The sequence below is a fragment of the Astatotilapia calliptera genome, chromosome 2 (genome assembly GCF_900246225.1).
Source record: "Astatotilapia calliptera chromosome 2, fAstCal1.2, whole genome shotgun sequence".
In the NCBI taxonomy this organism is placed as follows: domain Eukaryota; kingdom Metazoa; phylum Chordata; class Actinopteri; order Cichliformes; family Cichlidae; genus Astatotilapia; species Astatotilapia calliptera.
Genome location: NC_039303.1, coordinates 16,522,045 through 16,594,133, shown reverse-complemented (window position 1 = coordinate 16,594,133; position 72,089 = coordinate 16,522,045). Strand labels below are relative to the sequence as shown.

General features: G+C 41.2%; 2 protein-coding genes and 2 long non-coding RNA genes across 5 annotated transcripts; 3 read left to right on the top strand and 1 right to left on the bottom strand.

The window, feature by feature from the left end:
* The first annotated feature begins 35,309 nt into the window (after positions 1 to 35,309).
* LOC113028208 (uncharacterized) lies at positions 35,310 to 44,522 on the top strand. Its single transcript, XM_026178288.1, has 4 exons — positions 35,310 to 35,713; positions 36,186 to 38,002; positions 38,674 to 43,556; positions 44,029 to 44,522. Exons 2-3 carry the CDS (start codon positions 36,793 to 36,795, stop codon positions 43,170 to 43,172), a joined length of 5,709 nt encoding a protein of 1,902 aa, XP_026034073.1. The 5' UTR covers positions 35,310 to 35,713; positions 36,186 to 36,792; the 3' UTR covers positions 43,173 to 43,556; positions 44,029 to 44,522.
* A 4,899-nt stretch (positions 44,523 to 49,421) lies between these two features.
* On the top strand, positions 49,422 to 51,161 carry LOC113032613 (uncharacterized). Its single transcript, XR_003273910.1, has 3 exons — positions 49,422 to 49,533; positions 49,739 to 49,844; positions 51,093 to 51,161. It is a non-coding gene; the product is annotated as an uncharacterized LOC113032613 (long non-coding RNA).
* LOC113032592 (uncharacterized) lies at positions 50,135 to 50,664 on the bottom strand. Of its 2 annotated transcripts, XR_003273907.1 has the most exons (3): positions 50,557 to 50,664; positions 50,338 to 50,482; positions 50,135 to 50,255 (listed from the first exon to the last, which is right to left on the bottom strand). It is a non-coding gene; the product is annotated as an uncharacterized LOC113032592 (long non-coding RNA). The 2 variants fall into 2 exon arrangements; XR_003273906.1 differs by having other exon boundaries at positions 50,338 to 50,664.
* Positions 51,162 to 51,506: 345 nt separating the features above from the next.
* LOC113032547 (uncharacterized) lies at positions 51,507 to 53,892 on the top strand. Its single transcript, XM_026185530.1, has 3 exons — positions 51,507 to 51,822; positions 52,796 to 53,014; positions 53,626 to 53,892. The coding sequence occupies exons 1-3, from the start codon at positions 51,563 to 51,565 to the stop codon at positions 53,834 to 53,836; spliced, it is 690 nt and encodes a 229-aa protein (XP_026041315.1). The 5' UTR covers positions 51,507 to 51,562; the 3' UTR covers positions 53,837 to 53,892.
* The last annotated feature ends 18,197 nt before the right edge of the window (positions 53,893 to 72,089 follow it).

Genomic DNA, 72,089 nt, shown 5'->3' with positions numbered 1-72,089 from the left:
TTTTATTTGTCACACACACACAACCATACACAGTATGACATGGGGGTGAAATGCTTGTAGCTGTACAATGCCTGACCATTAAATGACAGAAAAAAGTTTTACAGTATTTACAATTTACAGGTTACTACAAAATTTACAAATTAACTTAGGAATTTACAGTAAAAAATGTGCAAATAGCAGAAAGAGATTTTAAAGATTATAAATTATAGGAAATGTGTGGTGGTGCGTGTGGTGATGTGATGTGTGTGAGAGTCCAGTCTTATAGTGATGTGTGTGGGAGAGTCCAGTCCTACACCTGGTTCAGGGCCCGAATAGCCTGGGGGAAGAAGCTCCTCCTCATTCTCTCTGTTTTGGCCTTAAGGGAGCGGAAGCGCTTCCCAGACCTCAACAGTGAGAAGAGTCCATTGTTGGGATGGGAGAGGTCCATCATAACCTTCCTAGCTTTGGACTTGCACTGCTTGGTGTAGATGGACAGCAGGTCAGGGAGCTCTGATTGAATGATGCGTTCGGCTGAGCGCACCACTCTTTGCAGATCTTGTCTGTCCTGTTTGGTGCTGTTCCCAAACCAGGTGCAAATGTTTGCCGTCAGGACACTCTCGATGGTGCAGGAGTAGAAGTTCTTGAGAACCTTCAGTGGCAGATGGAAGTCTCTAAGTCTTCTGAGGAAGAAGAGACGCTGACGAGCTTTCTTAAGGGTGTTGATGTGACAGGACCATGACAGATCCTGAGTGATGTGGACACCCAGGTATCAGAAACTGTCCACGCTCTCCACTGGCGTGCCACTGATGATGAGGGGTTTGTAATTCCTCGCCTGCTTTGTAGTGAAGTTCACGATCAGCTCCTTAGTCTTGCTGATGTTTAGGAGGAGGTTATTCTCCTGGCACCAGGTCTCCAGGTTCCTAATCTCCTCCAGGTAGGCCGTCTCGATGTTGTCGGAGATCAGGCCTACAACAACAGTGTCGTCAGAAAACTTGACAATGGAGGTGGTGTCTGATGTGGCTACACATAAAGTGTACAGTGAGTACAGTGAGTACAGCAGGGGGCTTAAAACCCTCCATCTCACTCAGAGATGGAGGAGGAGACTTGTTTTCCCACCCTCACTGATTGGGGTCTGTCTGTGAGGAAGTTGAGGATCCACTGACACAGTGATGAGCTGAGTCCTAGATCCGTCAACTTGGTGAAAAGCTTAGAGGGAATTATTGTGTTGAATGCTGAACTGTAGTCCACGAACAACATCCTAACATAATTCCCTCTGCCAGTGTCCAGGTGACTCAGGGATGTGTGGAGCAGGTGAGATATGGCATCGTCTGTGGAACGATTAGTCCGGTAAACAAACTGAAGTGAGTTGATGGTGGCAGGAAGTGAAGAAGTGATGTGATCTCTCATCAGTCTTTCAAAACACCTCATTACAATTGAAGTCAGTGCTACTGGACAGTAGTCATTGTGGCAAGCGGGCTGTTGTTTCTTTGGAACAGGGACAATGATGGACTGTTTGAAGCATGTGGGAACCACTGCTTGGGCCTGGGAGAGGTTGAAGATCCCCGTGAACACCGGTGCTAGCTGGTCAGCGTAGGCTCTCAGGACCCGGCCAGGGATTGCATCTGGTCCTGCTGCCTTCCTGGTGTTCACCCTCCTGAAGGTGTTCCTCATGCCATGCTCTGTGATGATGAATGCATTTTCTTCACTGGTGCACTCCGAGCGCGCGCAGCCGTTTGTTGTTTTAATTGCTGCTGAGTCGAAGCGAGCATAAAACGTGTTCAGCTCATCACCCAGTGAAGCATCGGCATTCATCATTGAAGAAGCTGGTCGTTTATAGTCCATTATAGTCCGCAGTCCTTTCCACAGGCTCCTAGAGTCACACTGTCATAGCTGTGACTCTAGTTTTTCCCCGTAGCTCCGCTTTGCCTTTCTGACTGCGCTGCGCACGTTGTAGGACGCAGCCTTGTATAGGTCCATATTACCGGAGACGAGCCCTTCATTGTAGACAGCGGTGCGTGATCTCAGAGCGTCGTGGATGTTTTTATCCACCCACGGCTTCTGGTTGGGAAATGTTCGGATGATTGTTCTTTCTGCTGTGTCGTCCGCTAGTTTCCAGATAAATCCCACAACCGCTTCCGTAAACATGTTGATGTCATCAGAGCTGCGCCAAAACATGTCCCAGTGCCAAAACATGCCAAAACATCCAGTGCGTCCTGCAGCACGGCCACTGATTGGTCCGTCCAGCGAGCGACCTCCCTCCTGATTGGTGGTTGCTGCTTTAGCCTTTGTTTGTAAGCAGGCATGAGGAAGCTGGCGGCATGGTCCGATTTTCCAAATACCAGCAGGGGCTGAGCCTTGTAACAGTTCTTGAACGGGGTGTAGCAGTGGTCTAATGTCCTAGTGCCCCGGGTGGGGCAGTTGATGTGCTGGTGAAGGTTTTGAAATGTCCGTTTGAGATTCACTCTGTTAAAATCTCCCATAACAATGAGTGCGACATCTTGGTGAAGTGTTTGTTGATGTGTGAGAGCCTCATGTAACTCACATAAGGCTGTGTCCGAGTCCGCGTGAGGTGGAATGTAAACAGTGCAGGCAATGACCGCAGTGAATTCCCGAGGGAGATAGAAAGGGCGACATTTAACGATCAAAAGTTCCAGATTGGGCGAGCAAGAGCGTGTCAGTGGGGAGATGTTTGTGCTGTCGCACCATCTGTTGTTCACCATCAAACACACTCCACCACCTCTTTTCTTCCCCGACTCCATTGTCCTGTCCATGCGGTAAACCACGGCGTGGTCTGGTATTGCTGGGTTCAGCCAAGTCTCGGTGAAGCAGAGATGTTGCAGTCCTGAAAGTCTCTCTGGAACTTGATTCTGGCTCTGAGGTCATCAAGCTTGTTCTCGATGGATTGAACGTTGGCTAGCAGGATACTGGGCATGGGTGCACGGTGTGCGCGGTGTGCGCCAGCCCGTAGCCTGTTCCTGATGCCGGCTCATTTCCCTCGAGGCCGCATCCTTTGTTCTCTCTCAGGATCTCCTTTGGCCAGGTTGGGTCCGGAGTTAAACATGGTGAAATGTTCGTGTATTGTAGACCAATAGAAACCAGAGTGTCTCTACTGTAGAGAATTTGTGTGTTTTGCATGATGCCCATGCAAGATTATGGCAGATATAGCAAAAAGTGATGAAAAACTGCAAAAAGTGGAGAAGTTGGGGCAGAGCATCCAGCACGGCAGTCGACCTCACCGGTGCCATTTCGTTATGTTGCTACTAAGATACTAAGAGGCTAGGGCATGGAGGGATTTGCAAGTGAGAAGAAGGATCTTGTAAGTAATGCATGACTTGACTGGGCACCAGTGGAGATTTATGAGGGGGGTGATATGTTCCCAGAGCTTAGTGCCTGTTAGAAGGCTGGCGACTGAGTTCTGGACATACTGGGCCTATCCAGGGCCTTAGTGGAAATCCCACAAAGGACCCCATTGGAGCGATCCAGTGGTGATAAATGTATGGATGAGAGTCTCTGCTGCAGAGTCAGTTAGTGATGGCCAAAGTTGAGAGATGTTCTTTAGATGAAAAAAGTGTGTTTTGGTGACAAAATTTGACATGAGCAGAGAATGAAAGAATGGAGACAAAATGTCTGTGAAGGTTCTCAGTCATCCAGGTCATCGTAGTCAAAGGAGCTTGCTGCACTGTACAGCAATGTGGTGTATGCTGTACAGTGCAGCGAGGAATGCTCAGACCTCTACATTGGAGAGACCAAACAGCCACTTCACAAGTGCATGGCACAACACAGAAGAGCCACCTCCACAGGACAAGACTCAGCAGTCCATCTGCATCTTAAGGATAAAGGACACTCTTTCGAGGATGCCAATGTTCACATTTTGGACAGAGAGGACAGATGGTTTGAAAGAGGAGTGAAAGAAGCCATCTATGTCCACTGTGAGCGACCATCTTTGAACAGAGGCGGGGGTTTACGACACCAACTCTCTGCCATCTATAATCCAGTTTTGAGATCCCTTCCCAGACGCCTTAACGCCCACTCACATCCTGGGCCAGCTGACCTCAGGAATTCGCATGATAAGGTGGGGCCAGGTTTCACAATGAACACACCCGAAACTCTGGCTGATTGGGACCCACGCCCAGTTTCACACCTTGGCTCAGGCGATTAGAGGATCATCAGGGGGTCCTTTTGTCCCTCTGTGGGGGGTTACTCCCACTAGGTTTATATCTGGGACTCTCCACCATTTGACCTTAGAACTGAAGAAGCTTCTCGGAAGAGAGGTGAAACGTCTTCAAGCAACTTAAAGACGTCCAGACGCTTTTCTTTGCAAGCTCCTTTGACAATGGAGACAAAAATGACACCCAGACCACAAAAGTCTGCAAAGATGAGTTGAGGAAGCTGTCTATGTGAAGTAGGAGTAGGGCTTTCGGGGCCACAACCAAGAGCTTTGTTTTGTTACCTTTGAGCTTGAGTAGGTTATTTGACATCCATATTTTAATTTCATGCAATCAGTTGACAAGTGATTGTGGGGGGAGCAGGGTGGGAGGTTTGCACTGAGATAAAGTTGTGTATATTAAACATAGGAAAGGAAGCAGAGACTATGGCGATGGCTGATCTGACCAAGGGGGAGCCTAAAAATGGTGAAGAGAAAGGGTCCAAGCAAAGAACATTGGGGCACACTGTAGTTAACTGGAGCAGAGGTGGAGAAGGAGTGTCCCATGGTGACAAATCTCTGTTGGAGAGGTACGACTGAAACCAGGAGAGTACAGTACAAGTGAGGCCAAGATAGTTGGTTAGGCAGGAGAGAATGATGGTGTGAAAAACAGTGTCGAAGGTTGCAGAAAGGTCGAGGAGGATGAGGATACTGATGTGGCCAGAGTTAGCTGCAACTGCAGCTGCTGTTGGTGAACGAGGGAAGAGTAATAAGAAGCTTTGGCTTGAGAGAGAGCTTCTTTATGGGGTCTCACGTGATATTTATAAACCTTGTGGTTCTTATGTAGAGCCTCTAATGTCGGTGGCCACTCAACTTTAGGTCATGGAGATACATAGTAAACCATGGGGCAGGGCAGGTAAAAGAGGCAGTCCAAGTTTTGAGGGTGGGAGAGAGAGTAGAGGATGCTAGATATGGCTGCATTATAATAGTCAACAAGCATGTTAATCATGGTGTTGGGTGGGTCTGAGGCAAAGTGGATTTCTATCACATTGTTCAGAGCCAATGTACTGAAAACAGAGCCTTGTTTCTGGTTCCTGTATGCAATGATATGTTTAGTGTGCAGCCTAGAAACAGGAACAGGAAAGCAGACAGTGAAATGGTCAGAAACAGGAAGGTCCAGGCACTTCATGGAGGGGTAGTGCCAGTGGAGAAAACCAGATCCAGCATGTGACCTCAGACATCGACAGACATTTAACATGGTGTGTGAAATTGAGACAGTCCGCTAGTGACAAGAATTCCGTGGCAAATGAAGACCTACTGGAGTTAGCATGAATATTAAAGTCACCAAGTTGGACTGTGGCTGGAAACAAGGAGCAAATGGAGGTGAGAAGCTCAGACAACTCTGACATGATGACACTATAGATTTTAGGGGTGTGGTAGATGAGGAAGACCTGGAGCTGTGTTGACCCAGCCAACGTTGCAGTAAGGCACTCAAAAGAGGGGAAACTGGGCACTGGCAGTACTTTGACCAGGATATCGGCTTGGTATAATTTAGCTAACCAAAACAAACAAATCCTGGGGGAGTGGCTTGATTAAGTGGCATAAAGTCCTGCGGATTTTGCCATACCTCTGTTCGGTAAAGAAAATTTATTTTCCTGTCAGTAATGATATTTTGGATTAGTATTGCTTTATTGCAAGCGAGCATTCAGTAGCATAAAAGATGCACTCTTGGTAGGTGAAGTTGAGGCATCTCGGCTGTACCTTATAGAACCGCAAACATGAGAAGAGTCGTATCAGTGCCGCTGTAAGTAGCAAGGCCAGGATGGGGAGACAGAACCAGAAGAATACAGCATGGACAAATCCTGGCATTGATATGTCCCACTGAAGGCCAGGAAGGATTGAGTGAAGTCAGATGGGAGAGCCAGAAAATTGTTTGCTAGCTGCACTAGGCTATCAACTGTTTGACAGACAGTCAACTGCTCAGTGGCATCCAGGTAACAGCTGATCGGCCAGGAAGGTGAGTGCACGAAGATACATGGAGGCAGGACAAACAGTCAAGAGATGGAGAGACAAGATAACCAGGTCCAATGTGCAGTGAAAATCAGGCTGATTCACACAGAAAGCAAAGTTTTATCACAAAATGAGAGGAGGCAACTTGCCAGCATGCTCTCAATCCAGAAGAGTAGATGTAACACTTTAGGCATGTAGTGCTCTGTAAAACTTTTCACACATTATTATGTGTGAAAATAAGAAGGAAAAAGTAATGTTCCACAGTATTATATATAATAGGGATGGGAATCGAGAACCATGTCTTGTAGAGAACCAGTTCCCAGTAGTCCAGTTTCTTGGAATTGTTATTCTGCCTGCCTATAAATCCCGCTTATCTGTTTTTGCACTCACTTTATAATTAACTGACTTCAGTTTGTGTAGTGGACGAGGAAAATAGTGGGACAATGTACAGTGTGGATCTCGACATGCTCTCATTATACAGGGAGTGCAGAATTCCGAATCAGAATCAGAATACTTTATTCATCCCGAGGGAAATTAGGGTTACAGCAGGCATCACACTAATGGCGCATGCGCACTTACAAAGGAACCTTCTGACCAACTTTACACAAACATCACATTGGGCAGACATGTCAGAAGGTAGGCTGATAGGAAAAACAACGAAAATACACTACATGAGGTAAGAGGAGGAGAAAAAAAAACTCCACTCAGACTGAGCTCCTAGTGGGAGAACAGTTTGATAACAGAAAAAACACCTCAGCACAAAAGCACATGACTATCAATACACCATACAAAGACAAGACAAGCAACAGGGGCGGGTAAAGGGTAAGAGAGAGCCGGTGTAGACAGCGCATCCGGTCCTGCAGTATATCTGCGCTGGTCCAGTTGACTGCTATCTTCCCCGGTAGGGCACAAGCATCGAAGGCGTTGGAAAGGGAGGGGGGATGAGTGAATTATTAGGCAAATGAGTATTTTGTCCACATCATCCTCTTCATGCATGTTGTCTTACTCCAAGCTGTACAGGCTCGAAAGCCTACTACCAATTAAGCATATTAGGTGATATGCATCTCTGTAATGAGAAGGGGTGTGGTCTAATGACATCAACACCCTATATCAGGTGTGCATAATTATTAGGCAAGTCCTTTCCTTTGGCAAAATGGGTCAAAAGGAGGACTTGACAGGCGCAGAAAAGTCAAAAATAGTGAGATATCTTGCAGAGGGATGCAGCAGTCTCAAAAATGCAAAGCTTCTGAAGCGTGATCATCGAACAATCAAGCGTTTCATTCAAAATAGTCAACAGGGTCGCAAGAAGCTTGTGGAAAAACCAAGGCGCAAAATAACTGCCCATGAACTGAGAAAAGCCAAGCGTGCAGCTGCCAAGATGCCACTTGCCACCAGTTTGGCCATATTTCAGAGCTGCAACATCACTGGAGTGCCCAAAAGCACAAGGTGTGCAATACTCAGAGACATGGCCAAGGTAAGAAAGGCTGAAAGACGACCACCACTGAACAAGACACACAAGCTGAAATGTCAAGACTGGGCCAAGAAATATCTCAAGACTGGTTTTTCTAAGGTTTTATGGACTGATGAAATGAGAGTGCGTCTTGATGGGCCAGATGGATGGGCCCGTGGCTGGATTGGTAAAGGGCAGAGAGCTCCAGTCCGACTCAGACGCCAGCAAGGTGGAGGTGGAGTACTGGTATGGGCTGGTATCATCAAAGATGAGCTTGTGGGGCCTTTTCGGGTTGAGGATGGAGTCAAGCTCAACTCCCAGTCCTACTGCCAGTTTCTGGAAGACACCTTCTTCAAGCAGTGGTACAGGAAGAAGTCTGCATCCTTCAAGAAAAACATGATTTTCATGCAGGACAATGCTCCATCACACTCCCCCTTTTGATCTCTGAAAGAGATCACTTATAACATGCACTCCAGCATTTGCAAGGTCCAGGTCTTCTTGATCCTGAGGCCCTCTGTCCCCTTTAACGGGTGGACCATCTGTGGGATGACCTCTGTGTTCACGCAGTTCAGATGCAAGCAAAGTTAGATTTACAACCATAACAGCAGTTACAGATGACACTCCCATCACTCCCCAATTCTCCCACAGCTTTATTTTGGTGCTCCAGTTTTCCACTCCCATTTTAATGCCCCCTTATACCTTTCAAATGTACTTAGACTAGAACCTCTGTCTAAGGAGCTTTTAACCTTCATTTTTATTGCTGCAGCTACCAGTGTCTTCCAGTTGGGTGATTCTCAGCTTCTTTCTTCGACCTCCGGGGTTAGACCACCCTTTAGTCATTGCACAGTTCTGGGGATTATTCTGCCCCGATTTCAAACAAAGATCTATGTGTTTTGGGGTCACCGGCGTGTCCCCCTTTTTGCCAAGAGCCTCTCGAACCTCGTTGGTATGGTGTTCCTGGTTCTCGCCAACCCCTTCATGGTTATTGCTGTGTTTGTGGGATCCATCTTCTCCAGGAGCCCAAACGTCATGACACCTGACCCCAGTTGCTGTCTCGGCAGTCCCTACATCTGTCTCTGCCGTGAAGGGTCCTCATATCTCCGGGTCCCCGTCTGGTGTCTGTTCCTTTCTCTGCAAGAGACAGAAAACCAAAACACCTCTCTCCCTAGCCTTGATAATCTAATATTGTTATCCATTGTTGTTCTAATGATTCAAATTTGGTTCAAAATATTGTGTTCAGGACTTATTCTAATCATAATCTATGTGTGTGTAAAAGTAATCAAAAATTAATGAACCATCTCTAAGTCTAACACATTATATGCTTAAGTTTTACCATAGCTACATTATTAAACACAAAAAATATACTCATAGAAATTTTCATATCACCATTGTTTGATGTTCAAACTCAACTTCCACTTCCCCCTTTTTTGACACACTCCCATGTGTCAATTCACCGGAGCTAGACACTTAAAAGAGAAGGTTAGTGACATCATATCTCAGAAAGTATCTTCAATCCTGGACATTTCCCTTCTCCTTATGTAATAAAGTCTGTCATCCTTCCATGCCCTGGTAACTGGTCCATCCAGAGCTGTAACATTTTGAAATGTACATACAACAAGCCAAACCACACCTTGGTCACACCAACCCTTTTTCTGCCCTGAAGATGTCCAACGCCATCTTAGTCTGGACCAGGGTTGTAATAGTTTTGCAGTTTTCATTAGTTTTTATTTTTATTTAGCTTCTACTTCAGATTTTCAATTTTATATCAGTTTTAATCAGTTTTTACCAATTGTTTGCTAGTTTAGTTTAGTTTTGATTAGTTTCAGTTATAGTTTTAGTTGTGTCTGCAATAACTAAGTGTAGCAAAATCCCAGTCCCTTCATATCAGTCATGCTCTTGTGCTTATCCTTGGGTATTGTGACTATTAACTCTTGCAGCACCGGGTGCTCCTAATTTTGGTTCAAGTGAATTTATAAACTTTGTGCACCCTGGAATAAACATAATCAACCTGATCCACATTTTACTGCGTGTTATTTCACCATCTTATTGATTCAAATGCTCCATCCTTATGTGGTTTGCGACATTATGTTTATCCACTTTGTCTCTAAATGTTTGAAGAATTTTCAAGTTTGGGGTCAAATTTTAAGAATTTGACCATAAGTGAAAGTTATGGTGTCATCACCCCCTTCGGGGCTTACCTTTCCCAGTTTTGATGATATTCCTCCCACAAATATTCGCAATTACCCTCCTTTGGTGTGAAAACTGTTGGTGTGGTCAAGTGGGTGCTATAGAAACAAAAGCTCAGGACAGAACAGTTATCAGTCATGTACTTCCTACAAATTTTGCATATGTTTTATTCCATATCGATCCTCTGAGTGTAATGGTACATTTTAATTTGAATTTATCCAAACTAAACACAATATTTTCTTTATTTACTTTGCTCTTGTTCTTTTGCAGTACCACATCCTATCAAATGTCCCTGTCAATTATATTCTACATCTAATAACTTACTATTTCAAGTGAGAACCTAAATCACGTGGACCAATGTTTATTATTGCATATCTCTATTCTGAATGTGGCCAGTCATTCATAGGTATTGTTAAAGTTTTGGCGATTTTCCTCTATAAAATTTAATTGACTTTTTTACAGTGGCCTGCTACGGTTAATAGTAACATATTCCAGTCATGAGTGATATCAAACGTTTTTCTCCACTGTAGCATTTGGCATTCCCAATCATATAACATGATACCTTAATCAAAACACAGCTAATATAGCACAGTTTTCTTAATGCAAACATCAGTAACTCAGACTCAGCAACCAAAGTGTTAAGTCTGCAGTTCATACTTATGTGAAGCTAGAGTCTCCTCCTCCAGTCTCTCTTATCCTCCTGCTCCTGCAAAAACAAAACAAAACAAAGCGAAGCATCCACCCTTCTCTTGTCGGCTGGGTGAATTGTTTATTGGCATTTACTAATCCTAAAGTGGGTGCAGTCATTGTCTCAGTATCAAGTCAGTCAAAGCTTTTAGTCGTCAGTCCATCACAGTCCATTCACATGCATACCTCCACACACATTCATACCAGATGTTGCTGATAACGGAGTCTCACGCGCAACCTATTCGAGCATCCATCACCAGCAAGATGACGTCATCATTTTAAAGGAAAACAATTCCTTGTTGTTTTTTGGGCCGGATTGACTCGGTGCAATCCTTTTAGACTCAGAACTTCTCAGTGTTCCCTATAAGTGAATTTCTCCCAAGCCAATTACAATCATGGAGAAGCACACTTTGCAACTGTTTACAGTAATAATATTTCATAGCGCTTTAAATCTCAATCTTTCAGGCCTGGTTTAAAGAGCTGATTGTTAAATCATGAACTCACAAAATATCACCATATCACCACCGGTGGATCACACCTCTCAGATGTTTTTTCTTCAGTGCACTGTAACAAAAACGAAAACAGACGTAACCAACAAAACACTACTAACAATAACACAAACTAGGGCCCGTTGCAGACATGTCCAAGCATAAACTATCCCTCTCTCGCTTACGAGAAAGAACACAAGCTAAAGCTCACTGATAAAATCAAGCTAGCGCTAAGCAAAACCAAACAATCAACCAGAAATTCACAGGAACATTTTGCTTCCTGCCGGGACAATATTGTGTGGGAATGAGAACCTCAGGTGCCGTAACACCTTTCGTTCCTCCTTGAATCAAATCTCAATCACAAAAAATGCCGTACTCCGACCTAAAACTTACACTATTAATTCATCATTTTCACTCTGTGCCACTGTTCCTCATCAGGGCTGTGTGGAGCACAGCAAATAATTCAGTCAAGGCCTTGAGCCATAAACAGACATCACGCACAGACATTGTTTTCATAACCAAACCGTTTTAGAGCTTATTCCTAAAATCTACATAAATGCCTTCTAGGTGACATACAACACATTCTAAGTAATCAATGGCTCCTCATACAAATTATGCATTGGGATGTTTGTGTGCAGCATTTTGCATATCAGCATAAGCAAAGCATTCTTCATTGCATCAGCGTGTATGTGTGTGTGCGTGTGGATCACTCTTCATTGCACAAGCGTGTGCATGTGTATGTGTGCATCACTTCTCAGTGAATCAGCATTCCAGTGTGTGTGTGTGTGTGTATGTGTGTGTGTGTGTCATTTCTCACTCACTCAACGAGTGCACGTGTTCATGTGTGTATTTCACTTCATTCTGAATCTGTGTGTTTGGAGACGTGTGTGTGTGTGTGTGTGTGTGTGTGTGTGTGTGTGTGTTTTGTTTCTCTTCATTCTGAGTCAGTGCATGTAGATGTGTATGTAGATGTGCAGCATTTGGTCAGGGTCACGTATGGGGGAGAGCAGGAGTCCAGTCAGCCTCGGCTTTCAGGGCCGGCAAAGCAGCCTGTAATTAAATATGTATAGAAAAAACAAAAACAAAACAAAAACAAAAACAAACAAAAAACAAAAACAAACGAACAGGAAAATGATGTTGTGTTGGCTGTGTTATTCAGAGGGGAGAAACACCGGGACCAAGCCCTGTGTCAGCCTTCTCTCCCCCTTTTTTTGTTTTTTCTCACCATATAATCCACTCATAACCCACCAAGCTGACAGGACAACACAGGTACATATTAAAATTCTTAAGATCATGTTTAAAAGCCCAAAAAAGGAACTTTCTTTCATTCAGTAATCACTTTTATTAATCAATCAACAGAAAACATGTCACAATTTGAATCTTTTAACCACTAAATTTGTTGTGTCTTGCCTGGTTGGTTAGACCAGTGTCCCCTTTTTTTTAAGTTAAATTGTTGTCCTGCAACCCAGAGGGTTTCTTTGTCAGTAATGTATAGACTTCATCATTTAAGTATGTTAAATTTTTCTTTAACTTTGCTGGAAAATCTTCACATGTTCATGAGTGTAAGCTGTTTCTTCATTGCGTGTATGTGCATTTGTAGGCAGGCAGGTTAATTTTATCTTTTCTCAAACTAGGCGTTACCTTAAAAGGAGCCTTTCTCTCAGATTTCTCTGCTTGTGTGTGTTTTTGTTTCACCTTTTTGTTGTGATGCTCCGGACGCCTTCCCAACCTCCACAAGTCCGTTGGCCCCAATTTTATGTTTTAAAACTTCTCTTAATTTCTCCTCTAATTCTCTCCTTGCTGCTGTCTGTTTCACAGCTGCTGATTCTTACTGGGTGTGGTTCCCATTACCTATAATTTTGCTTCGGCCGCTGTGCTTGTGGGGGCAGTTGGTCCAGGTCCGCAGCTTCCTGTATTAACACACTAAGAGATTTATTTTAATTTCATTTTCATCACTTTTAAACCGATAAGCAGGCAACACGCCTACCTTGACAGCGTAAACTGCACGCCAGTCTCCCAACACATTCCTCTCTCTACTCCTCCATAATTCTCCACTACACACCTCTTACTATCTGTCTTTTTTATTTTATTTTATTTTTTTTTATTACACCACAGAGTAATACACCCAATTATGCCCGTCTATCTCTATGTGGCTCCAAATTCCCTCTTTATTTAATTTCACACTCGTCAGGGGACAGGCACACAACAATTTTAACCACTGAAACGAGGAATTTAACCTTTTTATTTCTTTACTAATCTAGACTCAACCTTTGTTCGCAAAATGTGTCTTGTTCTAGTCCGGAATAAATGTGAACCCGTGATTACACGGCCGTTCCAGTGTTATTTCCGTAGCTAATGCGGGAGTCCTCAGTTCCCAAGTTGCCACCTTGGCATCCAGACGCCACTGGGCCTGGCCGCGCGTCCACGACCAGGAGGGTCGCCACACCTTGAACAAAATTATTTCCACAGGTACATTAGGCATCAACCTTTGATCCTAAAATGTGTCTTTGCTCTAGCGTCCTCCTAATCAAACACATCAACCGTCACTGTCACTGTGTTCAGACTTCACACACACAAAAAGCACACTCAGAGCGCGCCCCACCCACAGCCAGAGCGCGCCTTACACACACAGCGCGTTTCACCATCAGTGAGACACACAGAGAGCGCTCTTCATCAGCAGAAATTTGCACAGAAACCTCTGAGCTCAACTATTAGATCTTCTGAAGCACACTGCACCATAGACCAAAATACCCCTTTCTCTGCGCTTATGACCGCCACAACGGGGCAAAGTCGCATCATAAAAGTGATGCTTGCATCCCCGAAGTTATACCTGACATCATAAACCAGGTTTTGCTCTATGTACTTAAAATTTTACTTTGTATTATGACCGCAGCCCTTAAAACTCGACTGACGCCACAAACCCCCGTCAAACCTCTATCCAATGTACTAAAACTAGCACCAACCACTACTGCACTTCACGGCCGCACCACCGGAACACGGCCGTATCATAAACCAAACCTACGGACGTGTTTCGCTCTCGCGTTGCCAGCGTTCAACTGCACCGTGAAGCCAGCATCTGCTTTTCCTTAAATCAACTTCTATTTCATAGCCGGCAAAAGCCAGGACGTCACTGACACCATAAACAAAATAAACAAACCTCGACTTCAATGTACTGGACTAATGGCCGCGTCTTCAGAAGAAATTCTAACGTATTATTGCTACAGAAGCCAGTCTTAGACAAAATTAAATGTGGAAGGTAAAGTGGCTGCAACTAGCTCAACGTAGTATCTTATTAGTTTCTCGGTAGAAGCAGTTTACTGCAACTAGCTCAACGTAGTGTCTTATTAGTTTCTCGGTAGAAGCAGTTTATTTAACACACTGGAATTCAGCCTCAACTTATGTTGTTAGTATCTTGCGCCAAAAACCAGACACCGACAAATTTACTGTGAAAATACGTGTAACTCAGTGAACAGATTAATTTGGAAAGCCCAATATGCACATTTGGTATTTATAATACAACAGGCTGTGCTTACCTTTTTATATTTGGACCGGTCCTCTGTTCACCTCGCCTCACGATCTCACCAAAAGCCAAATCTGCACTTCCTCAGCACACCAAAGATCCAGGTCACGGCACCAAGTTGTTGAAATCTCCCAATTCTTTGAATCTTTGGGCTGAAGGAAGGACAATACTCGGTGTATTTATGCTCAATCAACAATCATTTATTTTCATACAATTCAACACTTAAGAGCATAAGGACCATCATGATGGGGAGACATGCCTGAAGAGGGTCACAGCAAGTCTCAAAATGGTGACGGGTTGCTCAGCTTTTTATACTCTCTAGTGGCCCCCAGCTAGTCGTAAAAGCCAAAACATCACATTCTTTCTCTGTTACAGCGCCTAAGTTATGACCTCGGCTCCCTGTCTTTCTCTGCTTTCTGTAAGGTGGGGGTGTGGAATGTGGTCTATCTATCTCCCCTGTCTTTAGACACAGAGTCTCCTGCTTACAACCTTCTCTTCATGATTCAACAATTAAGCATGTCAAGAAAACAGTGTAACACATTCCCAGCAGATCAAGGATACAGAGTGATGCACATTTATCTAATGAACTAATATGTGAATATGTTCTGTTAACTCAAAAGTATAACGAGAACTAAACTACATACAGCTCACACACTCTATATTAAAGGGTATAATATGATCTACAGCAGTTAACATAATTCAACTATTTTGATTACATATATAAGGTAACATATAATAACAGAATAATCTAACAACACGCGTCCAAGTACTCCACAGCGTGGCTGGCAGGAAAGGGTATAAAAGAAGAAAAACTAATGACATGGCCACCTTGTTCACCTGATCTGAACCCCATTGAGAACCTGTGGTCCATCATCAAATGTGAGATTTACAAGGAGGGAAAACAGTACACCTCTCTGAACAGTGTCTGGGAGGCTGTGGTTGCTGCTGCACGCAATGTTGATGGTGAACAGATCAAAACACTGACAGAATCCATGGATGGCAGGCTTTTGAGTGTCCTTGCAAAGAAAGCTGGCTAATATTGGTAGCTGATTTGTTTTTGTTTTGTTTTTGAATGTCAGAAATGTATATTTGTGAATGTGGAGATGTTATATTGGTTTCACTGGTAAAAATAATTAATTGAAATGGGTATATATTTGTTTTTTGTTGAGTTGCCGAATAATTATGCACAGTAATAGTCACCTGCACACACAGATATCCCGCTAAAATAGCTAAAACTAAAAACAAACTAAAAACTACTTCCAAAAACATTCAGCTTTGATATTAATGAGTTTTTTGGGTTCATTGAGAACATGGTTGTTGTTCAATAATAAAATTATTCCTCAAAAATACAACTTGCCTAATAATTCTGCACTCCCTGTAATTGCACAAAAGGGTGAGAGCAAGATGGTAAAGTGGAGACTTCATCCAGGACAGAAACAGCTACATTATGCTGCTAAAACAACTTCAGCTCTTAACAAGCACCTGCACAGACAGCAGACTTTAAAACCACAGTTCAGAATAATAGTTGGAAGGTTGTAAAGCTGCAATAGCTATCATGTTTTATCCACTTAAAATCATAAAATACTTAAGCTTAAGTTGTCTGCTCCTGATTGCAGGCTAAAATGAATGTACTTAAATAAAACCCTAATTATAACCCGCAATAGCTTGATTACCACAAGGCCAAAATGAAAAGTCAAGACACAAACAAATAAAAAGAAACTTTTTGAAGTAGGAAGCCAATGCTGGTGGGGATGCAGGGCCGTGCAGAGAGGTTTAAAGGGGCGGGTGCTCAAAGTTAAAAAGGGGCACATTGAACCAGGCTGAATAACAACAACACACATTCATCAAGAATCTAATATGGGCAACAAGGCAAAGCAAACGTAGCCAATGTTTTAGCTGTTGAGGGGTTGCTGCTGATAGTGCTGGAGGGCAGGGCTGTGTTGATCTGAGACTGTAGACACTAAAAAGTCCATAGGAGAGATGGTAGCTGATTAAACAAGTGTCATGAGATAATAACAAAATGCAAAGATTGGTGACAGCGCTTGGAACCATAAGGACACAAAAAACTGTGAGAAATAATTTAGGCTCTGCCTGTGAATCACTCTTTGCTTCTCTTCTTCCTTCCATCCCATCATTTCATATATCATTCTCCACTTGCTATGTGAGAACAAGGCACAACTTGCTATTGCAATAAACTATAATCTAATTATCCACACCTAACAACTCTTGCACTTAATCTATAATAAAATGATGACAGAAAAATGTTATAGCATTGCCTTTAGTAGCCTCACACAGCTCCTGCTGTTTCCTCCTCATGTCCTTACCAGCCATGTCTGGACAATGTTATATCAGGAGTAATATTTTTTTTAAAAATCCATCTAAATAAAACACACACATGCATGCACACACAGTGACATTTTAGACCTTCTTCAGTATACTGTATATACTATGGGCATCATGGTGCTGATCCAGAATCCTTACATTATTATTTATTACTAGAGCTACAATAATAAAGCAATGAGGAGGGGGAAGTAATAAATATGAAATAATGTCATTATGATGATTCCATTTGTTTCACTATCCACTCTGTGCAGGGGCAAAGCTTATTACATTTTTAAACTGTAATTTTACTGCTGTAAAATCCAAATTTTGTCTTATTTAAAATATAAATCTAATATAATCTGCTTCTTAATGTATGTTCTTTAAAATACAGCGTGTGTTTTTAAATATATTATAATTATAATAATTATTATGTGGACATGCATATTAGATCGTTTTTTAGTGAAATATAATCCCTCCAGAAAGGCAGGAAATGCTCTGTAACTTGCTTTAAAGCTAAATATGTTCCCTATTCCCTGTACAGAGCTACAGACCCATGACAGCCTTACACAGGTAGCCAACAGCTATGACCAGCACTACATGTGCAGTTAATAAAAGGACAGATAATGTTTGTCGCGCTGTTGCACACACAGCACGCTCGTTTGTTTCAGTTCGTCAGCTGCCACAAGACAGCTTACCAACGTGTACGTAATAAGCCAATACTCCTGGGTGCTACACACTACAGTGTACGCTGTACACCTACTTACTGGTTTTTGTCGCATCAGTCTGTGTCTCTGAGTTAACTTGTGTTTCTCCTACAGCTCCGGACCGCTAAAAATGCGCGTGCTCTTTGTGAGCTCGTTCCCGGCTCGTAACCAGCGCGTTCTGCCGTCAAGGGCGATCATTGGTTAAATGTGATCATGTGACTGATGCAAGCCAGATCCTTTTATTTAGCAAAACTGTGATTAATAGTTAAATATTATTGTTGAGGGGCACAGACAGGACTCCGCACGCACACACACACACATAAAAAAAATAATAATAAATTTTTTTTTAAAAAGTTGCCTCAACAAAAGGGCACTTTGGGCACCCATCAGGAAAGGGGCGGGTGCTCAAGCCCCTCTAGCCCCCCCCCCTCTGCACGTGCCTGTGGGGATGGATGTTTTAGGAGCATGAGGCATGAGTTGTATGGCAGCTTTTCATCCGCACACGACTTCCAGTGTTTTTTCCTTCATCACAACAGCTTTCAACAACTTGCGAAGAAGGACCTTCAGAAATGTTCTTTTGTCCCCAAGAGTATCTTGTGATGCTGCATTGTTTGAAGTGGGTACAAACAAACCAAAGTGGGACTCGTGACTGTCAACTTGTTTATTCTGTCAGTGCTTCTGTGGAACATTTTTGCCATTCTAGTTGGTGTAACAACACAAATTGTTGCATCTTTACTTGTGTTGCATAATATGCTTTCTCCTCTGACAGCACACTGTTTCAAGGTCCAAATCAATCTTGAAATTTCAAGATATCCTTGGAAATTTCCATATTTTATGTTACTGCTAAAAGCTCACAATACTGTACAAATTTGGATGTAAATGAGTTACGACTTTATTTACCCATTTTAACTCCAATGTGTGTGAAATCAGGAAAACTGGGGCTTAATCAATCAATCAATCAATCAATCAATCAATCAATCAATCAATCAATCAATCAATCAATCAATCAATCAAGGCTTTATTCGCCACGTGCAGGTTGCTCTGCAGTGAAATAGGGTTACAGAAAAATCACTGAAATATACACTACAATGGGAAAGTACAAGAGGAAAAAAAGAGACCTCTACTCATGCTGGGCTCCTGGGAGGACAGCATGAGAACAGGAAACAAAAAAACTCCTCTTCACAAAAAAGCACATAAATGTCCACAGCACAACATTATGGAACATGTGACAAGCCACAGGGTCGGGTGGGGGGTGAGGAGTAATCTGAAGCAAACACAGCAGCCATCCTGCCCAGCGCTACCATTCCAGCGCGGGCTCAGACCCGCCGTGTTCCCAGGAGGGAACAAGCATCGAAGGCATTTAGAAAGGGAGGGGGGATAAGTGTGTGCATATCAGTGTATATGTATGTGTGTGCGTGTCCAGAGTTCAGCTGAGACAGTGTCCTTCGCCCTGCTAGGCTAAGTAAACAGTCTTCCTGCCAATATAGGTGGCCTTGCATGGAATGGGAAGGAACAGTCTAGACACAGTCGTTATCAGGGTGTTTTTGTTGGACTCCAGCCTTGCGACCACAGCTGGCGCCGAAAGGGTATCCGCATGAAGTGATGGTGCTTTTTACTTTAGTGCGAACAGCTCATATGAATTTCAAAGCTGTTCTAACAGTCCAACATTGGTCTCTCAATCTAACCCTTATATAAAGTCTAAGCTTGTGTCTTGTATTGTTGCAATTGCATAAGAGGGAATGAAAGAGTCGCTATTTTCATTCTCATGTCCCCATTGTAAGCCTGCAAATGTCCCTTGCATTTTAAGTTGGATGTTAAATGTATACGGATAGTTTGAGGAGAAAAAGGCTGACAAAAGAAAAAAGAATGCACTGCCTCACATGTTGAATAATAATGCACAGAGGTCATTACTTATCTTTACTTGTTATGTGATGTTTGCATATGGGATGTGTGCAATGATTGAACTTTGGAATTTGGTTTGCATGTTGCATGCAACCCGTTATTACTCAGCAGGAGAAAGACATTTATATGGAAATGAATTGTATGGGGTAATCAGCTTGGCATTTGTGTAATTGTGGCTCGGCTGCTAAAACATTTTTTACCATCACTTGATGCCACAGCTTTCATCTAGAATGCATTCACCTTTTATAAGTAGATCTCATCCAATTTGAAATATATAGGAAGCCTTATCCGTTTGGATTGATTTCTGCCATGGGAAACCTAACTGCTGACATTTCTAATTAAATCACAGCCTGTAATAAATCTAGTTTGTCTTAATCCAAATGACAGTGAAAGAAGATAAACTTCAAACCTCAGGACAATAAAAATGAGAACATTTAAATTAGGGTGGCAACATGTCCTGGTTTACAGGCCTGCTTTTAAATGGAGCCTCCTTGTGTCCGGAGAAATCAGTGAAATATATCAAAATGTCCTGGTTTCAGCTGTCGGGTTGTCATATTTGTCAATTTCCTCACACAGCACTGACCACACAGGCAAAAGAAATCAATGCAATATTATGTTATTGAAGACCTGTCTCCATTTCTTTTGCAATTTACTGGATAGAAAAAAATATTCAGTAAACTCAACAGTTTCCTGTTGGTTTTCTCTCACTTCTTCCAACTTATCATTTCATGAATGTCTCTATAGTTTCTTGTTTTCACATCTGTTCTTACGAAAATTGTAAAAAAAAAAATAAATAAATAAATATCTGAATGTTGGGGCTCCAGAAAAGTACCACAAAATAACAGAAATTTACCAAAATGTAAAAATATGGAAATATTCTATATTTAAAGTATGAAAAATTCAGTGTTTTTACAAGCTTAAGATTAAAATAAATTTCTGTAGCTTGAAGAAACCACAAGAAACAAAATCCTACCTACTCTTTGATCTGAATGCCAAAGACATGCCAATGTCTGGAGAAAAACAGGACTCATCATCTGGCCTCTACCATCCCTATGGTGAAGCATAGCAGCAGCAGTATCATGTTGTGGGGATGTTGTCTGGCAGCAGGAACTGGCAGGCCTGAAAACCAGTACAAGGGAAAGATGCAATATACAGAGACATCCTTCATGATAACAAGAGCGCTCTGGAACTTAGACAACCCTAAGCACACATCCAAGATAACAAAGGAGTCGCTTCTGGAGCACTCTGTGAATGTTATCAAGAGGCCCAGCCGAATTCCAGACTTGAACTCAACTGAACATCTGTGGAGAGATCTGAAAATGGCTGTGCAGCAACACTTCCAATCCAACCCAATGTAGCTTGAGAGGTTTAAAAGTCTTTGATGAAGACTGTGAATACTTATATACATGTTTTATTTTTGTTTGTTTTTTTAATTTATAATTATTGCTAAAATATCAAGAAAACTTTATTTACTTTGTCATTAAGAGTTATTGCATTTAGAATCTTGAGATGAACTGAATCCATCTTGGAATAAGGCTTTAGCATGACAAAATGTGAAACAAGTCAAATACTGTAAACACTTTCCAGATGCACTGTAAGTGGCTTTCTTGTTACAACAAATGTAAATAAAAAACACCAAATGTGTATAATTTGTGGGGTTTTTAATGCCTTTGTTATAAACAAAGGCATTAAAAACCCCACAACCCCACAACTCCTCTGTTTGCCACAATAAAGGATCCACACGGAGGTTGAGACTACTATTCCACCCCAAACAGAAAGGTTAAGCTCTTTATTGAACAGTTTCATCTGGAAACTTACCCTGGATCCAGATGAAACCATGGTGTCCTTTGATATAGTCTCTCTCTTCACTTGCATACCCACCACAGAGGCAGTGGAGACTGTCAGAAAACGACTACAAGAAGACAGCTCCTTGGAGGACAGGACCAACTTCACACCCGATCAGATTTGCACACTGTTAGACCTCTGCCTCACCACTACATATTTCAAATACAACGAAGGCTTTTACAGACAAAAACATGGCTGTGCCATGGGCTCCCCCGTGTCACCTATTGTAGCCAACCTTTACATGGAGGAAGTGGAAAGGAAAGCTCTTGGCTCTTTCAAAGGAAGAGTACCCAGCCACTGGTACAGATATGTAGACGACACCTGGGTCAAAATCAAGACACAAGAAGTGGAATCCTTCACTGCGCACATTAACGCTGTGGATAAAAACATCAAGTTCACCAGGGAAGACACAAACTGTTTGCCTTTCCTGGACTGCGCTGTGCACATTGAAGAGAATGGCAACCTCAACATCAAAGTTTACTGGAAGCCCACACACATGGACCAGTACCTCCTGTTTGACTCCCATCACCCTCTGGAACACAAACTTGGAGTAATTAGGACCCTACACCACCGGGCAGAACATGTTCACTCTAAGCCTGAAGGAAAAAAGAAGGAACACACACATGTAAAGGAAGCACTCAAAACTATCCTAAATGGGCGTTCTTAAAGTCAGCAAAGAGGCACAGAAAAGAAGATCAGACACCAGCGAGGGAGGATAAGAAGGACAAACGCAACAACATTGTCATCCCCTATGTAGCTGGTGTATCAGAAAAACTCAGGCGGGTTTTCTCCAATCATGACATCCCGGTGCATTTCAGACCCAGCAATACGCTCAGACAAAAACTGGTTCACCCGAAAGACAAAACGCCAAAACACAGACTTAACAATGTATGCTGTACAGTGCAGCGAGGAATGCCCAGACCTCTACATTGGAGAGACCAAACAGCCACTTCACAAGCTGTTAATAGGAAAATTGTACTTAGTAGTCAGTATAATCTTTCAGTGATATAAGTTTGCATATGGTAGAATGCTGCATGTAATTATTTGCGTGTAGAAGTATATAGTTGGTGGCATATTGAAAGATTGTCTCATCCTAGGAGGTCTGTAACATTCTAGGGTGTTCACCCCCACATCCTAGGAGCATGAGAGAGGTCGTACCTTGTCTTATTGTTTTACGGTAGGATTAACGTAGCTATATCTGTTTTAGTCTAAGTGCTTTTGGTTTGATGAACTGCTGGACTTCGAGACCAGCAGGTTTAGGGAAGTCTTTATGGGGTCACACTCTGACCCCCCCCCCCCTCCCCCCCCCCCCCCCCCCCCACACACACACACACACACACAAGCACCCACTGAAGTATAAATAAAAGACCGGGGCAGTTTCTCGGCGCGAGTCTCTCAGTCTGGAGGCTGCCCTTGCTAGCAAGAAGTTCTGTGTGTTTCTGTTCTCTGAATCTTTACTGAAGAAGTGTTTTAGAATATATTTCTTAACATTATTTGGTCCTTCGTAGCCGGATCAGAAAATATCAGAACTGTTATCTTTGACTCTGTTCCAGGATCCAGCACTGATTCCTGACGCCGTGGGGAGCCAGCACCGAAGCCTGTGCACAGCCCTCTTGGATGAGGAGAGAGCCCCAGGTCGTTAGATTCGGGTCTGGGCCGGTGTTATAATCTGGTCCACGGCGGTGGGATTCAGTCCGATGATCTGAACCACCAGTGAGACGTCGGAGAGTGAGAAACACTATTTTGGTATATAAGACGGCCACAAAAGTTTAAAGAAATGTGATAAAAAAGGTCTAAGTTCACCAAAAGGAACTGTGTTTCGACTAGTTTTAGAGGTAGCTGAAATTATCTTGTGACAAATTAGGTTTAAGTTCGCCAAAAGGAACTGTGTTTTGACTAGTTTTAGAGGTAGCTGAAATTACTTCGTGACAAATTAAAATATGTTTAAGTAAATAAAAACAAGTATAAAACGGCCGCAAAGATTTAAAGTAACGTAACAAATTAGATTTAAGTTCGCCAAAAGGAACTGTGTTTTGACTAGTTTTAGAGGTAGCTGAAATTATCTCGTGACAAATTAGGTTTAAGTTCGCCAAAAGGAACTGTGTTTTGACTAGTTTTAGAGGTAGCTGAAATTATCTCGTGACAAATTAGGTTTAAGTTCGCCAAAAGGAACTGTGTTTTGACTAGTTTTAGAGGTAGCTGAAATTATCTCGTGACAAATTAGCGCGCAACTGTCTATGTGTGTGTATGTGTCTGGTAGTAAGTTGATTTTACAGCACAATACGCTGCTGAACTACTTCCATTTTTGTTTTCTTTGCTGAGGCTCACGTACTGGTGACAAAGGAGAACGGTTGAGTTTCATCTCACAAAACTGATACCGCTTCACCGTTAGGGTGAAGTCGAAGGCCGTATCAGTAAACCACTCTGAAGTCAAGCGTGCCAGCGACGGCCCAGCAAAATCTTTGAAAATGGGGAATAAACAAGAAAAATTAACACCTGATGAGGAATGGTTAGAAAAACAACAATCCGGAGCAGGTAAAATAAGTGCAAATAGGTGGAGAAATCCACAAAAAGCAAAAAAAACAAAAAGCAAAACAAAAAAACGCAGATTCTTTAGATTGCCCTGATCAACAACAGCCGGTGCACCAGACCATTAATTTAACCAGTTGTTAATAGAAATCTGCATTAAGCTTAGGGTTGCTCAAATTCAGTATAATGACATATGAGATGAAGTAAAATAGGTAAATATTTAAACTAATGATGTGCATAGAGGCATTTGACCTGTTTGAAAGACTGTCGTCTTATTATGAGCCATGGTCGAGATATAGAGCACACCTGTGAAAACAACTAATATGTTGAACCCTGCATGAAACATCTAAAGGTACATGATGGAGAAGCTGAATTGAATATGAAAGTGCAAGACTTTGCCACTGTGTGGGGCAAAGCACGCGACCACTGTGAAGTTGCGTTACGGTCTCTTCTGAGCTGATGAGCAAGCTACACATCATCAGATCGAGAGCTGTCTGAGAACTCCTCAAAGAGAGGGAAACAGAACTGTGATAACTAGAGTGTGCAGCGTTTCCGTGAGCAGTTTTTCTGCATCTTGACTCATGTGTAGAGTGTACATAGCATCAGCATTATGTTTTTGTTTATTTGTTTTGTTGGGTGGAAAAATAGTTAAATAAACTGGTGATCATATTTATGGATATGGCACATATCATCAGCCATGTGATTTATTTATGCAGATGAAAAAGTGAGTGTGAATGTGTCTGATGTCACAGTGCTTCTGTGCACTGTGTAAAAGTAATTGCCTTTGATTGTGAGAGCGGTGATTCTGCAGGTCACCAGCTATTTTTTAAAAAAAAGAGACAAAATTTACATTGTAGATGAAAAATAATCATAGGAAAAGGGTTTTGTGTTGATCAGCCAAGAACAACTACAATCTCATTTTCTGCTTTTAAGAAAGGACTGTTCACAAAAACAGAGAGAGAGAGAGAGATGAAGCAGTGATAATAATAATGAAAATGTCTTAGTTTGTCACTTTCAGGTGCAAAGCAGACCTGAATCAATTTTCCACATGCAGCGGTCGGAAGAAAGTCATAGTTTAACATCATTGGAAACATTCAGGCCAAGTTTCTGGTTAACTTATTTACAGCACCATGTGTCTCTCAAACTCACAAGCAAACTCTCACTCCTCCCTGAAGACAAGGAATGCAGCTCCAAAGAGCAATAACATGGCAGATAAAGAGACAGCAGCAAAGTCCTGAACAAAGAGACCCAGCAGGCAGCAGCAATGTGGACAAACAGCATCAGAGAAGAAGAGCAAACCCATCATCCTGCCTGATCGGATGAATGGCACTGTGTTTCCAACAAGCTGCAACTTCACTATGCATGTGAAGAAAACTTTTGAGGAGAACTGAGGAGACTGTTGGAGTTTGACATTTGCCACCTTTGGAGAAGATGGCAAGAAGAGACAGTGGAACACAGGACAAAGCTGAAGGAGAACTGCCGGCTATTGGACTGTTGAAGTGGGAGAGGACAACAGAGTGAGAGGACACAGGGTGAGTAAGTAGAACACAGAGGAGTGCTGATGTTAAATGTGGGGAAATCAAAATTTGGGTTAGCAAACCTGGGAAAAACAAAACTGACTGCTTAAGTTGGAAAATTGAGAAGGAGTCTGAAACACTGTAAAAAAGAAACATATACAAAATCACACACACAAGCAGAACATGCATTAACCCTACTAACACTTCCAAACACAAGAGAACTCATGAAGATTAGACAACATCTTAAACATGTGAGTCTGTTTATCATCTTGTCCAAGTCACTTAGTGTGATGCAAAAACCAATGGACTCATAGCACATCAGTTACAAAATGATCAAATAATAGCAGAGAAGTCTGTAGGACAGGCAGCTTTAAGAACATGCCCTGCTGGAGATGCAGCTCCACAGACATTGATTAAACCTGCCTAATAACACAAACACACACGCAATGAAAATCAGCTTGTTATCTCTCATCAGTGTTAAAATAGTGTCAATTTAGCAGACACTTGTTATCAAATACTGAATTTGACTCTCTAGGTTGCAGGACAACAGTTTAACTTTGTGGGAAAAAAGATTCTGGTTTGACCAACCAGTGATCAGACAATAAATTTAGTTGTTAATATAGTAAATTGGGAGATGCTTGCTGCTTGATTGATGCAGCACAAGTAATTTACTGTATGAGGGAAATTCTATTTTTGTGATACTATTTTGAACATACATTTCTGTCGTCCTGTCAACTTAGTGGGTTAATAGCTGATATGCAAATTAGTTGATTGTTCTTAGATTAATGAAAGGTGACTGAATTCTAGCACGAGTGAATGGGATGTTTGGAGTTTGTTGAGTGGAGACTCTAAAACACTGAGTTTCCTGTTTTGATGTGCGAGTGAATCCTGTACTTAGATACACAACTCTGAATACATAAGAACAAACTTCTTTTGTGAAGTGCATGACAACATGTCACATGTTTTATGATGATGGGAAAAAAGAAAAATTGAATAAAATAGATCTGTGGCCTAAATGAGTGAAAAGCACAGACCTGGGGATTAAACTCATAGCTAATAGGACATTAGGATTATGTTGTGTGTTGTGCAGCTGATGGTTGGTTTGGAGTGAATCTAGCTGATGATTTCTTTTGTTGTGAAGTTGACCCTGCCAAATAGTATGATGGTATGATAAACCATGCTAATGGTATGATTTACCCTCCTGAGCTTGTGTCATGACTTAACAAGGCCTTTTTATTTTGATACTTTCACAGTGCACTGAAAGTTTTGTTTGATAATTTCTGTTATTTTTCATTTTTCATTTTTTTTCAACAGGCACTGATTTCTGTTTGTCAATTTCTTTTCTTTAAGCAGATCCACACGTCAGGAATTAAAAGTGCTATACGACATGTTGAGAAAACCGTTACAAGTGAGTTTCTCCACATTAAAATGGGCTCTGGAGAACGCCACTTATTTGGGACAATTAGAAAATGAGAGTCCCTTCCTAAAAAGGATTCAGCGAGGAAATCCGATCTAAAAGTTCTTCTTTTTCTTTTGAAATGACGTCATTTTGCTGAAAGTGGAAACTAAATGCGATGATGGTTTCCACTATCAGCAAAGAATGAATGAATGAATGAATGAATGGAAAAAAAAAACAAACAAACTGACTGACTGGTAAAAGCTGACAAGACTTGACCACGACTCAAGGTTAACCTCCACCTAGACAGGACAAAGGGTGGATGAATTTATGTTTCCTGTTACAGGAGCAGAAAGATGACAGCAACATTCGAGGTTGCGTGATGGTTTTACCTTTTAAATGCCATTTTCTGTGTCTGTGCATCTACCAGGGGTGTTATTCACTACCTTGTGTTGCTCACAGAGGAAACTGTGAGAAAGTGTGTATACGCCTGCGCAGCGCTAACATTTGTATTTTCTTTTCTACAGCATCACAGTTTTTCAGTTTTGATCATGTGATTTATAAGAGGATTAGTTAATGTTTTTCTACTACAGGATTTCTGGGTTTATGTGTGAAGGAAACTGTGTTTACAGGTTATGAGTTGGTGATGCTTTTACACTGTGTTTTTGGGAAAATGTGAAGGTTACTTTGATGATGTGAATGACATTTTTTCCACAGCTATGGATGGCTAACTTTATGGTCTTTTTATGGCACCTCTGGAACCTGTCGACCTGCGTTTGACCTGTGTTTGACCACCGTCTGACCACAGTCAATGTGTATTGCTAATGTTTGTTTTTCTAAGAATGCATGTAGAAGATTCAGCAGAAGCGGACAAGTGACATGAGAAAAGCAAATAAGGGATGCAGTGTTTATGGAATAGTTGAAGATGGGCTACTGAGCTCATAGTGATTGATGAGTTGAGTGACTTTGCTAAGAGAAGTCACTGATTACATTAATGTTGACTGGGTACATGGGATGATCCATGTCTGAGGCAAATTATGGAAATAATTGTAGTTTACTGAGAAAACCTGCACATGACACTTGTCTTGCTAGTGCTGAATGCTTATTATTTTTATGATATAATTGTTTATAAGTGTGAAGTTTGATTTCACTTCCAGATCTTGTTTTCCAGGCCATGATGGTGTGTATGCAGGCTCCTGGCAGAGCCAGTTTTTAAGCAAATTTAATATGCAAAACACACTAACATTTTTATTGCAGGATTATAGGTCCAGGGTTGTGCTGCTCCAGGGGAGGAGATGCCCTGATGTTACCTGGGATATGATCTAGCTAATCTTTTTCTTTAAAGACAGGAATCTGATTTTGATGAGTTGACTCATGGGAGTGTCCATGTGTCAAGATGAGGGATCCAGGATTAATATGAAACAATGAATTAACATTAAATTTTGGAATTAACATTAAATTTTGTTTTATATGATTTTTGCAGCGATTTGTGTGATTAACAGTTCATTCAACGGGTATTAAACCTATGCAAGTGATGCATCCGTGTTTAGATGAGGCTTTGATGGCCTATAAGTGAAGTTCACTGAACTAAAGAATGTGGTTTGATGATTGCTGACATGGAAGAAGCATTCCAGGCACAGCTGACAGCCCAGGCAGTGGTTGAGGTCAAAGGTCAAGCTGGTTGGGGCCCATCATGAGATCAGACTTTGGAGCCACAGCAAAGACCATGAAGCTGCGTTGGAATGAGAGCTGTGCCAAAGGGGGCTTTCCAGAGACCAACAGAGGAGATTGTGGACAACAGACGGGCACCTGAAGGATGAGGGGAGCGTGCCAAGCTCCATCGACAGCGCAGAGGGAGTCTAAGGATGACATCATGATTCTGTGAAAGCACAGGAACCGGAAGCTATGGTGGTGATGACAGCAGTTTCCTATGAACATCACCTAATGCTGTGTCACTATACTGTGCATACCCTGACACACTGAAGACTGCTGGGATCATAACAGCAGTAAGATAACTGGACCCAGCACCCTTTTCCACAAAGGGGTTTTTCTGCAGAGGATGGACAGTAGAAGAGTCATAAGTATTCCTACCGCAGGATGAAGGCCTGAAGTGAGGTGATGGGGGTTGATAGAGGTCAATTCAAGTGCTTCTGACCATTTCAACTACCTGCAAAATGGCGGAGAGACCCTCCTGGATATATCAGAGCCACTGCAAAAAGGTTGAGGTCCCAGGAAACCCCGGCACCCCCAAGACAGCACAATAGAGAAATCTCACACTTGGTTGTTTCAGTGGTGAGGGTGGAGTGCTGATTGAGCCCCCGTAGGGTAAGCTCGCACTTCAACCTCCAGCCTCTGATCAACTCTAGGGCAACCAAGTGCGAGGTGAGCAACCAGGACCCTCTTGGTTACCTTGACTAAGACGCTCACCCTTACAGGACCCCAGCTGATGCAAACAACAGCTGAACCAGGAGAAAGGCAGAAAAGATGGACACACGACAACTCTCACCTAAGAGACATGATGCAAGACCACATCCATCCGTGGATGAACAATGCCTGGTACCGTTATATTCACGACAGAACAAAAGCAGAATCGGCAAATAGAGACTATTATGTCTGTTCCCATCTACCCAGCACGGCAACATACCCCACACTATATATGTTCCTGGACCAACTCCCAAAGAAGAACTACTCTATGATATCAGCAGAGAAAGGGGACTTTGTGTCCTCTTCAACAACACATGCTGCACTTATATACTGGACGATGTACACTCATTAAACATGACTGATGCCCTGAATGCTTTGAGACAGATCCAGCAGGCCCAAAATCAGGACTATGTAAGTGATACAAGTGACTGGTTTTCTTAGCTTCACACTGGCTCCTGGTTACAGGTGCTAAAAAGACTATTCATCAGAATTGGGATATTTTTACTTTTATTTTGTGTCTTTGTAACGTGTATATTGCCATGTCTAACACTCATGATTAACCGCATAATGTTTTCTACTGTTGCTGCATACATAGCCATGACAAGTGATGATGATGACCCCGACCTGTTGGAACATGAAGACTTTGTGTGATTAATGACGGTGTGACAGAAAATGTACAACAAGATGTTACAAACTGGTATCCCACTTAAAGTTTTACTGACAACAGGAGGGAATGTTAATAGGAAAATTGTACTTAGTAGTCAGTATAATCTTTCAGTGATATAAGTTTTCATATGGTAGAATGCTGCATGTAATTATTTGTGTGTAGAAGTATATAGTTGGTGGCATATTGAAAGATTGTGAACACCCTAGGAGGTCTGTAACATTCTAGGGTGTTCACCCCCACATCCTAGGAGCATGAGAGAGGTCGTACCTTGTTTTACGGTAGGATTAACGCAGCTATATCTGTTTTAGTCTAAGTGCTTTTGGTTTGATGAACTGCTGGACTTCGAGACCAGCAGGTTTAGGGAAGTCTTTATGGGGTCACACTCTGACCCCACACACACACACACACACACACACACACACACCCACTGAAGTATAAATAAAAGACCGGGGCAGTTTCTCGGCGCGAGTCTCTCAGTCTGGAGGCTGCCCTTGCTAGCAAGAAGTTCTGTGTGTTTCTCTTCTCTGAGTCTTTACTGAAGAAGTGTTTTAGAATATATTTCTTAACACAAGCGCATGGCACAACACAGAAGAGCCACCTCCACAGGACAAGACTCAGCTGTCCATCTGCATCTTAAGGATAAAGGACACTCTTTTGAGGATGCCAATGTTCACATTTTGGACAGAGAGGACAGATGGTTTGAAAGAGGAGTGAAAGAAGCCATCTATGTCCACTGTGAACGACCATCTTTGAACAGAGGCGGGGGTTTACAACACCAACTCTCTGCCATCTATAATCCAGTTTTGAGATCCCTTCCCAGACACTTTAACGCCCACTCACATCCTGGGCCAGCTGATCTCAGGAATTCGCATGATAAGGTGGGGCCAGGTTTCACAATGAACTCACCCGAAACTCTGGCTGATTGGGACCCACACCCAGTTTCACACCTTGGCTCAGGCGATTAGAGGATCATCAGGGGGTCCTTTTGTCCCTCTGTGGGGGGATACTCCCACTAGGTTTATATCTGGGACTCTCCACCATTTGACCTTAGAACTGAAGAAGCTTCTAGGATGAGAGGTGAAACGTTTACAAGTAACTTAAATGTAACCCACCTAAAATTTGCCTCATGAAAATGAACTGCTGTTCCCAAAGAATGTCAGTAGGTGGCACTATGAGATTGTTTAGTGCTTGTGAACTTGAGTTGAGAACTCTAGAGAAGGAGAATAGTGCTAAGGCTACGTATGCTGGTCGGAGCTACTCACTGAGTTTTTCTTTAATCCTTGTTCAAGAAAACGGTTATGTGTGAAGACACAAATTGGATTTTACTTTTCCGCTTGTTGGGAAACGCGGACACTTTTTGTTGACGCCGATGTACCTCCGTTTTTGTGTTTTTTGTTCATTTCCCATACGGTAAAAAAATACATTTTTCCTGGCCAAAATATATTTCAAATATATGGTAAATATATTTTGTATTTGTGATGCTCCAAAAATATATTTTTGAAATTGAAAATATATTTCTTTCAAACCAAAATACATTTCAAAACATATTTTAGGGTGAAGAAAATACATTTCCAACCTTCCAGTAGAATGTATATCAAAGTATCCTTTATTTAAAATGTATTTAGTGCAATAATGATGATAATAATAATACTAAAAGTAACATGTTTTATGCACATCTGCACAAAACAGTTGGATTCAAACAAAACACAGTCAAAGGTCTATCACTATAATGTAGCGTTCATTGACTTTGAAATTATCTGTCAGTGATACAGTAAACAAGATACAACAACTGCTATGTACACTTTAGTTTTTGACAATATATACAATATAGTACTTAAAGGAACACACTGGAGGAGGTGGCTGGGGAGAGGGAGGTCTGGGCCTCTTTGCTTAGGCTGCTGCCCCCGCGACCCGGCCTCGGATAAAGCGGATGAAGATGGATGGATGGATGGATGGAACACACTCCACTTTTTTTGGAAAAAGGCTCATTCTCCATCTCCCTCAGAGTTAAAAATGCAGCGTCTTCTTTCTAGACCGGTACGTTAATAGGGCTCTGGAGTGTGATCTTACGGGATGGGGCATAGCCAGGATTTTTTGGTCGAGGCGCCATATTAGCAGGCCAAACAAATGCTTGCTGTGTGGTCGGTTGTAATGTTAGATTGCACTACCGGCAAAAGAATAAGCTTGAAAACAGGCTCTCTTTTCATTGTTTCCTCACCTGGAAGCATCACGAGGGGGCTTATGTGTTGGAGGCGTCTAGCCTGGATAGCAGCTGTGAGACGAGCTGATATTCAGTTCTCTACCAGCCACAGATATCTGTTGGTTTGCTCCAGTATTTTCATTCAGGTAAGTTCTAAATAAGTTCATATTATTCTTTATAGCCTGTTAGTTTTATTTTCAATGCGCTCTGAGATCATAGCACAAACTTAGAAAAAGCATGCAGAACTACCTTCTATTTATAGAGTTTCTAATTATTTGGCATTATTGCAGCAAACCAGCCATGAAATGAATGAAACAAATCCTGACTGGGTTCCAACACTACACATGGGGCAAAATCCCTGCTTCAAACTACATGCTACATACCACCATGCCAATCAGATTACTTCTTCCATGTGTGCGTAAAAAGGTGACCTTCCTGGATAAGATGGCAAAGGTTTGCTGCGTTTTGGTGAACATGTGCCCCAGTGTGGTAGTAAAACCAGGGAAAAATGCTCTTGTTAAATACTCTTAAGTCTTGTGCTGTTTATGTAGTGATAAGTTTTCAAAAGAGACAGTAAATTACAGAATGCTAGTAGTGGGTGATATTACTTAAACGCTATCATGATTTTATCTGAACATTTTGTCATTTGTAAACTATACATAACATTGATTCTACACTGTAACTATGTGATGTTCCACAAAGTGCTTTTAATTAAAAATAGGCAAACATTTCTTTGTTTCTTTATTCAACTTTTGAACAGTGGTAATTAGTAAGTACATATTCGGTAAATGCAAAGTATTTACATGGCCCCCTAAATTAAAACATTATGGGTTATTCAGAACAGAACTATGCTTGGAAAAATATTGTCCCATCAGTTGATCCAACTCCTCCACAGTAGCACGTGGAACTTTTCTTTTTTGAGGACGGCTTCTTTTACCTGTCACAACGAATGGTCTGTTTATGTTTTGATCAAGAACCTTTTTTTGGGCAGCTGAAGAGGAGAAGTCTATCTTATGGCCAACCTCTGGCTGTATCTTGGTCATATTACCAGGAAAAACCCAGTATGCAGGTTCATCTGTAACAGTCCTTGTGCCACAGATCCTCACTGTTGCTTCTACATTAAACAGAAGAGCAGTGACATGGCTGCAAGTCTCCACGACTCCAGCCATACAGCTGCAGTGGGCGGCTTCAACCTTCCCTGTGATGCTCACAGTGACCCATGGCTGCAATGCTGGTTCATTCAGTCTTTAAGAGTGCAGGACCTGAAACACACACAGGCAAAGTTCATTTAAAGACAAGAACTTTAATAAGCCAAGGCCGACACAAATGTGTTTTATTTACTTTCAAATCCATTTATCATAAATGTAACAAATAAAGTGTTTTTATGTATCCATCTATAGAACGCTGCATGTTATATTCTACATCTGCCTGTTTCTTTTTAGAAACCTATCAGCAAAAAATGAACCTAAAGTATGTAATGCAAGGATGTAATCACTTTCAAGAGGGAGAAAACATAAAGTTCGACTTTAAGTGACAATTATGGACACCTAATATGACAAGGAGATTCTGCAGGTCATTAATCAATGTATAAAACTAAAACAGAATGTATTTTTAGGGACACAGGACACAAACAAGGAAGCAAGATGTGTAATTAGGATTATTTATAATAAATATGAATTAATTAGGGCAATTTCTTTAACCATAAAGAATAACTAAATCCTTCAGGACAATGTCACATCAATGCACTGAACTCACTATGTTATCCCTCTAACAGAGCCTCTACATGTTCTCACTGTAATTTCCCCCTCATGAATGAATTTATGCTAGCACTAATTTGAATGTTCGGGGGGAATCAAACGCATTTTACTCGCAGTACTCAAGCTGACTTACCTTTGCTTGAATGACGGCGTACTCACAACGTGGAGGCTTAAAAATAGCCAAATCTTGTACCCAGTCCTTGGTGAATTGGATGTGCGCCTCCAGAGATTTATAATTGCGAAATTGGTGCGCCGTGTATGCTCTGACTCCACAGACAAGGTACGAGAGTAGATCATGCTAAGTCAATAGCGGTTTGGTCTTCAGGGTTTCTACTCCACGGCTATATTTCATACGGGTCCACATTTCAACAATCAAGTACTGTCTCTTTGGATCTGGACACAATCTGTCTCTATACCGTCATTTTCTTTTGAGCTACGTTTCAGAATGGTTCGTAGCAATCTTGTTTTGATTCGTGGCCTGCCAAGATGGTGCTGCGCTCCCACAATGCATTGCGACATTACGTCAACTCCAAAGCCCTTTGCGTGCACAAGTGTATGCGCATGCGCATTGCCATGGTAGTTTATAAAATAAAGATATAATGAAAAGTAATTAATAAAAATTAAATATTTAAACATTCCCACAAATGTGCAATGAATGTGCAAAAACTCTCTTTAGTAGTTGTTGCTGTTTCTTTCTTTCTTTCTTTCTTTTTTTTTTTTGAAAAATAACGACGTCTCTGAGGCGCGAAATCCGACAGCGAGAGGAACGGCCGGATGCAGGAGACGGGAAGAAACAAGCCGATTATGTTCACGTTAATTAAGTGGTTGGAAGATGTAAAATTCTCAATTCTGCCAACTGAACATATACAAGAATTTTATGAGGATGAATAATTAGCCGGCATGGAGGAAACGGACCTTTATTTCGTGGAGTGGCGACAAGAAGCCAAGGCGGGTGGCCAGTCTAAGAAGCCTCCATCATCAAGCTAGCAGGTGCCTTTTCCCATATAATATTACTTTATTCTCGCTTATTTGGAACGGAAGCGTAGAGCTGCCACCCAGGCAAAAGAGAAATACAAGTATAACGTAACGTGAAAAGTTTATCGTTCTAACAATATACTATCATGTTTATACAATATACTTTTCATGTTTGAACAACATTGTACGAAAAATGTACATAATTATCACGTCCGTACAATATTGTGCGAACGTGACAATTATTTATATTATAATAACGTGATATTATATTATACAAGCATGAAAAGCATAATGTTAGAACAATAAACATTTCACGTTATAACGTGATATAGCTCTATTTTTCTTTTGCCTGGGTGGCAGCTCCACGCTTCCATAATTTGGTAATCAAAATATGTAACTTAATTGATTATATTGTGACGTACTTTTGCCTTTTCTTATTATTCTGCCTTCTCAGAAAGGGAAAAAAATACAAATAAAACTGTTTACACTTGTTATATACAATAACTATCAAAACCTATTCACATTTAATTTGGCTTTCACAGAAATCCCACCTCTCCTACTGGCTACAGAGTACTACGGAGCCCCTCTGATGACATTGTAGCCCAGTGGCAAACAGATGGAATTAGAGACTGTTTATTGTAATTATTATTAAAGGTGTTTTATTTTGTTCAGTTAAAAGCACTCATGATTGGAGAGAGACTCTAAAGAAAAAATCCAAATTATTTTGTATGGAATTGCATTATTTGTGTTATTTATTGATTTATTTTGTTTCTCAAAGGTTATTTTTTGACCTGGATACAAATGCAGTCCAACCAATGGGATTGTTTGTCCCGCCTTGTTTTTCATGTTTGGTTGCGCTGCTAAGGCTGCTTAGACCACACGCGCCATAGCAGTACCTGTGGGGAAAACGTGGTAGCTGTTGAAACAGCGAAGCTGTTGGTGTCTGCTTGATTAGCCGCCAGATTTGGATAGCCGAAGCTAGTTTTATGAATACGAAGTGCTTTGCACTGGTGAGTAACGAAACTGTTATAGCCGCTGATCGGCATCCTGAAATGTTAATGTTGTTCGCTTCAAAAAACAAACGCTAATGGTGACGGTACTATGCAAGTAGCTAGCGAGTGTGCTAAACGCTCACTCCCGTTGTTAAGCGTTAGTTGAGAACTTATTAGCTGTTGTTAGGTTAAGGAAAAAACAGTATGTCTATCTGTTGTATTGAAATGTTTTATTGTGTTACTTTTATTCATCACTGTTGTTACTTGACCGTGAGCAGAGTATATTGAGTTTGCTGCTTTTAATGAGCAGTGTGAATTGCTTTAATGATTGGTGATAGCTACATTGCCATGTAATGAAAACGTTTAGAATTTGATTAGTTGTACAACATTAGAAATTGAAACACATTTTGTTCATGATTTATACTTTAAACAGAAGTGTTAGTTAAGTGTGAACCGTGTTCATTTGAAGTAATTCTGACCTCACTCTTAGGTCAGGTTTTTTGAGTTGGAGAAAGGAGCCGAGACTCCTCGGAGAACATTGGATTACAGACTTTGTGGAAATCCGCAGAAGAGGAATAATTTTCCATTGCAATGGATGGCGAGCCACAGCCCATTTGGAATTGAATCTTGAAGTCTGGTTGCCTGAACTGTGGTAGGACAAAACAGTGCAAACCATACATCGATCGTGGACTGAACTCACACCAATAACTCACCAGATCACCAAACAGGCCTGATCTGGATCCTATTGACACTTTAAAAGACCCGGGTCTACCATTCTTTTCTTTTTTATTTTGGGTATCTGTGCGCGCACACACAATTTTGGTTGTTATTGTAAAGGCAATACAGTGCACAAATTTCAAATACAGTTGAACTATTGCTTCATCATTTGCAGTTGTGTTTTCATTGTGGTTACCCATCCTCTGGGCTCCTGTCGTTCCTGAAATCTTCTGATTTGCCCATTGTTTATATATTTTGTTACATACTGGTTACAGTGTAAAAGTGGCGAGCCAGCCAGGAGCCTTGAATTAATGGGTGACGATAGTGAAGCATATTTTGTGTGATTGAGCTTTTGGTAAGACCGTCTGTCGCACCAAAAGATGGATTTTGTTGAAAAATTAGGTATTAAGGTCCCAAATGCTGTCATAGTGCGTGGGGTAACAGGATCAGAAAAGGATGAAGAGATTTTTGAGTTCTTAAAGCAGTACGGCTCTATTAGTAGGGTCCTCACCATTGATGATCAAGTATCTGAATTCAACAAGGATCAGATAGTGGAGTATAACTCAGGAGTAGCAGTGCAAACATTAGGACCCTTGTTGCCCTATGTCCACCCCTCAGCTGCCAATCCTGATGTAGTATTTTCTGTACATGCTTTGACAGATGTTTATTCCCAGAGAGTTGGGGGGAGTGTCACAGATACTTACCTGAGTGAACTGCGAGGAATAGCCAAGCTAAGTGGGAAAGATTTTGAAGAGGTACTGAGAGAGGTGATGACAAAAATTGAAAAGTCTGTGGGTGTCGCCGAAGAAAGTGTTGCACTCAGTACTGAGGTTGAAATAGAGGAAGTTGATCATACTGACAGGCCCAGCCAGACCCCTGCTACTTTTATTGAATCAGCTGGTATTTCAGTCTGTCCTAAGCTTGGCCACGCTGATGATGAATATCGCACACCGACTTTAAGCTCTGGAACCAAGAGATCCCTGACTCTAAATCCTGGTGAGCTTAACCCACCAGACGTACAGAGAATTGTGGTTGAACACATTGTAAAGAGTGATGATAAGATGTCACGTACCCATTCCACCTTGAGACTGAGAGCTTTTTCTGGGAAGATTCCCCGGCCATATAATGAAGCTGATTATGATACTTGGCGCTCTCATGTTGATTTAATGATGGAGGACACTTCTGTTTCTGACTTGGAGAAGACTCATAAAATTCTCGAGAGCCTCCTCATTCCTGCTTCAGATGTAGTTCGACATCTTGGACCTGAAGCGCCACCATCTACCTACCTGCAATTATTGGAATCTGCCTTTGGCACAGTTGAGGATGGGGAGGAATTGTTGGTGAGGTTCATGAACACGTTGCAAGATCCTGGAGAAAAACCCTCAGCTTACCTGCATCGCCTGCAGGTGGCATTGAACCGTACTGTACGCAGGGGAGGTGTACAGCCACAAGAGGTCGACAAACACCTCCTGAAACAATTTTACAGGGGTTGTTGGAATCATGACTTGCTTGCTGTCTTGCAGCTAGAACTTAAGGATCGACAACCCCCATCACTTGCTGAGCTTTTGTTGCTGCTGCGTACTGCAGAAAGTAGGCAAGAAACAAAAACTAGTAGAATGAAACGGCACCTTGGTACTACCAAACCTAAGGTTGTCTCCCATAGACAGAGTGTTCAGGAAACAAGCGAAACACAAGCTGAATCTGAATCAAGTGACCTAAGTAAGTTAAAGAAGCAAGTTGCTGACTTGAAGAGTCAATTGACAGCACTCATGAAACAAAGAAAACCCACTGCTTCTAAGAAAGAACACATGCAGAAAGATGAAACTAAAAAACCTGACCATGCAAAGACTGAACCAGGGCCCCCTCCACACAGCGCTTTAACTGTAAAGCCAAAACCGTGGTACTGTTTCCGTTGTGGGGAAGATGGTCATATTGTGGCCACCTGTGAGTCAGATCCAAATCCTGCCCTGGTAGCTGCTAAAAGAAAGGAACTGAGAATCCGTCAGCAGTTATGGGAAAGCCAACACCGAAACACACCTTCGTTAAACTGAATTCAGTCCCTGTCGTGGGACAGATGGGGACTGCAACGGGTCAAACACGTCCCGCTGATAAGAAGCCTAAAGTGACCACTAAGAAGGGTGCCATGTTAACATTGAATGCTGAGCGTGGTAATTTCAAATTACCCAAAGGTTTAATAGGGGCGAAAACTACAGCACAGGTTCAAATAGAGGGCAATTGTGTTAGCTGCTTAATGGATACAGGCTCTCAAGTCACCACTGTTCCCCAGTCGTTTTACAATCAGAACCTGTCACAACATGAGATCCGGCCTCTCTTTGAGCTTTTGGAGGTTGAAGGAGCCAATGGCCAATCTGTGCCTTATCTAGGCTACATTGAGATTAATGTTGTATTCCCCAAAGAGTTTTTAGGTGCTGAGGTTGAAGTCCCCACACTAGCATTGGTGGTTCCAGACGTTCGTACAGTCCCCCAGCCACTAGTTTTGATAGGTACTAACACACTAGATCTACTTTACGAACTCCATCGTGATACCTGTCCTGAAGAGTATGAACCATCACAATATGGTTACAAAGCAGTGCTAAAGATTTTGGGGCTGCGACACAGGCAGTGCAAGGATAACCGCCTTGGTCTGGTCACCTCGCTCGGAAAAGACCCCCAGCTAGTTCCAGCAGGACAAACCGTAGTGTTAGAGGGGTTCATTGATGTAAACAGTCATACCACTGAGAAATCTGTCCTCTTAGAACATCCCTCCTTGTCAGCACTGCCAGGTGGGGTGTTAGTTAAACCTTGCCTCATTGACTTGCCCCAGAAAGCGCCATATAAAGTGCCAGTCGTAATGACTAATGAGCTGGATCATGATGTTGTTATTCCCCAGAAGTGTGTGATTGGGGAAATCAGTGCATTTCATCGTGTTCTCTCACATGAGCATTGTGTGGTGACACCAGATTCTAGCACCAAGCAGAAGCTAGGCCTCAACTTCAACTTCGAGGACTCACCCATAAGTGCTGAGTGGAGAGAGAGAGTAACACAAAAACTTGCCAATATGCCGGAGGTCTTCGCGCAAAATGACATTGACTTTGGGAGGACTAATCAGGTAAAACACCAAATCAAGCTATCTGATGAGACTCCATTTAAGCACAGGGCACGCCCCATACACCCAAATGATCTGGAAGCTGTCCGAAAGCACTTGCTAGAACTTCAACAGGCAGGTGTGATCAGGGAGTCCACATCACCCTTCTCTTCTCCCATAGTGGTGGTGAGGAAGAAGAATGGGGATGTGCGTCTCTGTGTTGATTACAGGAAGCTCAATCTGCAAACAGTGAAGGATGCTTATGCACTCCCAAACTTGGAGGAGACTTTCTCCACGCTGACTGGTTCCCAGTGGTTTTCTGTCCTCGACTTAAAATCTGGTTACTACCAGATTGAGGTTGAAGAGGCTGACAAACCGAAGACAGCTTTCGTTTGTCCCATTGGATTTTGGGAGTTTAACCGTATGCCGCAGGGCATTACGAACGCTCCAAGCACATTTCAGCGTCTCATGGAGAAATGCATGGGGGATATGAACCTGAAGGAGGTTCTTGTCTTCCTTGATGACATCATTGTTTTCTCTAAAACGCTGGAAGAACATGAGACCCGACTGATCAAAGTTCTCAACCGTCTGAAAGAGTACGGGTTGAAATTATCCCCTGAGAAATGTAAATTTTTTCAGACATCAGTGAGGTACTTGGGACATGTTGTGTCTCGTAATGGGGTGGAGACTGACCCTGAAAAAGTGAAGGCTCTGCAAACTTGGCCAGTGCCTACTGATCTGAAAGAACTGAGGTCTTTTCTTGGTTTTGCAGGGTATTACAGACGCTTCATTAAAAGCTATTCTAACCTAGTGAAGCCCCTCACCAATCTGACCTCAGGTTACCCACCCCTTCGCAAAGGTACCAAGCCCAAAGCTAACACTCCTCAGTATCATGATCCGAAAAAACCCTTTGGTGAGCGATGGACTCCAGAGTGTGAACAAGCTTTCCGAGCGATCATTGAAAAGCTAACTACTGCTCCGATCTTGGGTTTTGCTGACCCCAAGTTGCCCTACACTCTCCATACGGATGCCAGCACTATGGGGTTGGGTGCTGCTTTGTATCAGGAGCAGGAGGGGCAGATGAGAGTAATAGCATATGCTAGCCGAGGTTTGTCCAAGAGTGAGTCTCGCTACCCTGCCCACAAACTAGAGTTTTTAGCTCTAAAGTGGGCAGTTACAGAAAAATTTTCTGATTACCTCTATGGTAGCCAATTCATGGTTGTAACTGACAGCAATCCCTTAACATATGTTCTGTCTACAGCCAAGTTGGATGCAATGAGCTATCGTTGGCTAGCAGCACTCTCCACGTTTAACTTCCAGCTTCAGTACAGAGCTGGAAAGTTAAATTCTGATGCAGACGGTCTTTCAAGACGACCACATGGAGAACTGCTCAATGACACCGTTTCACAAAAAGAGCAGGAACGTATACAGCGGTTCACTGAAACACATCTGTCTGGTCAAGGAGTCACTCTTGGCCCAGACGTGGTCCCAGCTATCTGTGAGAGGCACCTCATTGGCTGTAGCCCAAGTGAAAACAAAGAGATGGATTGTGCTTTCACCCTGGTAGACTCTTTGGCCATGTCTGTATCTGCTATACCAGATGAGTTTGTGAATGAAGATCAGTGTGGTGGGTTACCAGTTATTCCCCATATGCCAGTAGAGCAGCTAAGGGCAGAACAACGAGCTGACCCGTGTTTGAGGGAAATTATAGCTCAACTCGAGACTGGGGACAAGGTTCCACCCACCGTTAGAAAGCAACTGCCCGATATTCCCTTACTAATCAGGGAATTCAGTCGCCTTGAGCTACACAATCAAATACTGTACCGAACACGACAAGATGGAGGTTGTGTAACCTGGCAACTTGTTCTTCCAGAGCAGTTTCGAGACACAGTCCTCCATAGCCTCCATGATGATATGGGCCACTTAGGGATTGAACGCACTCTCGACCTGGTGAGAACAAGGTTTTACTGGCCAAGGATGGCTGCAGATGTTGAGAAAAAGGTTAAAACCTGTGATCGCTGTGTTCTGAGAAAATCCCTTCCTGAAAAAGCTGCTCCTTTGGTCACCATAAAGTCCACCAGACCTCTTGAGCTTGTTTGTATGGACTTTTTGTCCATTGAGCCTGATAGGAGCAATATTAAGGACGTCCTCGTACTTACAGACCACTTTACTAAGTATGCCATTGCCGTCCCAACTCACAATCAGAAAGCTCAAACAGTTGCCAAGTGCCTGTGGGATAATTTCATTGTCCATTACGGCATTCCTGAATGTTTGCATAGTGACCAAGGGCCTGACTTTGAGTCACACATCATCAAAGAACTATGCAACATCCTGGGTGTTCACAAGATTCGTACTACGCCCTACCATCCTAGGGGAAACCCTGTAGAGCGTTTTAATAGGACGCTGTTGAGCATGCTTGGCACATTGGAAAACAAGGACAAATCACAGTGGCATAGCTTTGTGAAACCATTGGTTCATGCGTACAATTGTACAAAGAACGACGTTACAGGGTACTCACCTTATGAATTAATGTATGGCCGTAAACCCAGATTGCCCATTGACCTGGCTTTTGGTCTTCCCCTCAGAGACGACGGCTACAAGTCACATTCGCAATATGTGCAAAGTTTGAAGTCACGTCTGGAAGAGAGTTACAGGATCGCGGCACAAAACGCAGCAAAAATTGCTGACAAGAATAAGACCAGATTTGACTTGCGTGTAACCGCTTCTAAATTGGAAGAAGGAGACAGAGTTTTAGTGCGTGCTGTACGCCTAAGAGGGAAACATAAGCTTGCTGATAAGTGGGAGTCAGATGTTTATGTGGTGGTAAAGCAGGCGGGAGATCTCCCAGTTTACACAATAAAACCTGAGAACAGAGACGCTCCTTGGCGAACTGTCCATCGAGATCTCCTACTCCCTTGTGGTTTTGTCACACCCACTAAGGAGAAGCCTGTTATGACAAACTCCACACGCAAGCCTGTAACACGGCAATCAGCTAAACAGTATGATGAGACTGAACCTTCTGAGACAGAGGATACTGTTTGGTTTCGTGAGAGGCGTCCCAGAGAAACCATTCGATTCACCACATTGTACGAGATTCCAAAATCATCCCCTGACACCGATGATGGTGAGGCAGCACAGATAAATTTAACTGAAGACTGCTTAGCTGTTAATGATACGGTAGTCAGAGAAGACTTGTCTCATGGAAATGCAGAAATCATTTTGGAGGATACTGCCTTGGATGCCGTGAGTGAAAAACGCTCAGCTGCTGATGTACCTGGAAGTGGAAATGACTTAGCAGACACATCCACCTTTCAGGGAGATGTTCTTCTAAGCAGAGAAGACTCTGACAGTGAGCCTGAGGCCTTTAACAAAGAAGATTCACAACAGAGCGTGGAAGGTGATAAAACGGACACTCTTCGACGTTCAGTGAGGAATAGAGGTCCGCCAGAAAGACTGCAGTACACCCAGTTGGGTAATCCACTGATATCTATTGTGCAATCCTTATTCCAAGGCTTGAGCTTAGCTTTTACTGATGCTTTGCAAGAGAGTAAGGAGGTTGGAACTTACCAGGAGCCACTCTCTCAAGTGGTGAGGTCACAGCCATCTCCCATGCAAAGGGACTTGCATGAATTTAGGAGGGGAGAGTGTAGCCCAGTGGCAAACAGATGGAATTAGAGACTGTTTATTGTAATTATTATTAAAGGTGTTTTATTTTGTTCAGTTAAAAGCACTCATGATTGGAGAGAGACTCTAAAGAAAAAATCCAAATTATTTTGTATGGAATTGCATTATTTGTGTTATTTATTGATTTATTTTGTTTCTCAAAGGTTATTTTTTGACCTGGATACAAATGCAGTCCAACCAATGGGATTGTTTGTCCCGCCTTGTTTTTCATGTTTGGTTGCGCTGCTAAGGCTGCTTAGACCACACGCGCCATAGCAGTACCTGTGGGGAAAACGTGGTAGCTGTTGAAACAGCGAAGCTGTTGGTGTCTGCTTGATTAGCCGCCAGATTTGGATAGCCGAAGCTAGTTTTATGAATACGAAGTGCTTTGCACTGGTGAGTAACGAAACTGTTATAGCCGCTGATCGGCATCCTGAAATGTTAATGTTGTTCGCTTCAAAAAACAAACGCTAATGGTGACGGTACTATGCAAGTAGCTAGCGAGTGTGCTAAACGCTCACTCCCGTTGTTAAGCGTTAGTTGAGAACTTATTAGCTGTTGTTAGGTTAAGGAAAAAACAGTATGTCTATCTGTTGTATTGAAATGTTTTATTGTGTTACTTTTATTCATCACTGTTGTTACTTGACCGTGAGCAGAGTATATTGAGTTTGCTGCTTTTAATGAGCAGTGTGAATTGCTTTAATGATTGGTGATAGCTACATTGCCATGTAATGAAAACGTTTAGAATTTGATTAGTTGTACAACATTAGAAATTGAAACACATTTTGTTCATGATTTATACTTTAAACAGAAGTGTTAGTTAAGTGTGAACCGTGTTCATTTGAAGTAATTCTGACCTCACTCTTAGGTCAGGTTTTTTGAGTTGGAGAAAGGAGCCGAGACTCCTCGGAGAACATTGGATTACAGACTTTGTGGAAATCCGCAGAAGAGGAATAATTTTCCATTGCAATGGATGGCGAGCCACAGCCCATTTGGAATTGAATCTTGAAGTCTGGTTGCCTGAACTGTGGTAGGACAAAACAGTGCAAACCATACATCGATCGTGGACTGAACTCACACCAATAACTCACCAGATCACCAAACAGGCCTGATCTGGATCCTATTGACACTTTAAAAGACCCGGGTCTACCATTCTTTTCTTTTTTATTTTGGGTATCTGTGCGCGCACACACAATTTTGGTTGTTATTGTAAAGGCAATACAGTGCACAAATTTCAAATACAGTTGAACTATTGCTTCATCATTTGCAGTTGTGTTTTCATTGTGGTTACCCATCCTCTGGGCTCCTGTCGTTCCTGAAATCTTCTGATTTGCCCATTGTTTATATATTTTGTTACATACTGGTTACAACATGGTCCAAAAAATAAATAAATTGTGGCCACAAAATACTACTTCGAGGGCACGAAATAGGTATAACGTGCCCACGAAATACTTATTTGTGGCCACGAAATACTATTTCGAGGGCACGAAATAGGTATAACGTGCCCACGAAATACTTATTTGTGGCCACGAAATACTATTTCAATCAATCAATCAATCAATCAATCAATCAAAGCTTTATTCGTCACATGCAGGTTGCCCTGCAGTGAAATGGGACCCCCCCCCCCCGACCTTACACATATAGCACAAACATTACATGGGGATACAGGTCGGAGATTGGTAGAATCAAAGAAAAAACATTGAAATGTACACTACAGTGGGGAAAGTACAAGAGGAAAAAAGAGACCCCTACTCATGCTGTGCTTCCATGGTAGGACAGCATGAGAACAGGAAACAAAAAACTCCTTTGCACAAAAAAGCACATAAATGTCCACAGCACAACATTGTGAAGACATGACAAGCCACAGGGGTGGGTGGGGGGTGAGGAATAATCCGAAGAAACACAGCAGCCACCCTGCACAGCGCTATCATTCCAGCGCGGCACACAGACTCGCCGTGTTCCCTCGCCGGAAACAAGCATCGAAGGCGTTGGAAAGGGAGGGGGGATGAGTGAGTGCCTATCAGTGTAAGTGTATGTGTGTGCGTGTCCATAGTTCAGCGGAGACAGTGTCCTTCGCTCTATCAGGCTAAGTAAACAGTCTGCCAGCCAACCCAGGTGGCCTTCATGGGACAGGAAGAATAGTCATCACACAGTCGTTATCAGGGAGTTGTTTTGGTGGGCTCCAGCCTTGGGCCTAGCAGCTGGCGCCGTGGTGTCCAAATGTTGAATATTGTTGATTTCTCCTTTGTGAGCAGCTCGAATTTAGCCCTCTGACACTGGTCCCTCGATCTCCCGTTGGAGAGCCGCGAGCCTCCCCATGATGGTATCAAACTTCTGTTCCATGGTGTTGTCAGTCTTTTGATTCTGAGACCTCACAACTGCAGTGATCCGTTCCGCGATGTTTTCCAACTGTCGCTCAAGGGTGTCATTTTGAGCAGGCCTTTCGCTGATGTTTCCCCTCATACGCTCAATGGTGTTGTTTTGAGCCTTCACAGCAGCTGTAAGCGTCTCCAAGGTGTTGACCATATTACGTTCGTTGTGAGAGGTTTCGCCTCGTCCCGTCGCTTCGAATCCAGCGGGCAGCCTTGTGGGGGTTTGAAAAGCCGGTTCCGCTCTCTTATTTCTCTGATAAACCAGGGCTAAGCCAACGCCGATCAGCATGAACCCTGTTATCATGGTTCCGAATAGGTAGATATCTTCAGCGTCCTCGATCGACAGTCCCGCCAGGCACACGGTCCTCCAGTTCTGCCACCCGTCCATCGTGTAACCGGCAGGGAAAGTCCCTCCAGGGCACTCAGGCTCTCCCGAGCCCCGACTTCTCGTTGAGAAAAGGGTGTCAATAGCACTCAGAGACCAGTTGATCAAATCCATAATTCTCTTTTAGGTTTTAGAGAACGACAGTGAGAGACTGTTCCAGGGAAAGTAAATGCACACAAGACAAGACAAGGACATAGAGGCTAAGCAGGGGAGATAAGGGTGAGGAGGAGGGGAGAAAAGTGCGACCGCCTTCGCTGAGAGCTCTTTTCAGACTATTTCGAGGGCATGAAATAGGTATAACGTGCGCACGAAATGCTAATTTGTGGGCCCGAATTGGGTATAACGTGGCAACGAATTACGCATTTGTGGCCACGAAATAGATAACGTGCGCACATCTTATTGATAGAATTCCTGGACAGCTGCGTAGAGACACAAGCATAAAAATAGGCTAAATACACCATGGACAGAGACAGTCTGATTGAGTTTTATTTTAGGCTGGGAATGAGCTACAAACGCATTTTGAAAAGCCTTGCAATGCAAGGAACCATCATTACGGAGAGACATTTAAACTGGATATTGAGAGCCAAGTCGCTTTACAGACGTAAGTACGACCTGGACGCCGGGATAGATTTTATTGTGAACCAACTGCAAGGGCCTGGGAAGGATCACGGTTATCGGTGGATGTTTACAAAGTGCAAACAACACGGCATTGCGATCAGGAAAGGAGACGTCAGGATCCTCATCTCTTTACAGGACCCAGTAGGTTCCCAGGTTCGCCAGACCAGACGTCTCAGAAGGAGGCAATATTTTGCTCAGGGGCCTAACTTTGTGTGGCACATAGACTCTTATGACAAACTAAAGCCATATGGGATATGTATTAATGGATGCATCGACGGTTTCTCACGCAACATCATTTGGCTGCGGGCCGCACACACTAACAGTGACCCAAAGGTTATCGGAGGTTACTTTGTGGAAGCAGTGGAGAGTCGTGGGGGTTTCCCCAGGCTCGTATGAACTGACATGGGCACTGAGAACGTGTTGGTCAGAGACCTCCAGCGTTATTTACGGAGAAATGACGGGGATGATAGAGCAGGAGACAGAAGCTACGTCACAGGAGCAAGTACCGCAAACCAGAGAATTGAGAGCTGGTGGGGAGTGATGAGAAAAGAAGGAGTCGAGTCATGGATCAAGCTTCTAGGAGAACTGAAGGACGAAGGATTCTTCTTTGGGGATTTCATTGACAAAGCTCTGTCACAGTTCTGCTTCATGCCAATCATTCAGGTAAATGGCCCATATTATGATAACCAGTGGTGGTAATTAATTACATTAAGTTACACTGTTTTAGCAGTAAGGGTAACAAAATAATTGTTTACATAGTTAAAACGACATTACCTTTACCAAACGGTAAATGCAATGTATTCCTAACGTTGTTGAAGTAGGTCAACTGCGCTCTGTATGTGCGTAATGGAGGCTGAAGCATCAACCCAGCCAAAGTTTTTAAATCAGGGAACACTTTGCCAATTGAACTGATCAGAAGTCAGCACGACTTAAATGTTGTTTTTTTCTGATCGGAGGACATTATCCTTGTCTGCGCTCATTCTGCATCAGTTATGCTGCAGCTACCGATCTGTCACTGCCAGTCTGTCAAAAGCAGTCAGGCTTCACGCATCAGTAACTCTTCAGCGCTCTATCATTGGTACATTCAGGTCTGAGATGATATTGGATCCCCTCATGGGATTGAAAAATATTGATTTTGTCACCTGTATTATGCGCATAAAGTTGAAAAGCTTTGCGCATCCGGACCAAGATTAGTATTAGTATTAGTATAAAGCCCAGATCCCACAACTCAGTGGTTTGCCTGGTGTGGTTCTTTCTTTTCTTTTTTTTGCAATCACTCCCTCTTCCTTTGGTTTTCATTAAATTGCATCCAAACATTGCTGCTTTTCAATTCATTTAAGGATGCACCACACTTATTTTCGACCATTTTAAAAATGCCTTGTATTACAGCTCTGACCTAATTCTTGTTTCTTTGTCAGGAGGTATTGAATGACATCCGGAGTGTTTGGAATGCTCACCGTATAAGGCCCTCAAAGAATAACAACGTGCCCTGTGGAATACCTGATGTCATGTACATGGCCCCTCACCTTTGGGGTGCAGAAGACTGTCTCGTTCCACTGACAGAAGATTTGACCTTGTGTAAAAATAGCTGCACTTTTGTTAGTTCAGTCCCATGTGATGTGCAAGTGTTTGATTTGTGCACAATAATAATGGAGGAATCAAGCTTGGAATTCCCATATACCATGTCCCAGGCCCTTGATTTATATTTTCATCTCAGGGATACAGTTCGTTCACAGTTATTTGAGTCTACTTAAATGGACACAAACATACAAATGTAGTACATTTTGTACTTCAGTACGTATTCCTACAGCTTAATGTACTTATTATTAAGTAATTGTTTTTCTCCAGTGTGTAGTTATCTTGTCTTTGTATCAAAATTATCAGAAAAGACTGTTTAACATAATTTTCATTTTATCCATGTCAGTAAATTAACTCATCATGAAGTGTTGCTTGCTCTTGGTAGCTACAAAGCGTGGAGTATTAAACTAAAATATGATACAGGTTAGAAAAAAATAAATCCTTTTGGGATTGAGTTAAACTTATCACACTGTTAAAGCATCAAAAGTTGTTCATAATAGTTTTTGGTACCAAAAATGTGTTCATTTTTAACAAAAACAAGAGCACCTTGGATAACAACCACATAGACTGGCAATATATCTAATGTTGTGATCAATTAGACAAGAAGACCAAGTAGGCTAAAGTGTAGAATCATAGTTGTGTCACCAATGCTCCAAATGTTTCTTGAGCCTATAATTTTGTTATTGTGGAATAGATTAAAGCAATCCCATGTTTGATAAAGAACGGCTTCTTTTCTTAAAAATCACAGCACGTGTATGACATTATAGAATGAGTAGTTAAATAACTTTCAGCGGTGTCATTAGACTTGTTCATGTTTAAAGATGTATAGAATGTAACAGAGAGGACAAAGTTTTGTACAAATGAGAATGGTTTACTGGTGTCTTTCAAAATACACCATACTCAAAAACAGGTTGTATTTTGCATATAATAACAGGATAAAATAACAGTTATTTCTAAAATGTTATACAAACCTCTTTACAATGTAACCAATCTCTGTAATTGACAACTTTTCTTCTAAACCCATTAGTACGGTGGCCCTGAGAGGCCAAATGGACTGCAACTTCAGAAAACACTTGCAAAAAGAAAAATGCTGCAAAAAGGAAAACGCTGCAAAAAGAAAGACGCTACACTGCAACTTCAAGAAAAAAGCTGCACTGCAAAAAGAAAAACGCTACAAAAAGAAAGACGCTGCACTGCAACTTCAAGAAAAACGCTGCACTGCAAAAAGAAAAATGCTGCAAAAAGAAAAACGCTGCAAAAAGAAAAGCGCTGCAAAAGCACGCAAAGCACAACGGAAATAGGAAAAAAGACAACGGAAATGTTCCTGGGGAGACAATAACCCGACGGACCAGTTGCACGAACCAAAACATGCTAACCAGTGCGCTAGGACTGGGACACACTTCAAAGAAGTGGAGGAGAGGTAAATGTGTTGTAATCTCATGATTCTAATAATACTACAGATATCTGGAATATATATTCAAAGATAATTCTAACAAAGATAATGTTTAATGTAGCCTTAGAAATGAAGCTTTTTGAAACTCGAGAACAAATACTAACAAGTCAAAGTCATTAAGGAATATTGCAGTTAATGTGTTCAGGTTTTAATTTGGCATTGTCTTCATCAGGCAATGTATTGTCCATATTGTGGAATCCAGCTAGTGGGGCAAATTGGAGTTTTTTGTGGGTCCTGTGGAACTAACATTCAAGTTTTAGCACCTTTTATAGAGAATGGTAATCACTTCACTTTCCTATAAGTTCTAGTATTTATTGCTCACCTTTTAATTGCTTCATAATGACTTATATACACCACAGTAGCTCTAGTAGTGCGTGTTAAACTTTTTTTGGGGGGGGGGGATTATTATTCATGTGCCATTCCAAAGTACTATATTCATTTCCTTATTCTAAGGTTTTTGTATTGTTAAAGACTCTGTATGCAAAGATAAATCAGAATTCCAAAAACGCAAAGGCTGTCATGCGCCGTGGTGCGCGGGCACGAAAGGATCCAGGCGCAGACTCCGAGCTAACAAAAAGACACTTTATTAAAACAACGAAAGGCGACCCGGGGAAAGTAGAGAGCAAAACAGAAACTAAAAATCCGGGGAAACAATGACACGAGGAAGCCGGGATCGGGACGGCGGGGGGCTGCAATAGAAAGGGGAGATGATTACTAGGGAGCCAGGAAGCGGGGAGAACATATCAGGACTGAGTTAGAGTAGGGGCTTACGATAGAACGGAACCGTGGGAGCTCGGGAGGGAAGTGTGGCAGTCCGTGGGGGCAGGAAGTCCGTGGAATGGCGAGTGGGCCAGGTGAGCGCCGCGAGATCCAGTTGAGCCGGAGGACAGGCAGGTAGCAGACGCCGAGTAGAAATCTGGACAGAAGTAGGCAGGTTAAACAAAGTTCCAAGCAGAAGAGAATGCACACTTTTCGTGGAAGTCTGGTTACCACTGTGGGGATGACTACGGACTGGCGTGGAGCATCCGTCAGCGCCGGATTAAGTGGATCTCCGTGTAATCACCGGGATGGAGAGCAGGTGTGCTAGTGATGGCCCAGCCCGGGGGCGTGGCTACCCGAGCATCACGCATTCCACAGACCATGACAAAGGCATGAACTGGTAGGTACTAAGAACTGTATTCTGGTTTAAGCCTGCCACCGGTTCTACGGCATAATTTTAAAAACTAGTTTATGACTTAATAGGGCATATGTACACAGTGACGAAATTCTTCTAACTTCTCTAATTTTGCTCATTTTGAGTTGTCAGCATAGAGGTCTTAATGAGAGTGATAAGTCCTGAATCCTGGTCCATGTTCTTTGAGCTTTTGCTGGCCTTTATTTAAGCACACATCAAGAAGATTAAATACTTGAGTCATGTTTATTGAGACTTGTTTCAGATGTGGTATTTTTTTTAAAAACACTTATTAAGTGCATTTGTGGATTCCTGCGGTCGTAATTATCTTTTCATGTTTTCTCTTCAACCTTAGGCCCAGTCTCAGTCACAGACATCATCAATAAGTATTTCTCTGAGGGCCATACATATGAAGTGATCCTGGATTTTCCTGAAAACAAGCATAATATTTGTATGAGTCTGAGAACATTAAAGAGGAGGCTAAAAGATGCTGGAATGACTAGAAGGACAGACTTTACTCCCACTGACATTGTCATTTCCACTGTTACACAAGAACTGAGAGGCTCAGGTCAGCTTCTGGGTTACAGATCCATGTGTCAGACACTGCGACAAAAGTATAATCTGAAAGTTAAAAGAAATGATGTAATGCACATACTCTCAAGACTAGATCCATATGGTGTTAAGCGTCGCTGTAAACGCAGGTTTGTTCGAAGAGGATATTTTTCAGAAGGACCAAATCAAGTGTGGCATGTGGATGGTTATAATAAGCTGAAGCCCTTTGGTGTTGCTATTAGTGCATGTGTCGATGGATTTTCAAGGAAAGTTATGTGGCTCAGCTGTGGCAGCTCAAATAATGACCCAGGTATCATTGCAAAATATTATATGGAGTGCTTGTCACGGTTTGGTCAACTTCCAGCATGCCTTCGTACAGACTGTGGCACAGAAAATGGCACAATGGCAGCCATTCACTGTGCTTTAAGATCAGACCATGGAGATGAACTTGCAGGAGCCCACAGTCATATGTATGGTACCTCAACTACAAATCAACGGATTGAAAGTTGGTGGTCTTCGTTCAGAAAGCAAAGGTACATGGCTTTTAAAATATATTCTGAAACTAAAATTGAATGGTTCTGAAGGTGTTTCGTGGTCAGCGATATACTTTTTTTTGTGGGTGGGGTTTTATACTCAAATATTAAATTACAGTCACAAACAAACAAAGAAAAACATAGTCACCTACACATTTTTCTCATGTGATGCACAACTGCTTCAAAAAATATAATAAATGGTTTGGTATACCAGTGACATTTGTTTGTATTAAAACAACACACTCAAAAAGAAACTCCTACTCAGACATTCCACAAAAGTCCTAAAAAGGAACTATAAAAAACAACAAACAAACTGACATTCAACATTTTAATAAATTATTATGAATTATGAAGATTGATGTATTTAAAATTGAGTAAAATTTATTCAAATTTGTGTGCCTACGTAGTACCAAACTAACATCTAGATCAAATAGTTTACCTGTAGGGAGTCATATAAATAAAAGAACAAGGGTTTCTTCAAATTTGAGAACTGTAATATGAGTAATATAAGAACATTGATCCAACATGACAGAAATTTGTTAGAGGAGGTCATTCGTTTCAGACATTTCTTCGACTTTGTGTGCCAAAAAAAAAAATACTGATGTTTTCACTAGCTTTTGGATTTCTGTGTGGTATCTAACAAGTGATAACAGCTTCAGTGTTCATGTAGAAACAAAATAGTACATTTATATGGACAGACCTGTATATTACAACTTTTCTTAAGTTCAACCGCCAAATGCAGGAATAACAGAAGGATTAATCATTTTGTTAAATTTTGTTATTTGTGTGAAGTTGCTTTTTTCTTCCTGCAGTGCATTGATGAAACACTTCAGAACATGTGAATAAGCTTTTCTTTGAACGAAATTGCACACATTTCAATATTCTTAAGATTACGACTATTTTTTTAAAGAGGACAATTACATTGAATTACTTGTGTTATTAAATTTTATATGCCTTGTCATTCCACCATTAGAACTCAGTTCTGGATTGAACTCTTCAGTGACCTGAGGGAGAGGCATCTTTTCAACGGCAGTCATGAACATAAATGCCTTCTACAATATGTCTTCCTCAATGTCTTGCAAAAAGAGCTTGACGAGTACAGAGATCTCTGGAACACTCACACCATCCGACCTGTGCGCCAATCTTGTTGTCCATCTGGTAAACCAGAAGCCATGTATCACCTGCCTCATAGGTATGTATTTAGTCCATGTATTTTATTTCATAGTTTTACTAAAATTTTTCTTCCTCAGTATAGTGTATTGTATGTGCAGGATACCTGTCCAGCTTGCTGTTATTAAACCTTTTGTTCATTTATAAAATGGTTCAGGAACAGTCCATCCATTATGTGCACTCTTTTCTTTCTTGACCTAACCACTTGAGTTAAGTAAGCAGTATGTCATTTAGGTTTAACAATTTTCCCTAACTGTTACTCACAGCAGGTATTACACACACTTTAGCAATTGAATAGTGTATTTTGTTGTTTTCACCTTTTTGCTGAATAGAAATTAAAGCTGCCACTTGTGTTTTGCCATTAGTTCTGTTCTCTGACTTCATGCACATACTTTTTATTTTTATATTTTTTTCCAAAAAAAAAAAAAAATGTTAGACAATCATATTTTAACTTTGGATCACATCTTGGCTAAAAATGACAAATGTAGATATATGCATAATCAAGATTCTTTAAAATCACAATTTCCAGAACTGACTTTTAATTATAAGATTGACTTTGCGCTTTTGCTGTAACCTTGAAGGATAGTACCTGGAGAAGTGACTGAATTTGTTCATTTTTCTGACTGACCTAAGGTATGGTGGAAGAGAGTGTGGATTCCAAGTGCCTCAAGACATCCTGCACCAGTTTGATGACATTCTACCTGCTCAGTACAGTCTATGTGGGGACGACAATCTCCAGGTTCATTTCACAAACTTGGAAAGACAGAGTGAGCTCCCTCGACCAGTCAACTGGACTACTGCAGTTGAAAATTATATAACACTCAAAAATATGACTGGACTTTAGAAGTCAATGTAAAATCATCTGCTAGATGTGGGTACAATTACCACTGACACTAATTGTCACAAACCAGTGACAATTAGTCACTGGTTTGATTATCTAATCAAACACAGAAGTGTTTGATTAGATAAAGCCTTTTAACTGAATTTATCAGATTTTTTCCCCTGTGTTTTTATACTAGCGTGTCTCAGTACATTAGAATACTTCAGAAATGTTTTATTTTGTTACATTGGCAATTTCTTAACACAGTGAAATATGTCTAACTTGTTCAACTGTCCCACTATGATACTATGCTTTTGAAATTCCAAAACCTGATTGAACTTTCTGCGATGCATTAAACTTTATGTGATTTACACAAATTATTATAAATTATTAGAAACAAAATTTTCAGATTTTAAAATCACAAACTTCAAATGTTTGCTAAAACCATAAATGTGGCTTAAAAGCAAAAGGACTTGGACCTTAGGGAAGCCCAAACCCAGGAGAGTTCTGGATGCCATAATCTATGGCTTCTTGGAAGTCCTCATAACTGTGTAGCACTGGGATTTTGATAGTATTTGCACAGACATCTACTACAGGGAAGCGTGAAGTGGTCTGGAAAAGAAGTTGTGGCTTTGGCTGAATTGCTGCAGGAGGAATTTCTCTCAGTCCAGTTGCAAACATAAGGATGTCTTCAAGAGACAGACTTCCATTTCTCTCTGAAAATGTAAAGAGAATAAAAGTTATTTCTAATGATAATAAACAGGAAAAAGGTGCCATTACACTTTGCTGACATAAATGTACTCATTTCAACCTTTTCAACCAAATTTAATACCTTCTACAGAAAGCAGATAGTCTTGCCAGTAGCTTAGTACTCGTCTCCTCTTGACGCCTAGAGCTGCCAGGTGGACCAAATTGCACATGGAAGATGTTCTCAAGAAGATCAGCTGTCAGCCTGGTCTCAGTGTAGCACATGAATGAGAAGAAGAGTGAAGGATGCTGTTCCAGAGCGTTTAAAAAAAATACATGACTACATGAGGGCACATCCTTTATCGATATGCCTGTAATACTCTGCCTATTGCCTTAATATTAAATAATTTTTTGAACAATAATTATTGAAAATATTTTGTCATGTCATTATACTGCCGCAAGTAGAGGTGGCATGGGCCGTGAAACTGAGACACAGGCATTAGAGCCTCTTAATGCTTGTTTTGTTTGGGTTTCCACCAGAGTGGAATTAACAAAAAATAGAGAGGGCATAGCCTAACATACGAAATAGGAAAATAATGATGTGTAATCTATTTATTTCAACAAAAAAACTGTATTCTGAATACCACCTATTTACACAGTAACTGTAACGGAATACAGTTACTCGTATTTTAAATACGTGACAGTGTTACATGTATTTCGTTACTCCCAAACACTGCAAACATATCTGTAGTATTATTAGAATCATGAGATTACAACACATTTACCTCTCCTCCACTTCTTTGAAGTGTGTCCCAGTCCTAGCGCACTGGTTAGCATGTTTTGGTTCGTGCAACTGGTCCGTCGGGTTATTGTCTCCCCAGGAACATTTCCGTTGTCTTTTTTCCTATTTCCGTTGTGCTTTGCGTGCTTTTGCAGCGCTTTTCTTTTTGCAGCGTTTTTTCTTTTTGCAGCATTTTTCTTTTTGCAGTGCAGCGTTTTTCTTGAAGTTGCAGTGCAGCGTCTTTCTTTTTGTAGCTTTTTTCTTTTTGCAGTGCAGCTTTTTTCTTGAAGTTGCAGTGCAGCGTCTTTCTTTTTGCAGCGTTTTCCTTTTTGCAGCATTTTTCTTTTTGCAAGTGTTTTCTGAAGTTGCAGTCCGTTTGGCCTCTCAGGGCCACCATACATTAGGAACATAAAGTTTCACATTCTTTTTTCTATTAAGATTTCTGCAAAAATCTGAAATACTTTAATATAGAACATGCTTAATCAGTTGGAATATGGTATTTGTAATGTGTTGTACTTATGTATGTATATACAGTAGACAGCACTCAGCAATCTTCCAGTTTGTAGAACTGTTACTGTATGCTATATTGGAAATATTTGTTACTCTTCCTGTAGTAAAAAAAGTATTAGAATGTTAAAATTAGTAATTTATTTTGGCACTAACCAGAAACACAGTAACAATGTGTGCAGCAGGAACAGATGCACTTCTATGTTTAGTGTACGGATTCCTACCAGGTGAAGCACTGAAAATGTTATTTATATATGTATATGTATTTTCAACTGGTGTTGTTTTGTGGTCTCATTCCCCAAGCAATTTGTTGCCTTATTTTGTCCCCAACACTCACTGCTGCTTCTGCAAAGTCAGAGTGCTAAGTGCTGTCTACTACAGGTAACTCCACTTCAAAAAACCTGAACATTCCCTTTAGCTTACTATTTTAATTGGGGGGAGAAACTAAGAAAGCAATTACTGACCAGATGAAAAGGCTGCACATTAAAAAGGCACAACGGGCTACACTGTTAAGAGAACTTAACCACCCAGTCTATTGAACATTCACATTCATTCCTTCATGTTACTGTTAACTACACCCGTGTTTCTATGAACTGTTAGGGTGGAAAACCTAAAACGTGTAGGGCAGAGTGCCTTGAGGACCAAGGTTGGGTAACACTGACCTACACCACATCCATCACCCACATAGAGCTTGCGAGAATGCTGTTAAATTCACTGCGAAAGTCTGGATAGCTGTGATAACCAAGGGGCAGCTTTAGTACACATCCACATTTGTGGGATTGTGGTCTGCGGAGGAAATCTGTAGTTTCTATGAACTCAATTAGTATGGCTTTATCCAACAGATTGGATCCTGTGCAGAACCGCAGGAAAAGCTGAAGATAATTGAAATCAATTTCTCCAATGTATCTTTTCAGGTAATGAGAAACTGTTGACTGGGCAGCTGTCATCTCCTCTGGAAAGATTAGAAGCTCCTTCACTGGTTTTACAGTCGGTTTTTTTTCTGCAATGAAATGATACAGTCCTTCTGGTGGGAGTAAACCAGCTACAGAACCCACAACGGGACGGCAGCACTTGATTACAAACATTGGGGCCTGAATAAGTACTTTGTGTCCTATCTGTGCCAAAACAGGGAGCAGTGTGTCCTTGGTAGGAACCTGCTTGCACTCATGTGCATCAAGTACTTCCAGCAATTCATCTGTATCCACTGAATTGAAGTCATCCAAAGCCTTCAGGAGAACAGATCGCTCTTCTTGTGAGACGTACAAAAGAAAGGAATCTTTTAAACAACTGGTTGTCGAGCCGTACAATATCTCCTCCAGAAAGGGTATTGCAAGCTTCACTGGGAAGTAACCAGCTTGTTTCCACCCTACAACAAACACTCTAGCTATAGCCTGCCATTCTTCACACTGAAAGTCATGCCGGATGAATGGGACTTTTACCTCAACTCCCAATGTGCAGCTGTCATAGAAATCCATCCAAAATTCTGTCAGGCAGTCCCGCAAAACACCACTTCCTTCCCCCTGTTCAAGCTCTCCATTTGGTAACAACATTTTGATATTGACCTCAGATGAAATAATGTTTGAGTCCTTAAAGGCACTGATCAAATCAGTAAGACAATGACCTCTTCTAACAGTCAGTATTACGGATCAAGATCGTGGTTCAGGGGGTGCTTGGTAAGGAATATTGGCCTCTCCTGTTAGCCCCGGTGAGAGAGACAATGTGTGATGAGGTGGATCAGACTCTTTTTCTGTAAACAGTGTTTCAGGGTTTAGTTCAACCACACTAATATCCACCCTGTTACCCCCACTAATAATAACAACTGCATCAGAATCTTCACTTTCACCTATATTTGGCAGACCATCCCATGGTAATGTGTCATTCAGTTCCAAATATCCACTTATGGAAGCTCCATCATTAATTACAAAGTTTGATGGTTCTGAATTTATGTTTTCCACCAACAGATCATCAGCGGCCTGATTAGGTTCATTGCCAGTGAGATCTACCACAGAGGGCTGGGTTATTGCATGATCGGCCTCTACGTCTTGGGGCTGCTGTTGTGTTTTCTTTCTGGTACACAGATAAAGTCGCAGAATTTTGACTTTACTTTGCTTATACAACTCATCAACTGTACTGGAAGCATCCACATGCATCTGTGAGCTCTCAATATGAGTTGAATAGTGTGAAAGACTTTTGGTTTTTTTTGAGGTGCCATTGGGGAAAAACAGATTTTCAGCCATAAGTTTGATATTTGACACTGTTTCATTTTTATCTACAGATAAATGCCTTGTTCCACCACCACTTACAGACTTCACCTGTTTGAACCCACCCTTCTCCTCATCAAAATCCATCCAGCCAACCTTAATTCGTCTCACTGTTCGTTTTGCATTTGTATTTTCTGCCCACTGAGACAATTTCTTTTTAGGAGGCATTCCCTCAGCTCCTGTCAGTCTTTGTCATAGCCTTGAGAGTATAGATTCTTTCCTGGATGGTGACGTCGCCAACTTTGGGGATGTACTTTGCCAGGTCATTGTCTGTCATTAAGGGAATGACAGTTTCATCAATCTGAAAAATATAAATAACAAATTAATAAAATTGTCAATATTAAAAAAAACAATGAATACATACAACTGCATATTTTAGAGTTGTTTTTTGCTATCTACTTTCGATAACAGATACTTTTGGTAATGTGGTACACATTTGTCCAACATAAAATGAACAAAAATTACTTTTTAAATTACTCTTTAAACATATCATGTCATTAATTAATGTCACTGATTAAACAAAAATATGAAATTCAATAAATTTTTTTAGAATGTGCATAGTAAATTGTGGATTGCGGCTCTCCGTTCAAAAACAAGCACACAGACACATGCACGCACACAGCAACAGCTGCAGTGGCTTACATTCTCATCTTCAAGTTTCTTGATCACATCTTCTTCAACTTTACGCTCTGTTAAGAATTCTCGCAGCCGAGTATCCATAGCTGACCTCTAAACCACATGAAAATGAAATTAGTATTTTTACACTCAGTTACAAATTTTATGTAGCAGATTTTTACATGATAGCCTACCTATAAAATCACTTTATCTATGGCAAATCAGAATTTGATAATGATTGTTTTATTACTTAGATATTATCTATGGTAATGAGGAATGGAGCGATTGTCTACTTGGAGTTTAAGTAGTTCAGTATGAGCAATGACAACCTGCATCAATACAAAATCATTCCGATCACTGTATGCTTTATTAGTTCCCTTGGCAACGTGAGCTACTGTAACTGCAAGGCTTCATCCGGTGATGCATTGAAAGCTACGGCTCATTTAGCATGTATTACCTTAACAAGTGTGACTCACATGATGCTACTTTCAAAGGAGATGTTCAGCAAAATTTTAAGATGCTTTCCATCTAAAACTGTTATTATTGTCCAGACCAGATTAGTTGCACCAGCTAGTATGGTGATGTGGCCAGGGTAAAAGAGAGACACCTTCGTGACACAGAGAACTAAGGTTTTATGTTGAACATACCTCGTTTATTAGTAGCCTTCAGCCTTGCTCTACTTTGAAAGTGTGCTGCGGGGCCGCCGCACGTCCTACAGTTAAAAATGAGTTTACGGCTACATATTAGCACAACAAAACAACGTGTAGTAACAACATGAGGATACAACATTTGAAACGTCAGCAGATACCATTTATTTTTTTTATTTTTATTTTTTTTATTTTATTTTTTTTTAAACGGATATACTTTACCAAATTGACCATCCCAGCCTTGCCATAATGGTCCATTTGATTCACCTTTTATTGTTTATTTTATTTTCACTTACTGAATACGGGACAGACTTGACTGGGGGAAAGAAGGGGAGAAAGAAAGAGGGAAAGAGAAACAGCTGAGAAGAGGGACGGGGGAGAAGGGCAAAAACCAAAAACCAACAGAATGAGCAGAAAAAGAAAAAAAAGAAGAAAAAAGGAAAAAAAAATGCATATATCAATCACCTGGGTCACCTGCTGAGAAAGAAAAAAGAAAACAAGCAGAAGAGAACAAGAGTAATAGAATAAACAACATCACAATGATATATGGGAATATGACAGTAAATACTAAATATTAAACATTATTGTGCAGCACATAAGATCAACAGAACACAGTGTGCTTTGAGGTAGGAGCCAAGAAGGGTGTAGTTTGTGGGTGTGATCACCCGTGTGTACACCTGTGAGCATGGACGTGTTTGTTTTTTGTTTTTTAAAAGGTTCCTTCATGTAATGATCTGCTAGAGGGTGTGGGGGGGCCACAGCCCCGTCCTCCAGGGCATGAAGCAGGTATGCAGGAGATCAAAACTCCAGACATCCAGAGGCCCCCAGAACACAAGATACCATTTAGAACATAGTAACAATATAAGTCTGAATAAATAACTGCCGAATTGCGGGATAACAATATGAAATAAATATAAAATATAATACACTCACCTTAAGGACATCACCAACAGCAAGGACTCCGTACTATGGCTCACGCAGGTTCTAGTGAATGTGCCCTGGGATGATATATATATATATCATCAAGTGTTTCGTGGCCACAAATAAGTATTTCGTGGCCACAAATAAGTATTTCGTGGCCACAAATAAGTATTTCGTGGGCACGTTATACCTATTTCGTGGCCACAAATAAGTATTTCGTGGGCACGTTATACCTATTTCGTGGCCTCAAAATGATATTTCGTGGCCACAACTTATTTATTTTTTGGACCATGTCATCAGAGGGGCTCCGTAGAGTACTTACCAAGGTTAGAAACAAAGAACAGTTATGCTTTATTAATGTTCGCTAATTACACATTTCCTTGCTTTTTAAGTAATTTTTTGGCTTTTCAGAGTTTTTGTTTTTTATTTTTTTAGCAGTAATGTTTCTGCCTATTTATTTCAGCCCATGAAATCGAATGCAGATCTTCCTGATGTGAGATTTACATAAATGTAAGTAATTTTGTTTGTCATTGTCATTAATGTTGTTGCTGTTGTTGTTTTTGTGCAGTTTGCAATCATATAAACCTAGCAAGCATCAGTCAGCACAGTGACTAACCTAAACAGATTCTTGCTTTATTCACATATATTATATGTAATTATATATACCTACACATTGTAACTAGGGTTGCAGCCACTTGGCCCCACCCAATTGTTGTGACAGCCCTGATTGTACTTATACACTGCATCTGAACAGGGAACAGTCTGCCACATTAATGTATTTTTAAGTGACTTGTCTGTAATACATGACTTTGTTTCTTACAGATGTCAAAGTCTCAACCTCATGCTGCCCTCTCCCATCCTCCTAAAGTAAGTATTTGTTATTGTAGTTTTTTATGCAGTGTCTGTGTCACATGCTAATCATAATTATTGAAATAATAATTGTTTTCTAACAGATTTTCCAAAACACTAGTTATGTTTGTTGTCATTCAGACCAATACTACTGCTTAGACATTGCTTAGTGGTCATGCATGTTTGACAAGCTCGTTATGATACCAAAACAGTAGGCCTGTCACAATAATCGATATATCGACTTAACACACAATACATGTACATGACCTCAATAATTGTTGATGATGTAATTTATCTGCCATTATATTTACAAAAATAAAATATAATGACAACAAAACAATAACATTAAATAACATTGTTTTCTATTTATTAGAAAATTTACTATTTAGTCAAGTATTTCAGGTATCTAATATTTTGCTTCATAATTTCAATGATCTACATACTTTAAGAATTAGATGTTGGTTTGTCAATTGAAAGTGTGTAGATCTTGCATTATTATGGTGTTATATTATGATTATACATTGAAAGACATAAAATGGTCTTAAAATGACAATGACATAACTTGTCGCAATTGTTTATGGGGCAATATACCGACCAACAAAAAGTCGTTATCGTAAAAGGCCTTCAAAATAGACAGTTTTATGATTGATAAATTCAAAAAATAAATACATTTAATTTCTCTGAGATTCTCTAATATTCAGTTACAGTTCACAACACAGCTACCTGTACATGCAGTATTATACTGTAAATATAAATATCTGCATTTAGCATCCCACTAGAAGAGTCACAGTTACTGCCTCTTTTTTTTTTTTTTTTTTTACAAATACCTGTACTATTACTAACACATTTACTGTTTTACTTTTAGCCTGTGGATACAAATGCAGATTTCCTTAATGTAAGTTGTGGATTTTAATTACATCATGTTATTTTTATTATTATTTATTTATTTATTTTATTTTACATTCAAATATTTCAAGCTTCTTGGTTAAAGAAGCTTGATTGCTAGTAGGTAAAGAATAGTTCACCTATAATTGATATTCCCAATTAATTTCTCACCTCTGATTGAATGCCTTTGTTTGTTTGCCTTTTTTGACTATAACAAAACATTTTTGCAGGATATATATGGTGAATTTATATGCATAGATACAGTCGTAGTGCTTGACACATGCACACAGCAGTAGATGTACTAAAAAGAAAATAATTACAATCATGATGTTGATTGCTGATGTCAGTATATATATTTTAGAGGAATGTTTTGTTTTTCACCCAAAATGAACTATATTGCTTCAGAAGAGATTTATTACCCTACCGGACTCTTATATATTGTTCTGTTTTTTGTTTGTTTTTGTTATTTTCAGGTTCAATGGTGTGTGTTCTTCTAATGGCCGCCTTCCCACTGGAGGTTTTGAGCCACAGCAATTTAAAAGGTAAACAGCTTTGAAAGTCAGTTTAAATGGTTAGCTAATAGTACTCTAAAAAGCCTACAACTCTGTCACCAGTTTCTTCACCAAAAAGTACCCATAAAAGTATCTCTCAATAGCATATCATTGTAGTTCAAATGTTTAGTTGTACAAATATCAAATTTTTGGAAATCTAAAACTAGTCAAACACTCAAATGTTCATGGTTTTTATAGGAGGACAGAGCAAAACGGACATCGGTGCAGAATGAAGAACTGCCCTGTTTTATTGATTTTAAAATATATAAATATATTTTAAAATGTATTTTAGCACATATATTTTTTGGCCAATTTTTGTATATTTTGAAATATATTTCAAAATGTATTTTAAAATATATTTTTGTACCGTATGGGTTCCGGTGAGTTGACTAACTGCGCTAGCATAGCAAGCTAATCGTTAGCTAATCATTAGCTTAGTATAATGTAAATTTCATGTATTCCTTTTAAGTGCTGTATTATCTTTTTATTTCTTCCCTTGTGAATGTTTTAAACCAATCGGAAATATTTCTTTGGAAGCTAGTAGGTAAGTTTTATTTATTGTAATGAGATGATAAATATGAGCAGTCTTTGGCTAAATAGTACTGCGACCACGTTTTGCACTTTCCTCGTGCATCAGTAATGTACATTCTCTCAATTCATTGGATTGATGTGACTGCTGTTCACAAAATATGAGATTTGAGTTAAATTTGTATGATGTGGTAATTGTTTTAAGGTTCTTTGATTAATTTTATTATTAATTGCATTAATTCGTTATATACAAAGAGTGAGAGACATTTGATCACTAGTGTTGATTAAGTTGTTATATGATATTCATGTAAAATATGTTCATTGCCCTGTGCAGGTTGGTTTTTTTGTTGGAGTCTAAAGTTGCGAGCCAGGATGCCGGATCCCCAGCTGCGATGCAGGAAAGATTTCCAGCCTACTTAGAAGTGACAACTGCGTTACTTCTTGACAGATAAGCTTATGAGATCTCAGAACAATACACTACCTGGGTAGTACTACTAACATTAACACTATACACACACACTCACACACCTGAACTGAAAAGACTGAAAAGAACTCTGAACACTGAACTCTGAACTCTAAAACTGAATACACAGACTGACAAATATCGACAACTGGAACTGTTGTGAACTGTTGAATGACTGTTTTTCGTTTTGTTTTGAATAAATGTTGACTGTTCTTTTAGCTGTGTGTCATTCGCTCCTTAGTCGATTCCTAGAGAACATAAGCCCAAGATCCTAACTTTCTCTACATTCAGTAGTGGTAAAGTATCGTGTGTTACATAAAGAGGTCCAGACGCTTTTCTTTGCAAGCTCCTTTGATCTTCTTCACATTCCAACCACACTTAAAATTAAGAGTGTATAACCTGCACAGCCACTATCGCAGTGGCCTGTTCTCAGAACTTCTGTTTTGTCTGTGTCTTTCACCTACGTTCTCTGGCCTCTGGTCTAGGCTGTAAAGTTTGTCAATTTTGTTTGTCTCTCTTTGTTATCCTGCCTACAGCATTTGCTTCCAGTGAACTGCCAAAAATGGATAAAACTTAAAGGGTTAGGGTTACAGGATCACAGAAACTGTTTTTTATCAATCTCCAATGGAAACCTAAAAAAAACACTATTCGTTTCGGCAGCAAAAATATATAGTGTAACAGTTTGGAAATAGATATCAAAGAAGCCGTACTACAAAATAAGTCAGCACTCCAGAACACTGATATTGTGGGGTACGTTCAGTGAAGAACAGAGCTGCGTCTATGTTCAGATAGACCCTTGTGGACAAAGGTAACTCCAAGAAAGCTGGTAGTCCTGGAAGTCCAATGGCAGGAGATCTGCTAAGATGGTCTCAAAAGGCCTACAGCGACAGTGAATGAAATGGGAGAAGATCAAAAAAGCAAAACTCAACTCCTAAATATGATAAAATAATACAAATAATACGTTAACATCAAAATCTGAGCTTTAAAATGTTTGAAACACAGGCAATGACCAAGTGTCACCCTAGCCTAATCAATAAAACAGAGCTGTGGCGTATGGCTCTTTTTGGAACAGCTGAAAACCATGTCATGTCATTCTGAATTTTTTACCCATGAGTAAGTAGTTAAAGAGCTTCTATTTGTCTGACAGTAAACAAAAGTTGTCACACATTCAAGTGCTTTAGTGTGGAAATGTTAAGAAACAAGAACAAAATGTGTTTTTTATTTTTCATAACTGTTGTGTTCTGGAATGTGCACTGTGAGGATTCATGACAGATCCCAAATGGCCATGGAAATGGAAACACTTTTACTAGTTTTGCTCCATCGCCTTTGTGTGCAAAAAGCATTGACACTGATTGAAAGAGTTACTCTGATATTACCATTGTCTTACTAATGCAGGTTCATATAAAAAGCACCTTCATTATTATGAAGGAATTTGTTTGCCATGTTTAATGTAACATGTCTACAGAAGAAGACTTTCTTTGATAATTTTTGGACAGTAGCTTAGTTGAACAGAACAGCTACCAGGGAGGAGGCAGCACACCTCCAAGCCCTCACACTGTGTCGTCTTGATGCATGCTCAATCATCCAGGTAAGTAAATCTCCAAAAGTTGATTCTGTTCATCTGGACGTAGCATTTTGTGAGAGAAAAGTTTCGTCACTCATCCAAGTGGCTTCTTCAGTCTCAGCTGACTGCAGGTTTCCCTAATCTTATAAACAGTACATTGCATAATGACTGATACCAGCCCAGTGAAGGAACAATGGGCTGGGAGGTCAGTTCCTTAATCTGGTTTCTACCAGCCTGGGACGCACTGACAGAGGCGAGGCTGCCGGACACTGGCGCCACCAGGCCCTCTGACCACCACCATTAGGCAACGGGTGAAGTGTCTTGCCCAAGGACACAACGACCGAGACTGTCCAAGCCGGGGCTCGAACCGGCAACCTTCCGATTACAAGGCGAACTCCCAACTCTTTCGTCACTCATCCATGATCACCCACATTTGTTACTGTGGGCGATCGTGGATGATTGATGAAACGTTTCTCCCACAAAACGCTACGTTCAGATGAACAGAATCACCTTTTGGAGGCTCACACTGTGTCATGCTTAGGGATTAGTGATGTGTCGGTCGTGAACGAAACGGCTCCTAGAGCCAACTCTTTGAAGTGAGTCGGCTCTATATACCACTGTATATATTTATATATAAACATATATAAATAAAACCACGGGGTTTTTTTTTACATTAGTAATTCCTTTTGTGCATAATTTTATATTGTTGTTAATAATAAATGAATTAAAGCAACAAAACAACCTGAAGAGCCGAAAGTGCCGGATCTTTTTAGTGAGCCGAGCTGAAAGAGCCGGTTCTCTAAAAAGAGCTGGAAATCCCATCACTATTAACCCTTTAAGACCTACCATAGAACCAAGTCCGCCAGAGCTACATGAAACATAAGAACATCATGGAGGCATCAGCTGTTGATGTTGTGCAGCTGGATGGAACCAAGTCAAAGGAGGCGCTGTTCAACTTTGTCTATGGCGACATCCTGAATAACATCCAGAAGTCTCTCTAACAAAAATCATCTGTTTTTACATGGTGTGGTGCCAGTTTTGGGAGCATTTCAAGTTGCTATACATCAATACAACAATTATAGCCCAGATTTTAATAATACGTATTCATTAGGTGCATAGTAATTACATAAATTGCAAAAAAGTGCAATAAACTACAAAAAAATTGAAAATCGTTTTTGCTTTTTTAACATATATTTCTAGTTAGAGAAATTTAAGAGGCTTATCCCTCAAAACTGTAAATACAAAAAAGTTGCACAAAATAGTTTCCTACCACAGGAAATTTATTTTGAGTGTCTTCATAGTTTTATTTTTGAAATACACCAATTTTTATATACTGCAGGTAAAAAGGAAAATAAATATTATATTGCAAATTTGCAAAAAAGCAGCATATGCATCAAAATAAACTATTTCCAGCAGTGCAATATGAGTCCTAAGCATCCCAGAAACGACACAGAAAGTCGTAAAGTCAAAGATAACTTTTAAAAACACCAGTATAGGCCCTGAGGCCCTGATGGAAAAAAAAAACTACATTTCCGCGAAAATGACGTCACTTCCGGTTTCTGGCAGGTAATGGCGGACATGCAAAAGTTTGCGCTGACGTCTATTCCAACGTAGGAAGTGTTATGAAAGCGTGTTTCTGGAATATTATGTTTTTGTTGCTGCAAGTGCTTTTTATGCAGTTTTTGCAAAGCTATATGTGGAAGGAAACTGTGACCTAGGACAAGCTGATGGCGTAAGATGTAAGTGCAACTCCTCCAGTTTCATATGAAAAAAAAATTATTGCGCTAGCTTACGTGGTTGCAGAGCTACCGGGATTTAAAAATAGTTACGCAAAACAGAGCGTGCCCGCTCCGACCGGCTTTAAAGGGTTAAGGATGGAAAGTGATAAGAATTTAGCAATTCCAATGCTGTTATCATTATCACTTTTCAAATTGATTCCTTTGACTCATCTGTTTTCTCCTGAATTCTCAGTGGGTTCTGTGGATCAGGGAAATTATTTTACTGCTATTGGTAAATAATCATCATCATTACTATTGCATTAATAATATAATCGGCAGCATTGATATTGCATTCAGATGTTTAAACAGTGTGTGTGTCTTTCAGAAAGACTAAGTTGCAGGCAGGAGTTGACAGGAAGTTGCAGAGAGTTTGCAGAAGTGAAAGCAGAGTCTAAGTTATTCTGAGGTTAGACGAGGCTATTTGAATTACTAGGTTATTCAAATTGTCTGTTATACTTTTATATTCTTTTATTAAGCTTTTAGTAGAGGTTCTTGATTAAAACATTTATTCAACATAGTACATATAGTTTCAGTTAGGTTATTGTATCTAAGGATGAGCCTCGGTTCTGGTGAAAGGTCAGAAGTGCAACGGGTGAATTGAGAGAGCATTTGAGGACGACACACACACACACACACACACACACACACTCAGTTAGAGAGAATCATTTATAGGTGAGAAATTGGTCATGTTTGTCTCTGGAAAGAGGAACAGCGTCTGGCAGGATGTGGGGCTCGTGTTCCAGATGAGATAGAAGACAATGTTCTTTTAAACCGTGTTAAAAGTCATTGTGGTTTTGATTTGACGTATGTATATATTCTGTCTGTGACGTATGAAGGGGCGTCATTAATTCAAACCCTGATGCTATAAAAATCTGTGTATGCTTTGATTAAGTCGAAGATCAATCCCTGTCTGCGTACAGACTGGTCTTCCCACGTGTGTATTCATTAAAATCAATTGTTTGACCAAGCTCTTCTGGACCAATGGTTGTTTGTACTCTCCTTCCTCAATATGTGAAACCTTAACAGTTCTCATTGGCTCCGCTTTGAGAATTACCACCATAGCTAAGCAGCATATCAAAGTCATTACATTTGTGCAAACAAGTTGCATGTTGTGTGGTTAAATGTTTGTGCATATTGGAGGTATTTCTCCCTTTTTGTAAAGTTATGTATCACATATGTTATACAGAAAACTTTTCTTTAAAAAGTAATACAGTACATTACTCCGAGGAGAAAGTAATTTGTCATGCTACTTGTTACAATTGCACTTGTCTGTAAGATGACCTGAAGTGCATTGTCTCGTAATTACCTTTTAACAATATAAACCTATAAGCTACATTCTCAGACACCAACACAAATTCCTGCCCTAATGAGGACACAAATATGATCTTTGTCTTTGTGTTCAGGTATCAACATAAGGTTGACAGCACAAACCAAAGATGAAGACCAACTTCCGTTTTCCGGCAAGGGAGTAAGGTGTGTTGGCCACTAGCACCTGCCTAACTTTTTTAAAATTTTACTTTCTGAGCCCCATTTTGCTGTTAGACACAAACTTTTCGGGTCATTTATGAGTGTCACATTGGAAGGATGTCCAAGGGAAGGAGACAAACCGAGAAAAACCTTACTGCCGAGAGTTGTGCTAACACTGGCGCAGCAGAGGATGCTAGTGCAGCCCTGAACCCGGCGCTTGTCGCCCTGCTCAAATAGCACAGAACAGCCATAGCCGCAGCCATAGCCTACATCGGATGTAAGCTGGACAAGATTCAAGCGGAAGTTGCAAATCAAGAACTACGTATTGCTGAGCTTGAAGCAAATGCAGCGGATGTTGTTCAGCATTTGGCAGCGCTCGAAACTAAGTATAATTCACTACAGGAGGAAAACAAACTTTTCAAAACTAAACTTTCCGAGCTGGAGAGTAGAAGCAGAAGGTAGAACATCCGTCTGGTGGATTTGCCGGAATCAGTGGAGCCGGGTCCACGGCCAACTGAGTTCTTTTTCCGGCTGCTGGTGGAGATCTTCGGCGCACAAACTTTGCCACCCCCCCCCCCCCCCCCCCATGCCCCATCCCCAGAGCTTGACAGAGCCTACCGTAGCCTTATGCCCAAACCGGGCCCTGATGGGAGGCCGCACTCAGTCATTATCCGCTTCCACTGCTTCCAGATTAAGGAGCTGCTGATGAGGGAAGCATGGAGACGCTGAGGGACGTTGGAGTACTGCGGACATAAACTCCAGTTTTATGAGGATTACAACGCCGACATCCAGAAGCAGCGAGCCCAGCATAAGGATGTTATGGCCGAGTTATACCGGAGAGGCCTCCGTCCTTCCCTCCTCTTCCCCGCCAGGCTCCGCATTACTCTTCCAGATGGGAAAATCCGGCGATTGGAGTCAGTTGAGGAGGCCTCTCACTTCATTCAAACCATGGAAGAAAACCAAAGCTCTCCATCCTGAGTTGGACACTGTAGCCCGTTAGAGCACTCACCCTAATTTACAACTATAACGGGTCAGACTAGCCTAAGTGGCGTCCTCGTTCTGACTGACACTATACAGCCGCGCTGTTGGCATAGCAATGTGTTCTTTGCTGTTCATTTTAAGGTAAAACTGGTTCGTTGTTTGGCTGAATTGTTTTTGTTCTTTCTTCTTTCTCTTCTCCGTGTCCTGAAAACTGAGACCCTGGCTCGAGTTTAGTGGCTAATGTTCAAGGGTGCAGGTATGATGCTAGTGGTTCGGGGAGTTCTTGATTAATATGGGAAGAAAGCAGGGGCTCACGCGGTTTCTTTTTAATGCAATCTGCTGGGGTGATATTGGTGGTGATATTGTTTTAGTTTTTTTTTACACAGTGATATGTTATTGTATTGCATTTTCTTTCTGGGGTGGGGTTGGTTGTCATGTTTTTTGTTGTTGTTTCCCTACCCTCCCTACCCTCCTTGGGCAACTCTGCACATAAAAATGTGGGACTTCCTTGATGAGTGGTAACCTTACCTTTGTTAGCTGGAATGTGAGGGGGTTGAACCACCCAATAAAGCGAAAGAGAGTCTTATCACGCCTGAAGCAATTTAAGCCCGAGGTAGTTTTTTTGCAAGAGACTCACTTGCAGGATTCGGATCACTCACACTTGGCAAAATGTTGGTCAGGACAGTTGTTTCACTCTAATTTTAAAGCAAAGGCTAGGGGTACAGTTATTCTTATCGATCGGAACATCCCATTTGTTCCATCTACTGTTGTGTCAGACAAAAATGGACGGTTTATAATAGTGTCTGGCAAACTCTGCGACAGGTCTGTGACTTTGGCCAATCTTTATGCACCCAATTTTGATTATGTGCAATTTTTTCAACGCCTGTTTTCACACCTCCCAGACTTAAATACTCACTCATTGATTCTTGGGGGTGATTTTAATCTTTATTTGGATGCGGTTTTAGATCGCTCATCCCCCAAACCTGCTACTCTTAATAAATCTGCAACTTATATCAAGTTTTTTCTGGAAGATTGTAGTCTCACGGATCCCTGGCGGTTTTAGGGAATACTGGTAGAGATTATTCTTTCTTCTCACATGTACACCACACCTACAGTAGAATAGCTTATTTTTTATTGACAATTTGCTAATTAATAATATTAGATCCTGAAGCTATGAAAGTATTACTGTCTCTGATCATGCCCCCCTTGTGCTCAAAATAACTTTTCAGGGCTGCAACTCTGTGAGAAAGCTCTGGAGATTGGATCCATTGCTGCTCACGGATGAACAATTTGTTTCTAACATCTCTTCTAAAGTTAAAAATTTTCTTAACGAGAACAGAAAACCTGGTATACCAAACAGGTGAAGGCATTTCTGAGAGGAGAAATCATCTCAGTGGCAGTATTTAAAAGACAGTGAGCACAGCGGGAACAGAGGCTTATTTCAGACCAGATTTTAAACATCGACAGGCAGTACGCTCAGTCTCCTTCACCGGCGCTATATAAAGAATGCTTAAGTTTACAAACCAAACTCAATCTACTTTCCACTCGACAAGTGGAAGGATGTCTGATTAGGAACAAGAGCGATTTTTATGAACATGGTGGAAAGACCGGTAAGCTTTTGGCCACCCATCTGCGTGGTATTAGGGCTAAACAAATCATAACTGGCGTGAAGGCGGACAATGGAGTGGTGACTAGGGATCAGAAGGCGATTAATGACATTTTTTCTTTGTTTTACTCTAAGTTATATACATCAGAGTCTACTGTTAATGTAAGAAATTTACATGGTTTCTTTGACTCCATTGATATGCCCTTGCTCTCCCCAGAGCTTAGACTCTGGAAGCCCCTATCTCAAAGGCGGAAATTCAGGCGGCAATAGCATCTATGCAATCTGGGAAATCTCCAGGTCCTGATGGATTTTCTGCAGACTTTTATAAAAAATTCTCGGACGATTTGGCTCCCTTCCTTCGCGAAGTTTTTACAGAGTCACTAGACTCTGGGGCACTTCCTTCATCATGCTACCAGGCTTGTATCACAGTGTTACGGCAAGGACCCGACTGACTGTGCTTCTTATAGGCCTATATCTCTGTTAAACACGGATGTTAAAATTCTGTCTAAGTTACTGTCGCACAGGCTGGAAAAAATTCTTCCTGCTATAATATCTCCCGACCAAACTGGCTTTATAAAAAATCGACACGCCTTCTTTAACATACAGCGACTTTTTAATATTATCTATGCCCCCAGCCATGCTGTGCCTGAATGCCTCATTGCTATGGACGCGGAAAAAGCTTTTGATAGGGTGGAGTGGGAATATTTGTTTTTTACTTTAGAAAGGTTTGCAATGGGCCCCTTATTTTGCTCATGGATCAAACTTCTTTACGCAAGCCCCACGGCTTCAGTGCTAACTAACTGTCACTACTCTGACCATTTTAAGCTCCACCGCGGAATGAGACAGGGCTGCCCTTTAAAGTCCTTTGCTTTTTGCCCTTGCAATTGAGCCATTAGCAATTGCAGTCCGTGGTAGTGGGGACATAAAAGGCATATGGAGGGGGGGATTGAGCACAGAGTTTCACTGTATGCCGATGACCTTCTTCTATTTCTTTCTAACCCACTTACCTCCTTACCCGCTGCACTTAATATACTGAATGGTTTTAGTCAGCTCTCTGGATACAAAATTAATATGAATAAGAGTGAACTGTTTTTGATTAACGAGAGGGCTCAAAATCTGGATTTGGTAAATGTTCCCTTTAAAATAGTCACAGATCACTTTGATTACTTTGGGATATGTGTCATAA

Coding starts and splice junctions, on each gene's coding strand:
- LOC113032547 (XM_026185530.1), top strand. CDS start 51,563: ATGTGGCTCAGCTGTGGCAGCTCAAATAATGACCCAGGTATCATTGCA. Junction 51,823..52,795: donor TCTTCGTTCAGAAAGCAAAG/GTACATGGCTTT, acceptor TTCCACCATTAG/AACTCAGTTCTGGATTGAAC. Junction 53,015..53,625: donor ATGTATCACCTGCCTCATAG/GTATGTATTTAG, acceptor GACTGACCTAAG/GTATGGTGGAAGAGAGTGTG.
- LOC113028208 (XM_026178288.1), top strand. CDS start 36,793: ATGGATTTTGTTGAAAAATTAGGTATTAAGGTCCCAAATGCTGTCATA. Junction 38,003..38,673: donor GCTGCTGCGTACTGCAGAAA/GTAGGCAAGAAA, acceptor TAATGGATACAG/GCTCTCAAGTCACCACTGTT.